We start from the raw sequence: 72,089 nt of genomic DNA on the forward strand, positions 1-72,089 counted from the left end.
GATAGTATGGTCCATACGTTTCAAGCTGAAAGGGATCATCAAAAATCATATAATCCAATTATCTTTTTTTACTGATAAGGACATGAAGCACAGATAAATTAACTCACCCAAGACTATATAAGTACTAAATGGAAAAGCTAAGATTTAGACTCAAGTCTGTTGCATAGAAAGCCAACACATTTTCCATTGCTCTAAGCTACCACACTACTCTAACCTATATTTAAGTTAAAACCATTTCTAGTACCTATTCAGTCACCCAGTCCAAGCTTGAGGATCTTCAAGCCTAGAAGTAACTAGCATTTCTATAGAACTTTAAGATTTATAAATGTGAACTCATTTATCTTCACAACATTTCAAAGATATAAGTATCATTGTTATCTTAATTTTGCATATGAGGAAAGTGGGATGCATAGACGTTAAATGACTTCCTCAAGATAACAAACTTAGAAATTGTCTGAAGATAGATATGAGTTTATGTCGTCCTGACATCAGGACAAGAACTCCATCCATTGGGTCAACAAGATGCTTTCAATGAGCATTACTAATCCCTTTATACCCAAAGTGAGAAGACCCAGGATGGGTAATTTATAGGCAGCTTATCATAGCATTTATTTATATGGAGGGAAAGCATTTTACTAGAATTAGTTCACTGGCAATTATTTATTTTGTGCCATGCACTTAGCACACACACATAATTTCCATGGGTATTTCTAAAGGTTCATCTTAATGGAAGAAAAATCTATATATTACCACATTAAAAAAAAAAACACTCTCATGGAATCTAGGTATTAGATCATCAGGTTCCTAAGCAATGGAAAGTCATTTAGTTGAGAAGACTTCATTAAGTTCCTACTTTAATCTAGATCTTATGCTAAACACTGGGGATGCAGCAAAGACTAAATAAACCATACACACACACACACACACATATGCGTGTATATACACATATACATATATACATACATGTGTATATATACACATATGAGGATGTATACATATCTGTGTATCTGTGAACAGCAACAAAAACAAAACAAAAAATAATAAAAAGTCCCTGTTTTCAAAGAACTCACATTCTAATGTAAAGATATCAAAGATATTGAATAGAAGAAGTCACATTAAAGGGAATCAGGAAAAGATTCTCACTAAAAGGAGATTTTTAACTAGGATTTGAAGGAAGCCAGGATGATGAGTAGAGAGAGATTTCTTTCAGTTTTGAGGTATAGCCTATAAAAATGCTTGAGATCTAGAGATGGGTTTTCCTGTACAAAGAACAACAAAAGGTCTGTCACTGGATTGTAGAATACATAATAGGGGAATCAGGGATATTCAAACTGGAAAGAAGACAAAATTGTAAAGGTTTTTTAATGCCCAGAAGGAAATTTTGTACTTGACCCCTGATGGCTTAAGAGTTTGCTAAAGTTTATTAAATATAGGGGTAAAATGGTCAGATATTCACTTAAGTAAAATCAATGTGACACCTTAAAGGAGGATAGATTGGAGTCAGAAGAGATTTGATTCAAGTAGTCCAACCAGTAGGCTATCACAAGTTTATTTTAATTTAATTCAATTTTTGAAATCAATTGCAGTTACCATAAGGGTAGAAACTTCTGTGACTATCAATCACTCCTTGATAGTGTCTTGAATGTCAATATTGGAATCAAGAAGACCTGAAAGAAGAGTCTACATTTAACAGATGTTAAAAATGGGATGACAGGCAAGTCACTTAACATGTCTTAAGAAATTGTCTAAGATTGAAAAAAAGACATTTTTGCAGGTATATGTCTTGATGGGTGAGATCATCAATGTGGGGGATGTTTTTCTTTGAAGAATTCCTCATTTTATTTTTAACTATCCTGCAAAATGAGGGAGTTAAGCTAGATTATGAGTTTTTATGGGATGAAAAATTCCCAAAGGGTCCATGGATAGATATCAGGAGGTACATGAATTTAGATAACTTCCTTTTTAATTATTGGCTTCATTTTAGACATTTAAAAATATAATTCTTGGGGGCATCTAGTGGCACAGTGGATAAAACAAAGGGCCTGGATTCAGGAGTATCTGTGTTCAAATCTGGCCTCAGATACTTGACACTTACTAGCTATGTGACTCTGGGCTAGTCACTTATCCCTCATTGCCCCACCTAAAATAAATAAACAAATAAATAAGAGTCTCTAGGTTTCACCAGATTATCAGAGATCTCTCTCTCTCTCTCTCTCTCTCTCTCTCTCTCTCTCTCTCTCTCTCTCTCTCTCTCTCTCACACACACCCACACACACACACACACACACACACACACATGTTTGAGCATTATTGGTCATTAGATGATTTCTAACTCTCTTTCAGTCTAAAATTCAAATTCAATATCACATTGGTAAATCAAATGTTAAATGGACACTGATCATTAGTTTGTTTTGGGCCTAAAACTTTTCCTTACAATCCCAGGATATATCATCATTGATTTATAGTGAAAGAATAATTAAACTTATGACTTCTCATTTTTGCTACAGAAGACATGAAAATCTAAAATTATATTGTTTGGAGCTAGATGCATTCTCTTACTAGAACAGTTCAGTGGCTATGGACATTAAAGGTTGCTTAGCGAAATAGGCCTCAGGGATATTTTTATACAGACATTTATGATCCTGCTAGTTATTCTACAGACATTTCTCTGAGGACTGAATTAAAAATTCCCCTTTGTGCTATTTTTTCCATTGGCTTGATTTTGACAATTGCACACTTTAATATGTCCATATAAACAAACAAACAAAAAAAACAATCATGACATATTTCCAATGGCTCATTATGGAGACAGGTAACATACATTAATATTTTGCAAAACACATACCTCATTCATAGGGCAAGAGACAATAAAGGGATAGAACACCTGATTAGAAAGAGAATACAGGCACACCTGCAATAGCACTAGATGCAAATTGATTGCCATTCAGTGATTGCATTGCTCATTATCAAGTATCCAGTTGCAGTTACAAGTCAGTGAAGAGTGCTTACATTCATAAGGCAAAAGGGTCCCTATAGTCATAGTCCTGGACAGAGAGGAGTACTTGCTGTATTAGGCTTAGCCTAAGAGAAAAGTGGCCAGACCTCTCTGTGAATCATTCCATTTTGGAAGCTCCAAAAACTTACAAATCCCCAAACTAGCTGTTAAGACAGCAGGACTATGCCAAATCTAAACACTCTATCCACTGTGCTAGCTGGCCTCTTTGAACGTTGCTAATTAAGTAAAGGTACTACTGATAATGTAAAGTTGGGGATCTTAACTTGAAGTCTGTAAATAAATGGTTTTAAAAATATGTTGATGAAAAATAAAAATACAAAATGGCAAAAAAAAAGACAGTAGCAAATAAAAACCTGAAACTCAGGATAGTCACCCCCCTTACTAGATGCAAATAGAACTTGAATCAAAAATAGAAACCCAAAACAAGAAAGAAACTGAGGAAATGAGCAAACAACAAAAGAACGAAAGCTTTAAAAGCTAGTATGGGTCCAGGGAAGCTCAAGACAAACTCTGAGAAAAATACAATAAATTGAAAACATCTACAAAAATGCTTCAAAGAAAAATGCATTTTAGAACCCCCCCCAATTATTCCTAAAAGTGCTATGGAGAAAGAAATAAAAAAGCAAAAAATGTAAAAGGGTATTAAAAATAAAGTAAGGGGAGTAGTGAAAAGATTAGAAAAAAAAGAAATGAGGTCAATGGAAGTAAATTACAAAAATAAAATAAATTAATACCTTATATAAAGGTGCAAAACCTAAGTTAAGAAAATAACTACTCAAAAATAAGAATTGGCCCAATGATAAAAGAGGTACAAAACTTAATTGAAAAAAATAATTCCTTTAAAATCAGATTTGCTCAAGCAGAAGCTAATGACTTCATGAGACATGAAGAAACAATAAATCAAAGTGAAAGGAATGAAAAAATAGAAGAAAATGTGAAATATCTCATCAGAAAAACAACTGACCTGGAAAATAAATAGAAGAGAAATAATTTAAGAAATATTGAACTACCCAAAATGCATGATCAAAGAAGAGCCTAGATATCATATTTTAAGAAATTATAATGGAAAACTGCCTAGATATTTTAGAGCCAAAAGGCAAAATAGAAGTTGAAAAAAATCCACTGTTCACTTCTGGAAAGAGATCTCAAAATAAAAACTCCAAGGAATATCATAGACAAATTATACAGCTGTCTGTTCAAGGATAAAATACTGCAAATGGTTAAAAAGAAACAAATTAAATAAAGTGGAAAATAATGTATTCAGCAAAACTAAATATATCCCTACAGGTGAAAATTGATATTAAGTGAAAAGAGAATATGAAGCATTCCTGTTGGATAACCAGAGCTGACAAAACAGTAACTTGCAAATGCAAGACTCAAGTGAAGCATAAAAAAGTAAAAATCAAAGAGATTAAACTGTTTCATATATGCAAAGTTGATACATCTAAACCCTAAGAACTCCATCATTAGTATGGCAGTTAGAGTCTACATAGACAGAGGGCATTAGCATGAGTTAAATTTGACTGGATGATATAAAAAAATGGAAAGGGGAGAAAAGGGAAAGGTACTGGGAAATGTGGAGGGGAGAGGAAGAATGGGGAAACAGTTCACATAAAAGAGGTCAATGAGGAAGAGTTTTTATAATGGAGGGGGATATGGGAATTGTGGTAATGTTAGTGATTTAATAATGTAAAAAGATAGATGGATTGATATAGATTGATAGATTGATAGGTAGATAGATACACATACATGCAAGCATGCATGCATACATACATACATACACACATACATTCATATACTCAGTTGGGTAGAGAAAACCATCTTATCCAAAAGTGAAGTAGGAAGTGAAGATGCTAAGAGAAATGTGGATGATAAAGGTAAGGCAGGTTGAGGGAAACAAAATTTAATTCTGAGGAGGGGTTAGTATAAAAAAAGGATAAATAGAAGAGAATAGGATGGAGGGAAATATTCAGCTAGCAATCATAAATGTAAATGTGGAGTCTTGGCTTGGAAAGGCTGCCAATTGGACAATTCCAGGAACAGCAAAATCCACAGAATGCGCTGAGATCATTTTTCAACCAAGGATGGCTTGGAAAGTCTTAAGGAGGGAGCTGCTGTGCTGAGACAGGAGTGGAACCCAACCCCACAGTCTGTGAGAAAATTATTAATAATAGTGGTTGCTGAGAGAGCCAGGCCTGACCTTTCTTTCTTTCTTTCTTTCTTTCTTTTTGTTTGTTTGTTTGTTTGTTTGTTTTTTTGGTGAGGCAATCAGGGTTAAGTGAATTGCCCAGGGTTACAAAGATAGTAAGTGTCAAGTATCTGAGGCTGGATTTGAACTCAGGTCCTCCTGAATCCAGGGCCAGTGCTTTATCCACTGTGCCACCTAGCTGCCCCCTGACCTTTCTTAAGGTCTGGCTTTTCTTAAGGTCAGCCCAGAGTCAGGAATTTACCTCACTCAAAACCACACCTATCTGTCCTCTGACCTCAGAATAACTGCATCCAGTGAACAAATAGATTTGAGTTATGCTAGCCAATTAGCTTTGAACAATGTTTATGGGAGAGCTCTGCTTTTGCCTTCAGCAAGCTTGCAGAGACACCTTTTCTTTTTTGCTGTGGGAAGTGGGTGAGTACAGACACAGCTTTCTGGGTTCCCCATTTTTTCTCTTCTCTAGGCTCTCCTATCTTCCAGAATCATGCACACTATCTTTACTAATATTTAATATACTTTAATAAATGCTTAATGACCCAAACCTGGTGCACTAGCCTCTAATTTCAAAGTAACAAATATATGATAAATCCCAGCTAATTTTCCCTAAAATTGGGACAGTAATAAGGCCAACACACATAACTTTTCTCACCACATCCAGTCCCAGTAAAGCCTTACCAGAGAAAGAGACCCCCCCAGAGTCTCTGAATCAGCTACAGTACCAGTGTCATCTGGATATAAGCTCACAGTCGGATGAGAGGGCTAAGTCCTTGGCAGGGTGGAGATTACAGGGATCTCTGCTGGTATTGAGGGAGAACTTGGGTTTTTCACCCCAGATGGGAACCAGGAGGTAGGCTTGAGTAACAGTGGCCCAGGAGGGAAAGGGCACAGGCTTGTCACAGCTGACAACCACAGCACAAAAAGTATTGCTGTCTGGTTGATTAGCCAGTTGACCTGGTGTTATCTACAGACCAGGGAAAAGGCCAGACAATTGAAGAACCTGCTGCTCTTTAAATCATACCACCTGGGACGCCCTGAAGCTTGGCACAGTGCAGACAGGAAACAGTGCCCCCACTTTAAGTAGCTAAAAGTCAAGTAAAAGAAAGACTAGATTACCAGACAGAGAAAGGTGAAGATCATAGAAAGTTTCTTTAGTGACAAGGAAGATTGAGGTACATCCTCAGAGGAGGATACTAACATCAGGGGTCCTATATCTAAAGCTTCCAAGAAAAATGTGAATTGGTCTTAGGCCATAGAGGTACTCAAATAGGACATTGAAGATAAAGTTAGAGAGGTAGAGGAAAAAATGGAAAGAGAAATTAGAGTGATGCAGGGGAGACATGAGAAAAAAGTCAACAGCTTACAAAGGCAAATGGAAATTGAGATACAAAAGCTCTATGATGAAAATAATTTCCTAAGAATTAGGATTGAACAAATGGAAGCTAGTGTCTTTAAGAGAAACCAAGACACAATAAATCAAATCCAAATGGATAAAAAAATAGAGGGCAATGTGATATATCTTCTTGGAAAAACTACTGACCTGGAAAATAGATCCAGGAGAGATCATTTGAAAATTATTGAACTACCTGAAAACCATAATCTAGGAAAGACCTTAGACATAATCTTCCAAGGAATGTCAGGGAAATTTCCCTGATATTCTGGAAGCAGAAGGTAAAATAGAAATTGAAAGAATCCACCAATCACCTCCTGAAAGAGATCCCAAAGGAAAAACTCCCAGGAATATTATAGCCAAATTCCAGAGCTGCCAGATCAAGGAGAAAATATTTCAAGCTGCCAAAAAGGAAAGAATTCGGAGGAAAAATTGGACTTCAATGATAAAGACAAATTTCAGGTATTTGTGATGAAAAGACCTGAACTGAATGGCAAATTTGACGTTCAAATATAAGACCCTAGAGTACCATAAAAAGTTGGAATTCTGTGGCATGCCTGGGGTTGTGCAGTGGGTTTTTTGTGTCTGAGGCCAGACTGGGGCTAGGGTCCTCCTGGGTGCAGGGTGGATGCTTTGTCCACTGTGTCACCTTGCTGCCTCATAATAACATCTTTAGGGTAAAATTGAGGGGTGAGAGGAATGCACTGGGTGAGGGGGAAGGGCAGAGGTAGCATGGGGTGAAATCCCACAGGAAAGAAACAAGAAAGGGCATATGGAGTGGGGGAAGAGATGGGAGAATAGCATGGCAGCAAATGAACTTTACACTCATCAGAATACCCTCAAAGACATTCATATTATCAGAACTGGTTTAAGGAGGGATTCACACACACACACACACACACACACACATACACACACACACACATAATTTGGTGGAGTAAGCTATTTAAGATGGCCAATAAATGGGCCTAACACACATCAGAATTGGCTCAAAGTCCTTAATCTCATCAGAATTGACTCAAGGAGGGAGTAACATACTCCCTCAATTGGTTTTAGTAATCTCTCTAACCCTGCAGGAAATTAGGAGAGGAAAGAGATAAAAAGGGAGGTGCAAAAGAAGAGAGGGCAGATGGAGGGGGATAGTCAGAAGCAAATCCCTTTTGAAGAGGAATAGGGTGAAAAAAGATAGATAATAGAGTAAATATTGTGGGGAAGGGAATAGGATGGAGGGAAACAATTAACAATAGTAATTGTTAAAAAGAGAAAAGGGAGAAAATTGTACAAAAAATATTTATAGCATCTCTGTGCTGGCTAAGAATTAAAAATCAAAGGAATGTCCATCATTTTGGGAATGAGTAAAGAAGCTGTGTTATATGATTGTAATGTATTATTATTGTGCTATAAGAAATGACAAGCAGGATGATTCTAGAAAAAACCTGGAAAGAACCATATGAATTGACATATACTGAAGTGAGCAGAATTGGGAGGACATGGTGCAAAGTGACAGTAGTATTGTTCTATGACCAATTGATTTGATTTGTGTGAAAAGTGTTTTGTAATTGTGTTCATAGAGTTCCTGGGTTTGACTTGGCAAATAGACTGCCAAGTATTTTATATTGTCTACTGTTCCTTTAAATATAATTTCTCTTTCTATATCTTGCTGCTGGACTTTGTTGGTAATGTTTAGAAATGCTGATGATTTATGTGGCTTTATTTTATATCCTGCTACTTTGCTAAAGTTGTTAATTGTTGCAAGTAGTTTTTGTGTTGATTCTCTAGGATTCTCTAAGTATACCATCATATCATCTGCAAAGAGTGATAGTTTCATTTCCTCCTTGCCTATCCCCACTCAGTTTTCTCCAGACATCCATCATATCTAACTTTTCTAACATTCTATTCACATCTTTAACTTCTTTCTTATTTATTTTGTGGCTAGATTTATCTAATTCAGTGAGGGGAAGATTCACATCCCCCACTAGTATAGTTTTGCTGGGTATTTCCTCTTGTAACTCATTTAACTTTTCCTCTAAGAATTTGGATGGTATACCACTTGGTGCATGTATGTTTAGTCCTGATATTACTTCATTATCTATAATACCTTTTAGATGTAGTTTCCTTCCTTATCTGTTTTAATTACATCTATTTTTGACTTTGCTTTGTCTGATATAAGGATTGCTACCCCTGCATTTTTATTTCATCTGAAGCATAATATATTCTGCTCCAACCTTTTATCTTTACTCTGTGTGTATCTCTCTGCTCCAAATGTGTTTCTTGCAAACAGCATATGGTAGGATTCTGTTTTTTTAATCTACTCTGCTATTTGCTTCCATTTTATGGCAGAGTTCATCCCATTCACATTCACAGTTATTATTACTAGCTGTCTATTTCCCTTCATTCTATTTACCCCCTTTGTACTTTCCCCCCCTTTTTTCACCCTATTCCACCTCACCAATGTTTTGCTTCTTACCCCTACCTTCCCCAATGTGCCCTCCCTTTTATCAGCTCTCCTCCCTTTTCTTTACCCTTTTCTTCCATTCTTCTGCCCATCCTTCTATCAGTCCCTCCTTTCCCCCCTTTCCCTTCCCTAATGAATATGTTAGGTTTCTTTATCCAAATAAAGATATACGTTATTCTCTCTTTGAATCAAATCTAGTGAGAGTAAGGTTGAAGCAATGTTCATCCCTACCTTATTTCTGTCTATTGTAATACATTTTTGCACCTCTTCATGTGATGTAATTCACCCCATTCCACCTCCGCTTTCCTCTTCTCACAATAAACTAGTTTCAATGATTATTTTTTTAAAAGGGGAGCTGTGAATTGGTTCATTCATTCTGGAAAGAAATTTGGAACTATGCCCAAAGCTATAAATAAAACTTCTCATGTCCCTTGACCTAGAATTTCCACTATTAGGTCTGTATTCCAAAGAGATTAAAGAAAAATACAAATGCTTTCTGTTGAGTGGTATTCCTAAAATGAAGAAAAAGTTAAGGAGAGGGTCATCAACAGGGTCAACAGAGATAGAGAAGTTGAGGAGAATAAGGATTGAGAAAAAGAGAAGTAAAAGTTCATTGATGACTTTGGAGGGAACACTTTCAGTGAATGATGAGGTTGTAGCCACACAACAATCACAGAAGCATATTTATGATTACTAAATCAGCAAGGAGATCCTGGGAAAGTTCTCTCAATGCTCTAGGCATCTCTTGAAGGCTCTAAATTACAGAGAAGGGGCTAATCTGTTGAGTTAGGTAGGGAAGATCAATAATTCTGAAATGATTGAAACATTCAAGTACTGAAGTACTTATTCACTAAAGCAAATGGTCCTGACAATTGTATTTGAAAATTCAGAAAAGTTTTCTGGAATGCAAAATATTAATATTACCAAGTATGCTTGTTTTAGAGGATGGGGAATGGGGAAGGGGAGAATGAGAACAGAGGGATAGAAGGGAGGGAAAAATTTGGAATAGATCAGAAGTTTCCTTTAATGAAAAGGTGTTTAGACTTGAAGGTTCAATCAATTTTAGAATACCTTTGTTGAAAAAAGTTTCCGTTCTTTATATGACCTACATTTTCTGTGATCTAGTCAAACTTTTATAATGTATAGAATTCAATTGTTTACAATGCACCTGGCAGCTTCAGTGGTATCTTTATTGAATCCAGAGGATATTGAACTGTTTGAACAAATGTCCAGGGGGCTCTGAAGAGATCTCTCTATTTTTAGAGAGAAGGGCTGGGCAAACATAAGTTATTGGACTTTTGTAGCAATGACAGTATGTTTCATTGTTGTTTATTTTTTCCTTGAGAGTTTAATATTGTTCACACTGATACCCTGAGAATTTAAAATGTAAAATAAATTCTAAAGCATAATGAAAAGTGGCCCATACTAAAATAAGCATCAGTGGAGTACCTAAGGTTCTCATCTAGGAATCTTGCTCTTTTTTAACAGATGCTCTGTGTCTGTTAGTATTTCCAGTTATTATGATTTAAATAGTTCCACCTCCTTAAAGAACATTGGTTTAGTCAAATGAAAATCTTTCAAGCTGATGGCTAAATTTCAAATTATTTTTATGTTTTTCCATTGCTCTTTTTATTTTTTTTTTCAATCAGGAATCCACTGAAACATTGGAGAATAGGGAGGCTGTTTTGTTCATCCTAAGGATACATCTAAATATTATGTTATATCTTAGGAATAGTTGCATTCTTCTGTAAAGCAAAGTCATTAATTCATTCTCTCTCTCTCTCACATAACTTTGAATGCATTTTGTATTTACTTATTGGTATAAATATTGAAAACCCTTCCCTCCAACCACCAAGGAAAAGGTGTAAATTCTCTGGGGGAAGGCACCAGCTCATTTTTGTCTTGTATCTCTGTCTCTTAGCACAATGCCTTTAATCCTATTTCATTGCTGAGAACTTTGAGGCAGTTAGAAATTAACCAACATATCCAGTTTTATACATCTAGTAAGTGTCTTAGGCCAGGTTTTCAATTAGCTTTTCTTGACTATAGGCCTAGGACTCTACCCATTGTTTCACATTGATAATGATAATGGTGGTGGTGATGGTAAAGATGACATTGATGATGACGATGAAGAGGAGAAGGAGGAGATATATCAGGAAAATGAGACTCTGAAATGTGATTAACCCAAAATCACATGGGTAAAAAAATCACAGAACCAGCATATGAATCCAGATCCTCTGACTCCAAATACAGAACTCTTTGCATAGTAACAACTGAATACAATAAATATTAAGTGCCCACAATGTATAATGGACTATTCTAGTTACTTAGTTCATAACACCATATCCTGTCATTGAATTATTGAGTATATGCCACAGAAATTGTAAAGAAAATTAAAATACAAGTAAAAAGATTTAGATTTTATTTCAGGTTTTGTTCACAATCTATATGGCTTGGACTCATCACTGATTGCATAAGCAGAAGCATGGTCCCTAACCATTATAGCATTGTAGATATTTTTTTTGGGGGGGGGCAATGAGTGTTAAGTGACTTGCCCAGGGTCACACAGCTAGTAAGTGTCAAGTGTCAGAATCTGGATTTGAACTCAGGTCCTCCTGAATCCAGGGCCAGTGCTTTATCTACTGTACCACCTACCTACCCTTTATTTTTTTTAAGATGACTTCCATATAGATAAAAACTTAAATGACTTCATATTCAATTTGCAAAGTCTTTGGTGGTAAATTCAATTTAGAAATGTATAACGAAAATGATAAATGATTTACTATTCAGTATATTCCATCAAATTCTCATTGTAGTGGCCATTCAAGGTTATGTACACAGGCAATATTGTTCCCTTAGTAACTATTTAAATGCATATTAGTTCTCTGATTCTTTTGTGTTGATGATAAAGAGCCAAAAATGCAGTTACTAAAAGAAGTAGAGGTGGGATGTTTTTAAATTAATGAGGATCATCCACTGTCTTCTCAATTGAATTTTTTTCCTTTCCCTCATTGCTTCATGTCTTTCAATTGCAGAATGCATATTTCTATATCATTCTCTTTATTTAGAATCATAAAGTTCTTTTTTTAAAATAAAATATGAATTCCTGAATTTAACTGAGAATATTCATATTGATCATATTTTATTAGTATAGCCTAAAAGGAATGCCAGCTGTGTAGACTTGACCAGACAATGGTTTCTCATAAAATCAGTAAGCATTTAAAAGCATTTTCTACCAGGATTACCTCTCCATCCCCTTTCATCAATTTTAGTATCAGTGTGTGTCTATCCAGTTTTTCTTGGGGGGGAGGGTATACAATGTCATCTTTTTCATCCTTCAATGTCAATTTATTTTGACAGAAATACTGGTTACATTTGACCATTGTCTTAACTATGTTCATGTCCCTACCTGTGTTGATTCCTTAGTGAACTATTTGGATCATGAATTCTCCCCTATGGGAAACATCAAAATATGATTACTTATAGTATTCAGAATGATTAAATTTCTACATCTCTCAGCATTGAATCCTTTCTCTTTGATTTTCCTTTTTTTCAATTCTGGGAAGATTTCATTTAGCACCTCTGAAAGTTGCCATGCTGATAGATCCATAGGACAGTGCTCCATCCTATGTTTTTCATATTGACCTGATCATAAACAGGTACAACTTAAGCTTCATCTACTTCATCAGCATTCATATCTTTGACTTGAAGAAACCATATGAATGGTGAGTGTTGGCCAAAGAAGTACATCATAGGAGTTCAAAAGCAAGGTGGAAGAGAGTGCAGCAAGAAAAACAGAGATCTATTGAAATCAAAGTTAACATCATAGTATATGTGATGTGATATCTTCCAACATATAATATAATCATGTTAGATGATACCCAAGGACACACTGAAAAATTGAATGTCCTTTCAGGGTATGTATTATTAATTTATAACAGTGAATTTTTGGAAGTCAGGTAAAATATGAAATTTTACCCAACCAATCTATAATCTAAATAAAATATAGCAATGAACCTATGTAATCTATGCATGAATCAACTGTTGAAAGAATTAAGTTTCTTCTATCATGTGTACCTGGAAATGGTTATCAGCTTCAGTAATTACAATGTTAGCAGTGGGGTACAAATTTCCCTTGCTCACAAAGATCTTAATAGACTATTCTCTTCCCTCAAAGAATACTGCACCCACTGTTATGAAAAAAGTTCGAACTGGAGTCTAACAAAAGTGGTTCTCAAAGAATAAATATTAAATATATGTGTTGGCATTATGCTGAATAAATGAATAGGGATATATATATACATATATATACACACACATATATATATATGTCTGTGTGTATGCATTATATAATGTGTATACCCATATTTATGCACTACTCTTTGATATTTTGCTCACTTGCAAGTTCCGTGACATCATCAATGTGAATGTTACCTTCACCAACAGTATTAGTTGATTCAAATCCATAAATTTAGACCAGCTGCTTCCTTAGAAATAAGAGCTGGGCTATCTACCATTGAGTCTGTACTGTAAGCTTAATTTTATAATTTGGTAGAATATGTTATCATTTGTAATTAGCTGCTATTGACTTGAAGAACACAGAGTCACTTACATATAGGGGTCAGACTACATTATTTCCCTGCTGTAGAAACCAGTTTCTACAAGATAAAAGTGCGAATATTTTGCTTGGCATTAGAATTGTTTACAATGTGGCTTCAGCCTACCTTTTTGTAGGTTTTCCCCATATTATTCGCCTTCAGGTTCTTGGTATTCTAACTAAAATTGTCAATTTTGTCTTCTCAGAATTCAGTATTCCATCTTCGCCCTTTGTAAACAGGTTGTGACCCATGCCCAAAATGTGCTCACTTGATAGCATTCTTCAAGGTTCAGCTTAGATACCTCTTCATGTGATAAATCATATTGATTACCTGCATCTTTAATATTTTCTAACCACAAACATCATCTAGTCTCTTGGTTTTATGCTTTATCCTCAAATAGGATATAAGTTGCTTAAGAGCAAGGATTGCATCCTTTTCATCTTTGTATCTCCAGCACCTTGTAGATAATCGGCACTTAATTAATACTTGTTGAACTTAAATAATCTGGTTGGAAGTAAAGCAGAAATATGGGATTTTAGCGGAGATTCTACCAAAGTCGGAATTTAACAAATGTTAATTGATGTCACATGGAGAAAACAGGATACAACAAAGATATATGAAATGGTAAGGAGAATAATCACAGAGGCTGCAAAAAGATAGATTGCAACCTAAATTGATGGAGTAGACACACATTGCATGAGTGGTTAAGCTCACAGATCCATCAGATAATTGAAGTATTTGGTTTATGTTTTCCCTTCAACTCTAGAGGAATATATTTTCTCACAGTCTACTTGCCATTAGAAACAAGTATTAGTCAGTTGAAACACTGCAAATTTAATAGCGATATATTTATATTTTTATCATCCTGAAATGCTGATTTGGGGGTATCAGTTTGATGCCAAGTGCCAATACATCATGTGCCAAAATGTCAACTCTATAGCTAATGAACAGGAAAGTAAGGTGCCAGTTTGATTATGCAAATGGCATTGCTATTGGATTATTGGTCAAAGCCACTGACAGAATGACTCAGAAAAATATGTCAAGAAAAGGAGATGGAGTGTATCTCAGCTACAATGACATTAAAAATTTATGATTAATCAGTTTATGAAAACTTGTGAATAGTAGAATGGTAGAGTGAGAAGCTTTCTTTCTTTCCCACCCTCCATGTTTATTTTCCTCCCTGTAGTATCTGTTCATTCCTTTCCTAAAAAGCAAGCAAACAACAACAACAACAAAAAAAACCCAGCAACAACAACATGAAAAATGACAAGAACAACAGAATCATAATTGACTAGCCACTCATTTAACCTTTCTAACAGGTCACTGGTGAATAGCTATTCTAGGAAATTGATCAAGGGTGTTTGAGTAAAAGATGCCTCTTTTCTAATTGCCTTGCTAAGGAATTGTCAAAAAACAATGACCGTGTATAAAAGAATATTACTCCATTCTGAGAGCTAATGTGATATAATAATAAAAATAGCTGTGAGGTATGTTTCATTATTTTTATTTTATTTTATAGAGGAGGCCACTAAAGCTGAGAGATGTTCAGTATCTTGACCATAGTCATGCAGTTGGTAGTATCTGAAACAAGAATTGAATTTAGGTCTTATCAACCCTCTACTCACTCACATTTTGCCCTAGTTAAATCTATAGAAAGACCACTCAGTGAACACATAGACTCACCCAGATTCACAGAATTTGTTAGTTGGAAAAGAACTTAGAGACCAACCAGTCCAAGCCAAACATGAGAGGCATTGCCACTTTAACATCCAATATGTGGTCATCAGACTTCTGACAGAGTATATCTAACAGAAGAGAAATCACCACATCTTGAAGGAGGTCATTCTATTTGTAGACGCCTTTAATTTTTAGGCAGATTCTTCTTAGATGACTAAAACTGACTTTCTAATTTAGCTCTGACATTCAGTAGCTATGTGGCCTTGAGCAATGCACTTCTCTTTGAAGCTTAGTTTTCTCTTCCCTAAAATGATATGAAATGAAGCTTAGTTTTCTCTTTTCTAAAATGATATAAAGTATTTTATGCTTCAAGTTTTCTTAGACTACTTTATCCAGATCTCTTTATTGCTCCGATCACCTTCTATCTTCCTTTGAATATATGTATATGTAGTACTTATTCTACTATAATGTAAGCTCATAGAAGGCAGAGATGTTAATTTCATATCCTTGTATCCCAGAACAATAATTTGCTTATAGTATGCTTAATAAACCCAGTGCACATGTCTGTAATTCGCAAGTCTTAAAGTGCTCAGGTCTTATGTATTCCTAGAAGGAAGGAAGGAAGGAAGGAAGGAAGGAAGGAAGGAAGGAAGGAAGGAAGGAAGGAAGGAAGGAAGGAAGGAAGGAAGGAAGGAAGGAAGGAAGGAAGGAGAAAGAAGAGAGGAAAAGAAAAAAAATATGTTCCCTCAAAGAACTTGTATTCTTCAATCTGCATTAAGACTCTATAGTTCTCTTTCTGAATGTGGAGAACATTTTCTGCCATAAGTCTTTTGATATTGTCTTGGATCATTGTGTCCCTGAGAAGAGTTAAGTCTATCACAGTTGATCATCACACAGTGATGTTGCTGATACTGTGTACAATCTTCTCTTAGTTCTGTTCATTTCACTCAGCATCAATTCAGGTAAGTCTTTCAAGGTTTTTCTGAAATCCATCTGCTTATCATTTCTTTATTTTTTTTCTTTCTTTTTTTTTTTTTTTGGTGAGGCAATTGGGGTTAAGTGACTTGCCCAGGGTCACACACACAGCTAGTAAGTGTTAAGTGTTTGAGGCCAGATTTGAACTCAGGTCCTCCTGAGAGAGCTATAATGTGTACAGAGATATACAAATTTAAGCAATTCAAAATTTTCCTTTGGTAGATTTTTGCTCATGTTTCTGCCCTGTAGGGCCAAACAAACAAGATATCATCATATTTACATGTGATAAGTTTTCAAAAAATCAAAAATAGCTATTATGTCCTCCTTAAGATCTCTCTCTCTCTCTCTCTCTCTCTCTCTGTCTCTCTGTCTCTCTCTCTCTCTCTTCAGGGAAAACATTTCTAGTCCTTTTAATCTTTGCTTAAATAAGATGGATTCAATAACCTTCACTATCCTGGTTACTATCCTGGTTATCCTCTGAACACTCTGTGGTTCATCAGCTTGGGAGTGGTACAGAGGGTCTAACTTTACAAAGAAATAGAATAATTCCAAAGTATATTTTCAGGGGAAATATAATGTTTTATTTGGAACATGTGGGAATGTAAGATATACACATTGTGAACATAAATATGCAATTGATATTAAAATGTAGTATTTTAGGATCAAGAATTACAGACAGAGATTATATCTCTGTCTTTTGGGTAGTTAACTACATTAACTACCCAAACCTAAACACACACATACATATATGCACACATATATTTGTGTGTGCATGTGTGTACAGTATACATGTGTACCTATGTATGTATATCTATAGTATGTACATTTATCTACATACCTCCAAACCAAATATGAGAACTTTTTTGACCTATAATTTTATTGGTGTAGAGAACTTCCTCTTAAAACTGCTCTGAAATGTATATGCTTAAAAAGATGTTTGAAGCACTGAGGTATTAAGTATTTTATTGAAGGTCATACAACAAGTATATACTAGAAATAGGATTTGATTTAGGGGAGGGGAGGCAATGAGAGCTAAGTGACTTGCCCAGGGTCACACAGCTTGTAAGTGTCAAGTGTCTGAGGACAGATTTGAACTCAAGTCCTCCTGAATCCAGGGCTGGTGCTTTATCCACCGCACCATCTAGCTGTCCCCTAGAAATGAGATTTGAAATTAATTCTTTCTTACTCCAAGTACAGCTCAGTGTTCACTCAGGCAAATGCAAACACACATATAGGTACAAACCCATATATCTATATGCATATATATCTATATGTATATGTATAGATGGATAAGTGTGCATATGCATTTAGTAGTAGTAGTAGTAGTAATAATAGTACTTTAAACAAAGGTGACAATTTAAGCCATGGTCACTAATGAGATCACAATACCACAGGATATTGAGAGAACTGCCTAGCACAAGACCTCAGGGGACCCCACATTTATTTGCAGGAGAAAGATAATTATCCTGCACAGGAGATTAAGAAAGAATTTGCAGCGTAAAGAGAACCAATTTGGAGCAGTATCAAGAAGACAAGAAAGGAGATGGTTTCTAGAAAAAGTGGTAGATGCCATTTGAAAAAGGCACAGAGAATACAAGAAGGATGCAAATTAAGAAATGACCATTACATTTCATAGTTAAGAGAACACTGACAACCTTGGAAAAAAAAAGTTTTGAGTAATGAGTGATTTCTAACTGCAAGGAGGTTGAGAAACAAGTGAGAAATGAGAAGATTCAGGCAACAAGTGTAGGCAACCATTTCTGGTCTTTAGTTCACCAAAAGGCAAAGCCAAATGTGATGACAGCTTGAGTGTAATGTTTTATCTTTGTTTTTAAGTTGAAGGAGAAAAAGATATCTTTGTAAATTGAAATTAAGAAGCCAATGGATAAGGAGAAAATAACAATTAGAAAATTTGGCAGGGATGAAGAAAACCATGTCCCATAGCTGATAAAAAAGGGATTTCATCAAGAGTTCAGAAAGAGGTGGCACCGTCTTTGGGAAGGAAATAGGTCCCCTCTCAAGAGCAGAGAGGAATACAGGAAAAGAAAATGAAGGATAATGAGGAGGGGTGGAGCACCAAAGAATGTGCTCTTGAAAGAGCCCTTTAAGTTAAAAAAAAATTAAAATAAAAAAAAAGAGGTGACTTCCCCCCCCCCAAACAATCCAGCTTTATTCTTTACTGTGGACCGCGCCCCCTTGGCCTTCCTGTGGGGCTGCTCCTCCGGAGTCGTGCTTAAGGCTCAGCCGCTCGACAGGTATTAGCCCAGCCCAGACTGGAGGGTCGGCCTGTACATGGCGTAGGGTGGTCAGGCGGTCGACTGGGCACTTGAGCAGCTTCACCTCCTCGCCCAGGTAGTGGCTCTCCAGGAACTCGCAGAGGTTTCTATTCCCTTGGCTTGGAGCCCAGAGCGTGCAGCTTCCGGAGGGCCTGGTTCAGGCCCTTCTCCAGGCTCAGGGCAGCATCCACGGCATCCGAGCTGCGGCCCCACTCGTCTGGGGCAGGTTTCTGCACAGCCTGGAGGAGGACAAGATCCCCCATGTTGGTTTTGTCCTTCGCCAGGTCACGGAAAAAACGCAACACCTTCGGCAGAGCGACATCGTCCCGGTCGAAATAGAAACCCAGGGGCAGGTAGGAGTAGGAGGCCTATAGGTAGAGGTTGGCCAGGCGGTTGACCGCGGCCTCAGCCTCGGTGGAAAAGTTTTGGTGGATCTGGGAAGTGGAGCTCATGGCACTGACAGCAACGGAAGGAGACGGCAGGTCCCGGAGCTGTTTGGTCTCGGAGGACAGGGGCAGATGGTCATGGAAGAGGATGGCCTCAAAAGGGGGGTGGGGGGGGGGGGTCGGGTGGTCCCAGGGGATGGCGGGCTGCAGAAGGACGAAGATCTAGGACGAGGGGAGCTGGGGGAAACCACGGGTCTGTTCCATCCAAACAGTGTAGAGGCAAGAACCAGTTCTCAGATGACATCCTTAAAGTCAATGCCTGAATTCCTGAATTGAATTGTGCTACTTACTTCATGGGGCTGTGGCATAGAAATCCTATTATGGAAAAAAAAAAATACTATGGAAATGTGACATAATTATCATGGGTTTTGTTTGTTTGTTTTTTGTTTTTTTTTTTTGGTGAGGCAATTGGAGCTAAGTGACTTGCCCAGGGTCACACAGCTAGTAAGTGTCAAGTGTCTGAGGCTGGATTTGAACTCAGGTCCTCCTGAATCCAGGGCCTCATAAATGTCATTATCATCATTATTTTCAAGAATAAGCTTCAGGCAGAAAGTTAGAAGTTGTTTTTTATTATTTTTTATTCATTTTATTCATAGTTTTTCTGATGAGAACAGGATGGAGATTAGGAAAACATGTAGCAATTTTCACAAATTATAATGACTCTTTTTTAAAAGTTAAATTTAAATTTTTTCAGGTATGATATCTGCCCCCCCTTTTCCCACCTTCTCTACTCCCACTCCAGTCCCCAGCATTAAGAGAAGAAAAATCAAATTATTAACGTGTAAAATCAAACAAAACAAAAACTCATACTGACCATATAAAAATTTAAAAACAAATATAAAATTTAATCTGAACACTGAATTTGTCATTTCTCCATATTAAACATTTTTTAAAATTTCTAGCTCCAATTATGGCTCAGTTCAAATATTATCTTATATATGACAACTTTTAGCTGTTGTTTACAACAGAATAGGGAACTTATTCTTTATTATTACTTAACTACAAACCCACCCACACATTCAAGTGTATCCTCAGTGGATTGTAAATTCTTTTAATACAAGCCTCACCCCATTGTCTGTTTCATCTTATTTTTTTATTCTCAGTACATAATAATATGCATGGCACATAGTAGGCAATGGTAAATGCTTGTTGAATTGAATAAAATTGCATTGAGGTGAGGAATAGCATGATCTAATTAGGCAGGGAAGGAATGTAGTGCTGACTACTATTGTGACTTTGGAAATGTCTATAAACAAGTTTCTACTTGTGTAAAATGAAAGGGTTAGGCTGGAAGACCTGGTTGTCTTTCTTTATTCCTCCAATGTATTATTTCAGCCTTTCTCATGATTTTTAAGGCAATCATTCTACTTGATTTGAAAATTACAATAGGGGGACTGAAACAGTTTCCCTAGCTAGAAATCTAATTGATCTTAAAGGTTTCATTATATTGACAAAAATATAGCTTTACTTTTCCAAATAGACAGAGAAGACAAAAAGGACAAATACTTTCAAGGACTGCTTTCAAGACAAGTACCTGAGCAATTTAATTGTAAATTCATTAGGAAAATGTTATGATAGTTCACCCATGCAATATTCAAGGGAAAGAACCAAATGGTTCACAATATTTGTAAATATTTAATGAATCATTCTTTGAGGTTTTTCTTTTACAGAATTAAGATTTAAAATGATATATGTAACAAGCTATACGGATACCTGTGCGATTTTATGAGAAAAGTTTAAAAAGGTTATTTTTTCATATCACTTAATAAATATTTAAAAATAATTACAACTTCACACCCATGAATTCAAAATATTCCATTGAATATCCAGTGTATAAGAATCAGTATGTAAGAAAATGACATGCAGATAATGTACGTGTTTATGTGTCTGATGGATAGTGAAAAGTGAAGAGATTAAGTAACTTGTCCAAGGTCACAGAGGTTATACATATACAAGCTACACTAACATGTATGTGGTACATTCTCAGCTACTGAAAGAACTGTGCAGCTGTCATTAATTTAAAAAAATATCATGTCATATACATGTCATAGAAATGTATAAGTTCAAATTTCCATACTTGGGAGGTGGAATAGAAACAGAGGGTGCAACCTGCCAATTGAAGATGAATGAGTGAATTCTTTTCCTGAAAAAAATTCCAGCACACATTATCAACAGGGTGATTTGTGAGCATTTAGAAAGAGTAGTGGTGAAAAGAAAACCATTATAGCTTCATCAAAAATAGTTCATAGTAAACTAATCTCGTGGGTCTTTCTGACAGAGTCCTTGAAGTGACAGTGCAATGCTGTATGCACAGTATACTTTGGGAAATGCTTTGTTGAATTCCAAGTCTCTCTTCCTATGATCATGGATAGCATGGAAAGATTTGAGCAAGAAAATAATTCAATTAGATGTATTTGCTGCTGACTAAATTAATATACCCAATGAGAAGTGAGGAATAAGCCACTGTCAACAAGGAAAGAAACTGGCATTGGAGTCCCCTAGGGAAATGGCCTTAGCCCTCTATTGTTCAATATTTTTACAAGTGATTTGGATCAGAGCAATGATAATTTGTTATGTTTGCAGATGACAACGTACTTGGGAGGTTAGCTATCATTTTTCATTACAAACTTTTGATGCAAAAATATTTATACAGAATGATGGCCCAATTGAAAAAAATTATAAAAGTAAATGAGGGGGGCAGCTAGGTGGCACACTGGATAGAGCATTGTCCCTGGATTCAGCAGGACCTGAGTTCAAATCCAGTCTCAAACACTTAACACTAGCTGTGTGACCCTGGGCAAGTCATTTAATGCCAATTGCCTCACCAAAAAAAAATAAAAAGTAAATGAGGATGAATGGGAAGTTCTATTCTTGAATTCAAAAAATTAAGAGCATAAATACAAGATCAGGAAGCATGATTAATCAAAAAATTCTGTAAAACTAAGTCATACATTGCCTTTGTCAAAACGTATAGGGGCAGCTAGGTGGTACAGTGGATTCAGGAGGACCTGAGTTCAAATCTGGCTTCAGACACTTGATACTTAATAGCTGTCTGACCTTTGGCAAGTCACTTAACCCTCATTACCACACAAAAAATAAACAAACAAGCAAACAAAAATATAATGGTGGGGTGGCATATGGAAAAGCAGAGGATGTAATTTTGAATTGCATAGGAAAAAAGAGGTCAACTTGGACACTTTCACTATATTTGATAGTTAATAGTCCATGAAGACCACTGTAGTGACATTTCTGATTGAAAGCCAAACTTTTTAATATTGATGAGATGGTCTAGTATTATTAACAAGTAGGATGCTGAGTTAAGGCCAAATTTCCTAAGCCCTGAGGGAAAAATATATCATCTCTACAACACCAAACTTAGGTTGGAAGGCATGTGGGAAAGCTGGGATGCTAATCCACTGTTGGTGGAGTTGTGAAAAGATCCAAACATTCTGGAGAGCATTTTGGAACTATGCCCAAAGGGCTATAGAACTGTGCATACCCTTTCAATACCACTGCTAGGTTTATATCCCAAAGACATACCCCCTCCAAAAGAGAAAAAGACGTATTTGTACAAAAATATTTATAACACCTTTTTTTGTGGTGGCTAAGAATTAGAAATCAAAGGAATGCCCATCAATGGAGGAATGCCTAAACAAGCTGTGGTATATGAAGGTGATGGGATATTATTGTGCTATAAGAAATGACAAGCAGTATGACATCAGAATGGCCTGAAAAGTCATGTATGAAATTATGTATTGTGAAGTGAGCAGAACCAAGAGAACACTGTGCACAGAGACAACAATACTGTTTGATGAAGAACTGTGAATGATTTAACATTTCTCAGCAATACAATGATCCAAGACAAATCCAAAGGACTTATGATGAAGCATACTATCTACCTCCAAAGAAAGAACTGATATTGATGGAACATAGACTAAAGAATGCTACTTTTTACTTTCTATCATTTTTTAATTTTATTCAAGTTTTTTATATAAAATGACTAATATGGTAATGTTTTACACAATCTTACATGTATAACCCACATCTGATTGTTTACCATCTCAGTGAGGGGTGAGGGGAGGGAGGGAAGGCAAGATAAAAATTGAAATGCCAAAGTATAAATAAAAATATTTATTCCTAAAAAATAAAAAAATAAAACCCCAAACTTAACTCATAATTCTATATTCAAAGTGGAATTTTTTAGTGAAATCAAAAAATTATCCTGAGTTTTGTGTGAGATTGCTATATAGCTTAAGATGAAAAAAAAATTGGATCAGAGAAGCCTGAATTCAATAAACACTTTTATGTTTATTTCCTCGATCAACTCAATTTGAAACAGTTAATCCATCTTAATTAAGAAAATGTATGTAGTGTGTGTGTGTGTGTGTGTGTGTGTGTGTGTGTGTGTGTGTGTGTATGAGAGAGAGAATTTGGCTCCCAAGGAAGATTGTAATAAGAATGCAATTTATGAACTTGTCTTCAAGATATTCTTCTTTTTTCTGCACAGAAATCTTTGTCCTCTAGTTTCTAAATCAAACATGGGTGAGTTCCTTGACTCTAGTCTTTCTTTGCCTTATTGGTAACAAGACTAAAGGTTGCATTGGGCTCTGTCTCTGTGTCTCTATTTCTCTTTCTCATTCACTCTCTTTGTGTCTGTCTGTCTGTCTCTGTCTCTCTCAAAATATTTCCCCCAAACCATAATTTATCCAAAACTAAGGTGGAATGGTTCCAAAGGGTTTGTCATACCCGGGTGGGGGTGGGGACAAGCTCCCACTCTCTATAAAACGCTCCAATGGCGTGCGTCTCAAATAGCCTTTGACAACTGAAGCCCAACTCCTGGCCTTCTCATGGCGGAACTGTTTTCACTAACAGGAGAAGGGGCAAAGGCGACTCACTGGCGCCTTAAAACCAGTCGCTTCAGGCAGGTGGGGCTTGTTAGCCTTGGCAGGCAACCTGCCTAGGGGAAGGAACCCTGATTTTAAACCTCTGCTGCCTTGTAGCTATACCTATATATGGGAAAGGCTTAGGGAGTTAACCCCGAGGAAAAATCAGGAGTCGGAGTCCCTTAGGCAGTTGGATGTTGGATATCACATCCCTCTGGCAACTCCTGTGGCGGCACTGGTGCCAAACTGTACTGGCTCTGCCTCTCCTTTGGATCCACCAATGTCACAGAGAGGGAAAACCTGCTGCATGGGCAACAGCTTGTTTTCCATATTGATCCACCCAGGCCAGCGCCCTGGAGAGGATATTGCAGCTACTCCTTACGGGTAGATACAACACGGGATTCGGCAGTTACCCGTTATAAGTCACTCAGGAGCTGTGGCTCCTGTATCGGATCACACAGCCACACTGTGGCCTGTGGCTCTTCAAGGTGCTGATCCATGGTCGTCCCGACTGGTGGAGGCTTACTACTACTAAGCAGGAATAAATAGGGCTTTACTGTAGGGTGCACACCTCAATTGTTCTGAGAATGCCTGAAGTCATTTATCAGCATTATAACCACAGAATTTAGCAAACATAAATAAAATAAGAGACTAGATAGTTCACTGGGAAAAACTAGTATCCTGGCTTCTTTCTTCACTGCCTCTCATCACAAAGCAGCATCCCCAACAGTAGCTTCATGCTTCTGTCTCATTACTATCACAACAAGGATAACACCTTCCTAACATGGGTTGGTTCCAGATATTACTTTTGAAACTTTGTGCAAGTGCAATATTTTCTAGGTCTGGTTCAGATTTACTCTGCCAATGCATTTTGCTTATCAGCTAGGAGATGCTTGACCAACAGTTGACTATCTGGTGTTGCTCCTTGGTCCAGACTTTTAGAGCAGGAGTAAAATAGGAGACAAAGGTGGAGCAAGAACAGAAGCTGGTTGTTTAATTGAACAAGATATCTCACGATAGTTTAAGTAAAGGTGGTAGTGACCTTTTTATGATCTATCTTTTTTTTGTTTATTTTGTTAAATACTTCCCAATAACAATTTGGGGTTTTTTTTGTTCATTTGTGGGGAAATGGGGGTTAAGTGACTTGCCCAGGGTCACACAGCTAGTAAGTGTCAAGTGTCTGAGCTGGGATTGGAACTCAGGTACTCCTGAATCCAGGGACAGTACTTTATCCACTGTGCCACCTAGCTGCCCCCATGATCTATCATTAATCTATGTCCACAAGTACAGTCCTAGAAAGTCCTTGTGATATCATCCAGTGCTCCTAAATTTGATATAATACTACTTTCAATGGAAAATGCCTTAGCCCATCCCTGCAGGCATGTGCAAAAATTTCCACCAATCCTCAGTTATATTTTATCAAAATGAATTCTAGGTACTATCTGACAAAACTCTCTTGAGTAGAATGTAAACTCTTTAAGAAGTCACTTGAAATATTTTTTTTTCTTTGTATAAGGTGTTATCTCATAAGCAAACATTTTTCTTATTCAAAGAGGAATAGAAATGAAATTTGTGTAAGGAAAAGTGATAACATCGGTTCTAAATAAAACCATCTCAAATAAAATGTTGAGGAGAGATTGTTTTGAGAGTCAGATAGAAAACTTTATGTCAGATAAACACTGTTGTTGTTTGTCCTTCATTCTCAAAGAGGGCCATGGCATTGTGGTGATATCATGATTTGCATTGAATTGGATTTAATTAAGGGAGGGCTGTGCAAGGTCACCAACCTCCCTTTCTCCTCTAGAGCCATCTGAGTACAGTGACTCCAGAATGACTGGAGATGGCCCTGTATATTTTAAGGCAAATGGGGTTATATGACTTGCCCAGTGTCACACAGCTAGTAAGTGTCTAAGGTAAGATTTGAACTCAGGGCAAGTGCTCTATCCACTGTTCCACTTAGATGCTCATCAGATAAATATACTGAAACCCATTTAAAGGTGAAAAATGACTGATTGAAGGCAAAACATGAGAGATTGTAGTCCATCAACTCATTTGCATATTACAATTTATAGGGTTTTGAAGATCATATCTAATGAACAATAAATCAAACGACCAGGGATATTGGGAAGATTGCAACATGACTGTTGTAACTAACAGAAGATTGAATTATGAGGCTTGAACATTATAAATTGGAGATGAATCACTGCTTAGGAGGAACACTGATTTGATTCATTAAAAGTTTTGTGAATCTATGAGAAATTATAGAAAAACCAAAAGGAAGCAGGAGAATGAGATCAATAACAGGAATGAGCAGATGAAGTTAGAGACATAATACATAGAAGATAAATATCCTGTTTCCTGTTGAGACAGTTGACTGTTGATTGGGACAGAGACTGATGTCTCTAATAGGCTGGAGAAAGACAGGACCAATGGAAAGTTTTTTGTTTTTTTTTTTGCTCCTGTGGTGATTGGAAGAGAATAATCAAATCCCCCTGCTATATACAGGGCTTTCTGAGTTTTGCTATATATTGCTATGTATCTGCCTCTCTATTGAGAGGGTAAAATCATTCAGAGTCCATAGCTGTCCATTACTTCATTATTTGGTTTGAAAGGGAGGGAAAAAAAAAGGGAGGGAAAACAGCTTTTGCATTTGTTTTGCTGTGAGTTGCACTTTAAAAAAAAAAAAAGAAGATGCTTGGTATTGCTAAAAGTTGATAATAGAAAGATGAATCCTGATTAATGGATATTTGGCTAACCTTATTTCATTTCCCAGAGAGCTAACTTCAGTTCCCAGACTTGAGGGTAATAGAGTATTTTTGTTTTTGTTTTGTTTTGTTTTTGTTTGTTTTTTTGCAGGGCGATGAGGGTTAAGTGACTTGCCCAGGGTCACACAGCTAGTAAGTGTCAAGTGTCTGAGGCCCTAAAATTGTTGCTTCATAATTTTAAAAATAAAGGAAGAGGGGGAAGCTAGGTGGTGCAGTGGATAAAGCACTGGCCCTGGATTCAGGAGGACCAGAATTCAAATCTGGCCTCAGACACTTGACACTTACTAGCTGTGTGACCACGGGCAACTTACTTAACCCTCATGCCCCCCCCCCCAAAAATAGTCCTTTGGGATAGTCTTGGATCATTGTATTGTTGAGAAAAGTTAAATCATTCACAGTTCTTCATGACTTAAACCAGATTTGAACTCTGGTCCTCCTGAATCCAGGGCTGGCGTTTTATCTACTGGGCCCCCTATCTGTGCCCACCCCACCCCCATCCCCCCACCCCCGCCATGGAATATTGATCAAATATACTATCCACCTCCAAAGAAAAAACTGATATTGATGGAGCACAGACTGAAGCATGCTATTTTCACTTTCATTTTTTCTTTTATTCTAGTTTTCTTGTTCAAAATGACTAATATAGTAATGTTTTACATAATTGCACATATATAACCTATATCTGATTGTATACAACATCAAGGAGGGGGGAGGGGAGGGAGAGAAGGAAGGATAAAAATTGGAACTCAAAATTATAAATAAAAATGTTTATTATTTAAAAAATGAACTTTGTTGACAGAAAAAAACAACGATGAAAGAGGTCTTTAAAAGATGTGGCTGTGGAAACAACAGTAGCAGGATGGCTACCTGTTCAAAGGAGTTGCTTCTGATGACAATGACTATCAACAACAGAATATAGGCAATGATATTCCAAATACCATTAGGGTCAGTGTCCTGGGCTCTTTTCATCAAAATCTGAAAGAACTTAGGTCAAAATGGCTATGACATGCCTAGAACATGTTACCTCCTGTCATTCCTAACCTGACCATTAGGAGTCATAGTGCCAAAGAGTGAGAGTACCCCTCCTAAAACAGTGTTGTCTCCCGAGACAAATTTTGAGTTGTAGCCACATAGACATAGCCACAAAACCTCTCACTTTCAGGGGGAAAAAATAAAAACAAAAAACCTCTTTTGACCTGCCAATGTGAGGGTAGAGAGGGGGTGGTGGGGAGTGAGTGAGTCAGTTTAGAGAAATAGACAGGGGGTATCACTCATGTTGGATATCACTCATATTGGTAATACCATATCCATGGGTTGGGTACTCTGTTGCTATTGTCCTTATATGTCCAGTGGCTAGAGTCATGCTCATTAGTCAGGCTGAAAAAGTGATTATTGAATTGAAATAAACTGAAATTTGCTCAAATGGAATGAAACATCCCAAACTTGAAGAGTCTGAAAAGGCTTTATTTCTCCATAGCAAACCAATAAGTGGAGAATTCGATTGATTACTAATGATGGTTCATATTTTAATAGTGCTTTAAGCTTCTCAAAGTATATTCCTCACAATGGTTCTGTGAAGTAGGTAGAATAGTCCTAATTTTATTTTTTTTTAATATTTTATCTATTTTAAACATTCATTTTTAATTGGATACTGAATTCTCTTCTTCCCTACTGCTTCTCCCCCACCCATTGAGAAAGCAAGAAATGTAATACCAATTATACATGTGAAATAATTTCTTAAAAATTTCCCTTATAAGCAATTTTGCAAAAAAAAATAAAGAAAATAAGATTTGAAATATTCTTCAATTTTACTCAGACTCCATCAGTTCTCTCTATGGAGGAGGATCATATTATTCATTAAATCTTTTAGAATTGCCTGGGTCACTGTATTGATCAGGAAAAAAAGTACAAAAAAAAATAAAGAAACCTAGGTTATTCACAGTTGATCATCATATACTATTGCTGCTACTGTGTACATATGCTCCTGGTTATACTCACTTTACTTTGCATCAGTTCTTTCTGAAGATATCTTAAAACCATTTCTTATATCACAATAGTATCCCATCATTATCATATATCACAACTTATTCAGCCATTTCCCAGTTGTTGGGCACCCCTCAATTTTCAATTCTTTGTCATCTCAAAAAGAGATGCTAAAAATATCTTCATACATATAGTTTTATTTTTCCTTTTTCCTTTAGCCTCTTTAGGATGCAGATCTAGCAGTGGTATTGGTGGGTCAAGTGGTATAGACAGTTTGATAGCATTTTGGGCTTCCTTCCAAATTATTCTCCAAAATCATCGGACCAATTCACAACTCCAGTTGTGTCCCAGTTTTTCCACATACACTCCAACATTTGTCAATTTCCATTTCTGTTTTATTAGCCAATATGGTAGGGATTATGTAGTGCTTCAGACTTGTTTTAAGTTGCTTTTTCTTATCAATAGCAATTTAAAGCATCTTATTTCATATGACTATAGATAGCTTTGAATTCTTCTGAAAAATGTTCTGTCCATAGCTTTTGAGTATTAATCAATCAGACAATGGCTTATATTTTATAGTTAACTCAGTTGCATATTTATTTGAGAAATGAGGCATTTATCAAAGAACTTAGCATAAAAATATACTCCAGTTTCTTGCTTTATATCTTGGTTACATTGTTTTGTTTTCACAGCTTTAAAAAATATTACATAATCAGAATTATCCATTTTACTCTTCATGATCCTTTCTACTTCTTTTTTAGTCATTAATTCTTCCCTTATCCATAGATCTGACAAGGAAAATAAACCATGCTCCCCTAATTTGCTTATGATACAACGCTTTATATCTAAGCCATGTACCAATTTTGACTTTGCATAAAGTGTGAGGTATTGGTCTATATCTAGTTTCTCCCAAACTGTTTTCTAGTTTTCCAGCAATTTTTATCAAATAGTGATTCCAAAGACTGGAATGTTGGAATCAGCAAATACCAAATTACTATGGTCATTTACTACTATGTATTATGTACCTAATCTATTCCACTGATCTACCACTCTTTTCCTTAGTCAGTAACAGATCGTTTTCATGAGTATTCCTTTGGAATACAGTTTGAGACCAGGGGACCTTCCCTCATGCTTTTTTTTGTTGTTGTTTTTTTCATTGATTCCCTGGATATTCTTGACCTCTTTTTCTTCCAAATTTATATTGTTGTTATTTTATCTAGCTCAATAAAATAATTTCATAATTTCATTGGTATGGCATTAAATATTAAATTAAAGTAGAATTGTCATTTTTATCATAATAATTCTACCTATGATGAGTAATTTATATTTCTCCAATTCTTTAGCTCTGTCTTTCTTTGTGTGAAAAGTATTTTGTAATTGTATTTATATAGTTCTTGGGTTTGTCTTGGCACGTAGGCTCCCAAATATTTTGTATTTTTTGCAATTATTTAAAATGGAAATTCTTTTTCTATCTCCTGTTGATGGACTTCATTTGTAATATATGCAAATGCTGATGATTTATGGGGATTTATTTTATACCTTGAAACTTTCCTAAAGTTGTTAATTGTTTCAACTAGGTTTTACTTGATTCTCTTGGATTCACTAAATATGCCATAATATCATTTTCAAATGATATTTTTGTTTCTTCATCGTCTGTTTTAATTCCTTCAATTTCTTTTTATTCTTTTATTGCTATAACTAGCATTGCTAGTACGATATTGAATAATAGTATTTATAATGGGCACCCTTTGCTTCACCCCTAATCTTATTAGGAAGATTTCAACTTATACTCATTTTATAAGAGAAGAAACAAACTCTAAGACTTCTCTAGGATTACATAACAAAGGTGTGGCAAAACATGGTTTTAAAACTAGATCTTTTTTCCCCTCTATTATCTTTGCCCATGTAGCCACTTTAACTATATTACCTTTGCAGATACAAGGAGGGGAATGATCCCCAGAAATCAACAGAACTAGAAAGATATATGTAATATATATATATATATATATTTTAAATTAATAAAGTATTTTATTTTTTTCTGTTACATGTAAAGATAGTTCTCAACCTTTGTTTATACAAGCTTTACAATTTCAGATTTTTCTCCCTCCCTCCCTTCCCTCCCCCCTCCCCTAGACAGCCGGTAATCTGATATAGGTTTTATTTTTATATATATATATATATATATATATATATACACATATATACATATATACATATATATATATATACATATATATATATATACATAATAACATTAATCCTATTTCTGCATTAGTCATGTTATAAGAGAAAAAAATCAGAGCAATGATGGATAACCTCTAAATAGAAAAAAAAAACAACAGCATCAAAAACAAAAGAAATAGTATGGTTCATTTAGCATCTATACTCTGCAGTTCTTTTTTTTTTTTCCTGGATTTGGACATCCTCTTCCATCACGAGTTCCCTGGAACTCTTCTGTGACATTGAATTGGTGAGAAGAATATAGTCTATCACAGTAGATCAACACTTAATGTTGATGTTACTGTGTACAATGTTCTTCTAGTTCTGCTCATCTCACTCATCATCAGCCCATGCAAGACCCTCCAGGTTTCTCTGAACTCCTCCTGCTCATTGTTTCTTATAGCACAATAGTATTCCATTGTATTCATATACCACAACTTGTCCAGCCACTCCCCAATTGATGGGCACCCCCTCAACTTCCAATTATTTGCCACCACGTAAAGAGCAGCTATAAATATTTTTGTGCATGTGGGTCCCTTTCCCCCTTCCATGATCTCTTTGGGAAAAAGACCCAAAAGTGGTATTGCTGGGTCAAAGGGTATGTACAGCTTTATCGCCCTTTGGGCATAATTCCAAATTGCTCTCCAGAATGATTGGATCAGTTCACAGCTCCACCAACAATGGATTAGTGTTCCAATTTTTCCACAGCTTCTCCAACATTTATTATTTTCCTTTTTTGCCATTTTAGCCAATCTGATAGGTGTCAGGTGGTACCTCAGAGTTGTTTTAGAGATTTAGAGCATTTTTTCATATGGGAATAGATAGCTTTGGTTTCTTCATTAGAAAACTGCCTGTTCATATCCTTTGACCATTTCTCAATTGGGGAATGACTTGGGTTCTTATAAATTTGATTTAGTTCCCTATATATTTTAGAGATGAGGCCTTTATCAGAAGTACTGGCCTCAAAAATTGTTTCCCAGCTTTCTGCCTCCCTTCTAATTTTGGATGCATTGCTTCTGTTTGTACAATTTTTTTTTTAATTTAATGTAATCAAAATCATCCACTTTGCATTTTATAATATACTCTATCTCTTGTTTGGTCAAAAACTGTTTTCCTTTCCAAAGATCTGATAGGTAGACTATTCCTTTCTCTCCTAATTTACCTATGGTATCACCTCTTATGTCTAAATCATGTATCCATTTTGACCTTATTTTAGTATAAGGTGTAAGATGTTGGTCTTTGCCTAATTTCTGCCATACTATCTTCCAGTTTTCCCAGCAGTTTTTGTCAAATACTGAGTTCCTACCCCAGAAGCTGGAGTATTTGGGTTTATCAAACACTACATTACTAGTGTCATTTACTACTGCATTTCCTGAGCCTAGCCTATTCCATTGATCTACCACTCTATTTTTAGCCAGTATCAGATAGTTTTGATGACTGCCTCTTTATAGTAGAGCTCCAGGTTTGGTACTGCTAACCCACCTTCCCGTGAATTTTTTTCATTATTTCCCTGGATATTCTTGAGTTTTTGTTTTTCCAGATGAATTTTGTTATTATTCTTTCTAGCTGTATAAAATAATTTTTGGTTAGTCTGATTGGTATGGCACTGAATAAGTAAATTAATTTAGGTAGAATTGTAAATAGCATATTGTAGGATTCTGGTTTTTAATCCACTCTGCGATTCACTTCCATTTTATAGCAGAGTTCATCCCATTCACATTCACAGTTATTATTACTGACTGTCTAGTCCCCTCCATTCTATGTACCCCCTTTGTACTTCCCCCCCTTCTTTCACCCTATTCCTCCTCACCGACGGTTTACTTCTTACCCCTGCCTCCCCCAATCTGCCCTCCCTTTTTATCACCCCCTGCCTTTTCTTTACTCTTTTCTCCCTTGCTTTTGCCCTCCCTTCTATCAGTCCCCCCCTTTCCCTTCCCCTTTTGATTCCCTAAAGAATGAGTTAAGTCTCTTTATCCCAATGAACATATATGCTATTCCCTCTTTGAATCAAATCTAATGAGAATAGGTTTGAAACAATGTTCACCCCTCCTTTCTTTCCCTCTATTGTATTAAGTTTTTTTTCACCTCTTCATATGATATAATTCATCCCCTTCCACCTCCCCTTTCCTCTCCTCCCCATAGACTCCCTTTTTAACCCCTTAATTTTTTTTTGTATCATCACATCAAAGACAATTTATAAATTATTTATACCCTCTGTGTAAAGTCCTTCTCTCTGCCCAAATACATTTACAGTTAAGAGTTATGAGTATTATCTTCCCATGTAGGGATATAAACAGTTTAACCTAATAGGGTAACCTTTTTATTTTTTTTCTCCCCCTCTGTTTACCTTTTTAAACTTCTCTTGAGTCCTGTATGTTGAGAACAAATTTTCTATTCAATTCTGGTCTTTTCACCAGGAAAGATTGAAAGTTCCCAATCTCATTAAATGTCCATCTTTTCCCCTGAAAGAAAATGCACATTTTTGCTGGGTAATAGATTGTTGGCTGCAATCCAAGCTCCTTTGCCTTCTGGAATATCATATTCCAAGCCTTGCGGTCCTTTAATGTTGAAGCTGCCAGGTCCTGAGCAATCCTGTCTGTGGCTCCATGATATTTAAATTGCTTCTTTCTGGCTGTTTGGAGTATTTTCTCCTTCACCTGATAATTCTGGAATTTGGCTACAATATTCCTTGGAGTTTTCCTTTTGGGGTCTCTTTCAGGAGGTGATCGGTGGATTCTTTCAATGATGATTTTATCCTCTGATTCTATGATATCAGGGCAGATCTCCTTAATAATTTCCTGGAATATGGTGTCTAGATTCTTTTTCTCGTCATGGCTTTCAGGCAGTCCAATGATTCTCAAATTGTCTCTCCTCGATCTGTTTTCCAGATCAGTTGTCTTTCCAATGAGGTATTTCACATTTTCTTCTATTTTTTCATTCTTTTGATTTTGCTTGACTGATTCCTGTTGTTTCATGAATTCCTTATCTTCCAACTGTCCAATTTTAATTTGTAAAGCATTGTTTGCTTCAGTAAGATTATGCACCTTTTTTTCCATTTGGCCAAGTGAATTTTTAAGGCACTGTTTTCTTCAATGAAATTATGCACCTGTTTTTCCATTTGGCCAGATGAATTTTTTAAGGCATTGTTTTCTTCAATGAGATTATACACCTTTTTTTCCATTTGGCCACCTGAATTTTTTAAGGCATTGTTTTCTTCAGTGAAATTATGCACTTTTTTTTACCATTTGGCCAGTCAATCTTTGTGCTTCCTTTTCCAAGCTGCTGATTCTTTTTTCATAGTTTTCTTGTTTTGCTTTCGTTTCTCTCACCATTTTTTTCTTGTACCTCTCTCAATTGATTTTTAAAATCCTTTTTGAGCTGCTCCAGGAAGGCTTTTTGTTCCTGAGACCAATTCACCTTCCCTCGTGAGGCTTCACATGTAGGCAATTTGAGGGTATTGTCCTCATCTGAGTTTGCATTGGCTTCTTCCCTATTGATACAGAAACTCTCAATGGAGAGGGCTCTTTTTTGCTTCTTACTCATTATTGCAGCTTATTTATTTATTTTTTAAGTTGAGGTCTGCTCTCGGGGCACCAGAGTCCCTGTTTTGGGCTTCTTGTGCAGGGGTATAGGTGCTGTGTGACCAGCTTTTTACTCTGAGGCCTTTATGGTGTGTGGAGATCCCCCACCCTGTACTTCCTGTCTGGGTGTGCTTGGCCAGCCAGGCGCCTGCTCCTGGCGTCCGTTCCCGCTTTAGCCGTTCGTCGCCCTCCTGACCGGTGCAGGTTGGTTTTTCCACTGTCTTTCTTGGCCACCAGATTTTTGAACCAGGTTCCAGGGGCCTCAGTTGTTCAGCTGTGGCCTGCAGCTCCTGCTGACTTGCCCTGACCCCCTCGGCTCTGGGTTGCTGCCGTGCGCTGGGCCTCCCTTTTGCCCGAGTCAGACCGACCTTTTTCTGAAGTCTTCTAAATTATCTCTGGTTGGAGGACTGTGTCTCTCTGTCCCTTTGTAGGTTCTGTAGTTTCAGAATCCATCCAGAGGCTTGATTTAATGTTCTTTTTGAGGGAACAGAAGGAGAGCTCAGGCAGTTTGCTGCTTCCTCTCCACCATCTTGGATCGGCCCTGTAATATATTTTTAAAAAGAAAGACATATCAGTGGAGCCTTAGGGTGTTGTCCAATGGCAAAATTGAAGTAATTTCTCTCTGTAGATGAGCTTAAAGGCTACCATGAATTCTTTATCTCTTTAGCTATCTCATTATAACATTCTATATCACACTTACACCAAAAAAAAAAAAAAAGGGGGGGGGGATTTTCTCCCTGGTAGACTTTTTAGGTTGAATGCTTTTAAAAGAACTATGGAGAACTATGGAGATATATTCAGACTTGTTGCATTCTCAAGCTGATTGCATTTGTGTATTTCCCAGAAAATCTAGCATTAGAAGTTAATGAATCATAAGAAGATGTCTGTTTTGAGTTATGGCCTGGGTAAAGACATGTTATACTTTGGGTCTATAGCTAAAATATCTATATCTTATATATTAAATAGACCAAATCTGTACCTGCTGGGAATATGGTGAGGGAGCAGAGCTATTGCTCCTTGTGGGTGAATGTGATAGTGGTGATAGTCATCATCATAATCTTCATTGTAGCAGATAATTATAGAGCAGTTTTGAGTTGTTTACATATTTTACAAACATTTCATGTGAACCTGTAAACACTCTGAACTAGATATTGTTATTAACCACATTCTATAGAGGAAGAAACTGAGGATAGCAACAACCCACCCACCTCATCTAAGAGGTGCTGAATTGAATTAAATCTAGAATTTGAGTGAAAGAAACTCAATTGGAATCCTCACTTTATCATGTAATACCTTTGTGACCAGTAACAAGTCATTAAAAACTTCTTGAATATATTCATCTGTAAAAGAAGTTTGGATTCATCAATCTCTGATCCCATAGTTTAATGTGGGCCAAATTTTTCTTTTCACAAGTTTCACAGTTGTGAGGCATTGTTCAATGATGAGTTGTGGGTTGAGCCTTGAGATCGGGATTTGCCCTCCAGACATAACTGACACATAGTGTTGAGTAAACATTTTCAATCCAGAGTGCCAGTGCCACAGGCAGCACTCTAAAAGTATACATTGTGAATTATTTGCTTATATAAACTAGTGGAGAAGATTTCTATGCAGAGAATTTGCTAAATGAAGGAGGTTAAAGATAAGAGAGGGGGGGAATAATTCCAACATGAGACTATCCCTGCACTGAGAGCATCAAAGAGGGAAACGAATTAATAAATGGAACACATTCTATTTTGCATTAGCAAGGTAGTCCTTCTTAAATTTTATCTTGTTTTGATTCTACTTATTTCCAATTTTTCCTACATTCACATTCAAATTTAAGCATCACATCATTTTCACCAAAAGCTTTAATTTTTTTGCCTCTTCAATGCCTTGAAGTCTGTGCTAATTGACTCCACTGTAATTAAATTGTGCCACATTGCAATGCACAATACTTCTGAAACTGTCCCTGGTGAAGCTAATTGATAAATCAACCCATAATTGATTTGAGATAATGAAGCTGCTCTCAGACTTCAGTGAGGTGGTCAGCTAATTAACTTCTTAATATGTGTTTACCAGTTAAATGGACAGTGGACACAGGGCAGATGATAGCACAATAATGTTAATATGAAACGAAATAATGTGGAATGAAATGAATCATAGACCCTGTATGATTGCCCCACAATAAGCTTCTGCTGGACCTGAAGTCCCCAAAAAGTAATAACTTTCTTTGGTACCCCTTTCCCTGTATCTACTCCTTAACTCTTCCCATAATTGAGATGATACTTTTGTTTTGCTTTACTTTGTTTTTTCTTTATATTCCCCAGCCCTTATCATATTGTAGACACTCAACAAATATTTGTTGATGTGCAATGTAAGCAAAGTTGTTGTGTCAGAGAGCACCCCCTGTGGTGAGCTTTGATCCCTGAAAGGTTAATTTATTCACTATGTGTAATTATAAGGCACCTCTCTCTCTCTCTCTCTCTCTCTCTCTCTCTCTCTCTCTCTCTCTCTCTCTCTCTCTCTTAACTCTAATGATCTTTCCGATGATGTTACTAAAAGGATGGAGATGAGTACTAGACTCATAGATCTGAAGCAGAAATGGATTATTATTGGTCATTGGATCCAGCTTTCTCATTTTATAGATAAATAAAATTGAGTCCAAAATAAATAAGTTGGTTTGCTTAAGGTCACAAATTAATTATGTATATGAGGCAAGATTTGATCCCAAGTCTTCTTGGCACCAAGGTAAATGAAGATACCATAGAGTAGATACTGTGGTTCTAGTATCAATTCAGAAACCATTTATTAAATAGGTACTTGCTGCTATCAATCAGAATATAGTAGGAATCATTTTTTTTTAGGATCTTAAATAGCTTGTTTGAAATTCTGTCACCTCCATTAGCCTGGTTGTAAGTAGTGATTTTGAAGGCCTACTTGATTTCATTCTCCAGAATTTCTAGCTCTAGATCAGTGATCAAACCATCATGGTAATCAGTGATGTTAAGATCTTTCTTGCATAATTCTGTATACTATTGTCATCTCTTCGTAATCTCTTCGAATGTACTTACTCGGGGCAGCTAGGTAGCACAGTGGATAGAGCACCTGCCCTGGATTCAGGAGGACCTGAGTTCAAATCCGGCCTCAGACACTTAACACTTACTAGCCGTGTGACCCTAAGCAAGTCACTTAACCCCAATTGCCTCACCGGAAAAAAAAAAAAAAAGAATGTACTTACTCCTCACTTCATCTCCTTGGAATCCCTCTTTCTTTCAAAACTCACTTAAGCATCACCTCCTTCAGAAAGCCATTCCTGGTACATCAAGCTACTTGTGCCTTTATTCCCCAAATAGTATTATAGTCATTTTGTATATAGTCTGCATTTTGTTATATTTGCCCATGATTCTACCCTTGGAATGTACAGTTCTTTAAGGCACTCATTCACTTTTGTCTTTGGATTCTCTGAGGTTAATACAATGACTAATACACAATGGGAGTTTAATAAATGCTAGTTGATTAACTGAGTGATTAATAATTGAATTGAATTATTGGGATCGTTTGGCTTAAACTTGAGATATCAGCAATGGCTGTCTGTCTTTTGTTGGCTCCAAGATCCAAGCATTTCCTCTGTGCTTACGTGTGCATGTATGGTCAAAAGAGAGATAGCTTCTCACTGTTGATTTACTTGGAAGATAGTCTCAGTGCCAGTTTTGAAGTTAAGGAACAGATCTCAACTAATGGTAAGGCAGAATAGTAATCCTGCTCAAAAGATGTGAATTGTTCATTGTTGGCTAAGAAAATTCTCTTGTAAAAAAGTGTATCAAGAGGGATGCGTTTCTGTATAATATTATACAGTATAATGCTATACAGAATATTATACAGTATAATATTATACATAACATTATGCAGTATAATATTATGCAGAATATTATACAGTATAATATTATATAGAAATGCATCCCTCTTGATACACTTTCCCTTCCACTGACAATTTGGCTAAGCTGTCTTCTTTACTTCAAACTGAGTCTTTCTGTGCCAGTTAATGAAATAAAGGCAGCATGAGGTCAGAGAATTTTTCTTGTCTTTGCTCCTTTGATATATATTAAGGCTGCAGTCTTTAGATCAAATATTAGAGCTTGCACTCTTGACTAATGATTACATTTAGAGGAAAGAAATAAATTCAAATGTAAAAAACCATTCCTTCTCTCTTCAAACAGATTTCCAGCCAGCCATTTATTCCATGGTTCAGTTCAAAGCTGACCTGCTTGTTGCTAAATCTCTTTGTGCCCTAACCTACCTCTTGGAGCTTGCATCTCATTACTCCCCTCCATGCTTAAACCTGTCTCTTCTTCCAATTTTCTCATAATTCACCACACTCTGTGGGAGTCTTTTTCTTCTACAGGTACAGCTATTTCAGCAAGACTCTTAGATGAGCTTTTAAAATCACCTTGCTCTACTTCTCATGGAATCTTACTTATCTCAAAGCATGTCTCCTTTCCAAACAAAGTCTCTTCCATTTGGTTAATGTCTTTGGCTTCCTATGTCCCATTATTTTTTTTTCACATGCATATTGTAGATGTATTTTGCTTTTACATTATACATATTTCTCGAGTTTATCTCCCCTGTGTCCTTGAATTCAATCTGAACTCTCCTTTGTAACAAAGGGAAAGAGTTAAATAAAACTGTCTCATACGATGACTGTGTGACAGCAAATTCAGGGCACTTTCATGATGGTGCCATACCTAACTGCCAAAAGGAGGCAGATATGATTCTTTTACTTCTCTCCAGGACAGAGATGGATCATCACAATAAATCAGACTTCATCTTCTTTTGAGTATTCTTTCTGTTTACACAATGTTTGCTGTCTAAATTGTTTTCCTGGTTCTGCTTACTTTATATCAGCTCATATGTGATTTCCATGTTCTCTTGGGCAATGGCTTATACCAGGACCTGTGATTTCACTAGTATGGGGGAATCTTCAGATGAGAAAACTAGTTCTGCTATTGTAGAATGTCACCTTATTTGCCAATTATATTCTTAAAGAGTTGCCCAGAGCAATGGAATATTAAATGACTTACTCAGGGTTGTGCAATCAGTGCAGGTCAGAAACAAAAATTGGACTTAGATCCTTCCAGGTATTATCTATTGTGCCATACTACCTTATGTTTCTCTTAACTATTTAATACATCATTTCTTACTGAGCAATAATAGCTCATTATTTTAATACAACATAATGTTTTCAGTTTTTCTCAAGTAAAAAAGATGCAATTTTGGATATTTGGCAAATACAGGACCTCTTTTTTGTATTTAACTTCCTTGGGTTATATGTCCTTTAATAAAATTTCCGAGTCAAAGAATTTGAAATTTTTTGCTAAATGAAAGTATAGAGTTAGTTAATAATCAAGCATATATTAAGCATCTACTACGTAAGGCCCTGTGATTAGCAGGAGAATACACATACAAGCCAAAAGAAAGATTGTCCCTGCCTCCAAAAGATTATATTGTAATAAAGAAAACAACACATTCAGTTAAAAAAAATTTATTAAGTGCCTACAATGTGTCAAGCACTGTTGTAAGTACAAGAATACAAATACAAGCAAAAAGAAATATTATCCCTGCCCTCAAAAAAGATTATAATAAGAAAGACAACATAATCAGAGGCAAATATTCATTAAATGCCTACTATGTGCCAAACACTATGAAAACTGTTAATGATACAAAGAAAGGCAAAAGATAGATGCTAGCCTTAAGGAGGTCATAGTCCAATGGATACAACATGTAAACAACTGTTTCCAAATATATACAGGATAAATAGGAAATAATCAGAGAGAAGGCACCTGAATGAAGGGAGATTGGGGGAAAAAACTGTAGAACTGATGTTTAATGATTTAAGCTCAAGCTTAAAGAAAACAAGGTAGAGATCCGGAGGGAGAAAATATCAAGTATGGGTGACATCCGGGAAAAAATGCTCAGAATTAAGTGATAGAGCATCATGTTTGAGGAATAACCAAGAAGCAAGAATTCCAGTGTCACTGGATTGAAGAGTACATGATGGAGGGTGGGGTAAGGAATAAGAATGAAAATATGAGGGGAGGTTGTTATAAAGGGATTTGAATGTCAAATGGTTTAAACATGATATTGGAGATGATAGGGAGTCACTGAAGTTTAGTGAGTAGGGGAGGAGATAACATGATTTTATTGCTCATCTAAAAAGAAGAAAAGCTTTGGTTGTGGGAGAGAGTACTCAACACTATGGCAGGATAGAGAAGTCCAGAGGAGTGCTTCCCATTGGGCAATGAAGCTCATCTAGCCACCCTCCTCAAATGGAATTTCTGGAAGAAGCCCTCCATTTTCTAATTAAAGGGCAAAGTTAGCCAAATGGGACTTGTTCTTCATCCCCATATCTAACCCAATTATTTTCAGAGAATGCTGATCTCCACAATCAAGGCTTTTATGGAGGCAATGATTTCTCTACTGGTTCTTGCCTCTACTCATCCATCTCCTCCATTTGTAAGAGATAGAGATTGCCTACAAGGACCAATTCAAAACTTTTAGAAATCAAAGATAATTTCCTGATTTTCTCCAGGGGAGATACACCAAATCCACAAAGATTTTTTTTTTCTTCTGGAGAAATTTTCTCTAATCATTATCGAATAACTAGAATTTCTACCTTATCTTCGACTCTGTATAAATGCTACTTAGCCTCTGTGTATCTCCTTACTCATATAACCTTCCAGAAAGATCCAAACATACAGTATAGAGTATTTGAGGTCAATCGTATATGGTTTTAAGAAATAGTACAAAAATCAAAATGAAGCAGAAAATCACAATTTACAGAAAAGACAGCAATTCAGAAGTAGGAGCCAGGTGTACTCAACTGATGATGAGTTGAAGAGACTGAAAAAAGTTGAAAACATACTTTTACCAGCGTTGATGTAATTCTTATGAGAGTAGTCACATACCAAATTGTTCTTTTTTAATTTAAAATAATATTTTATTTTTTACAGTTACACATAAAGATAGTTTTCAACATTTGTTTTGATAAAATTTGAATTCCAAAGTTTTCTCTTTTCCTCCCATCGCTCCCCCTTCCCCAAGAAAGAAAGCAATCTAATATAGCTTATATATGTATAATCACATTAAACATGTTTCTGCATTAGTCATGTTGTAAAAGAAGAATCAGAACTAAAGGGAAAAAAAAACAAAAACAAAAACAAAAAAAGTAGAATTCAATCTACATTCACATTCCACAGTTCTTTTTGTTGGATGTGGAGAACATTTTCTATTATGAGTCCTTTGTAATTGTCTTGCTGAGAAGAGCTAAGTCTATCACAGTTGATTATCACACAATGTTGCTGTTACTGTGTACAATTCTCTCCTGGTTCTGCTCATTTCACTCAACATCAGTCCACTTAAGTCTTTCCAGATTTTTCTGACATGCCCATCATTTTATGTCTGAGGAGACCAAGACCCAGAGGGATTCCTTAGATTTCCCTGTGGATACCCAGGTAGTAACTGCTAGGATGAATTTAAACTAGGTCATCTGATTCTAAAAAGTTTAGGCTTCCCAAAACATTATACTACATTGCCTATTTTTCCTCAGCTCCTATAAATCTATTTCTATCTTTTTATCATCCTTGCTAAATTTTAAAATGTGATGTGAAACAGAAGAGCTGTTTTAATTTGCATTTCTCCTTTTAGTAATGTAGAACCCCCCCCCCCACCAAACCAGTGTCATTAATAAAATGTTCTTCTCCTTTCATTAGTATTGCATCTCTTGTAGAAGAGGAATATGAAACAAGTTTTACAGCATTAGATAAAATGACTTGGAGTGGATGTAAAAATAACCAATACAGCCTTACACACAAGAATAGCAAAATATCTGTCTCTTTTTGTATGTGAATTGTTTGAGGATTCAGGTGATGGAGGTTGCCTACTTGGAGATGGTGTCTACCTACTTCACACCTGTCCCTACTCCCAGCAGTAGAAGATATAGGAAATAGCAGGAGAAAAATAAAGATAGAGAAGTTGTTTCAGCATTTACCAATTTTCTGGAACTGAGAAGAATAGGTGATCTCAATCTATTCCTGTGAGATTTCAGTTTCTATTCCTGAGCCAGCAGTATGGAGGAATATTATAAATTCAGCATGTTTTCCCCTTTTTCCATCCTTCTTTTCAAAACAAATTTTTTATTTTTCCATCAATCATGTAGAGTGATGCACACTGAAATGTTAGCACTAATCTTATCACAATATTTACCTTATCGAGGAGCAAGTAAGTCATAATATTTTTCCTATTCCTTAAAAGAAATATATCAGAAAACTGATTTATATGCAGCAAAGTAATTACTAACCTTTATCCATTTTCCAGTAGTAGGGATCTGGGACAGATGTCCATTAAAAATAAAAGCTTCCGTTAGACCAGGAAATACTGCATTTATTCTATATATTGCTTCTCTAATAAAACATTGAAGAAAATATCAGATGAACACAATATCTGCTCCTTAACAGTGGGGAAGGTCGATGATTATTAATAAGACATAGGGATTAACAAAGATAATTAAAAAATAACAGTGTAATTTTCTTTTTAATACTTTTGATCTTTAAAGATGGCTAATTGGTTCAATAGTTAGAGACTAGACCTGAAGTCAGGAAGGACTGAGTTCAAATTGAGCCTGAAATATTTATTAGTTATGTGATCCTGGGGAAGGTACTTAACTTCATTTTCCCTGAATTTCCCCATCTGTAAATGAATATAATCAGTATCTATATATAGGGGTGTGTGTGTGTGTGTAAATACATACATGCATACATGCTTATGGTGAGGATCAACTGAGATAATACTTGTAAAGCAATTTGCAAAGCTTAAAGGGCTATATGAGTGCTATCACCACCACCACCACCACCATCATCACCATCATCCTCGTCATCTGTATTTAATCAGATCATTATTCCAGTAAAGATTAGCAACTCAGGTAGTTTATATGCCCAGAGAGTCACTTGTGATCATTGACACATTGAGTAACTTTCCTCTGGTGAAAATATTATGGGATCAAGGCAGGAGTTAAATACATACAAGACTGGCCCAATAGTATATGCCACAGTAGGCCAATTTATACAATATGTAACATTTATATAGTGCTTAAAAGCTTACTCTGTGCCAGGTGCTGTGCTAAGCACTTTACAATTATATCATTTGATACCCACAACAACCAACAACAACAAGGGAACGGCAGGGCAGGGCAGGGCAATTAGTATTCCTATTTTAGAGATGGGGAAACTGAGAGAGACGGAAGTGAATTGGCTTGCCTGGGGTAACACAGATGAAAAGTGTCTAAGGTTGATTTGAGTTTAGGTCTTCCTACTCTATTCATTAATGCTGCTTCCACTGACCAGATCAAAACTCATCTGTAACTTAATAGGTCTCCTTAAAAAAAGATTTTGTGACTGAATGGATCATCATCCTACAGTTATAAACTTGTCCTCAGACAAAAAAAGTAGGTTTATACTTGAAGACTTCCTAAGATTATATTCCAGTGGCATGGCCTTTGAGAACCCAACATCAACTTCAAGCCATTGTGAGACACTGAGGATTAGTTTTGCCAAACAGATATGTTTTATGATAACGGATACCCTGATGGTTCAATTAATTTATCAAAAGACTTAAAAGAAGTACAATTCAAAGCAGGTCTTCTAATTTTATATTTAACATACCACACCACATTTGGGGATGGAGAAAAGAAGAAGAAATTGGGGGAGGGGGAATAGTTGAATTTAGTATGTTTCCATTTATCAGTCTGGTTGAAACTAATGGGCCCATTCTCAAAATCATGTTTGTTTGTTTTTAAATTAATTAAAATATTATTACAAAATAATCGCATTGATATGCAACTATATAGATACATACAACCTATAGCCATATATAGGTTGTATATATATGTATGTATAAACACATACATGCATACATACACACATATTCCTATTCCCCCATCTGGCTGAAGCTATTGTTGTTGTTGTTCAGAAATTTCAGTCTTGTCTGATTCTTTGTGACCCCCATTTGGTATTTTCTTGGCAAAGATACTAGAATGGTTTGCCATTCCTTCTCCAGCTCATTTTATAGATGAGAACCTGAGGCAAACAGGGTTAAGTTACTTGCCCAGGATGACACAGATAGTTTCTGAGGCCAGATTCGAAATCATGAAGATTTCCTGACTCCAAGCCCAACATTCCATCCACTGGGTCTCCTAGTTGCCTCCCCACCACTGAAATTAGAAATCTTAATTGAACATCCAAATCCATGTCAATATCCCATGTGACAAGCAATCAAGCAAAGAGCAGAGTAGGCAATTGGTGTGTATAGAAGAAATGAGAATAGAGAAAATTCAGGGGAGCCACTGTCTAGCAGGGAAGTTCAGTTACCCAATAGGAGGCAAAATAAGTCAGAATTCTAAATTGTTTTTTTAAAGATATACAACCTATCTGATTCTATGTATCATGTTAGACTTTACTTTCCAATGGTCACCTTTTATTTTGGGGTAAACAGAAAACACAAAATATTCATACATACACACACACACACATATATTGTTTTGATAAATATTTTCCAATTACATGTAAAATTTTTAAAATTTTGAGTTCCAAATTATCTCCCTCCCATCTACCCCTCCTATCTCTTTCATAATGCAATTTTATATCAATTATATATGTGAAGTCATTAAAAATAGTCAACAGCATACATTCTTTTTTATTTTTTTATTTTATTTTATTTTTGCGGGACAGTGGGGGTTAAGTGACTTGCCCAGGGTCACACAACTAGTAAGTGCCAAGTGTCTGAGGCCGGATTTGAACTCAGGTACTCCTGAATCCAAGGCCGGTGTTTTATCCACTGTGCCACCTAGCTGCCCCAACAGCATACATTCTTTTAAATCATGAAACTATTTTATTATTTTCCAATTACATGTAGATATAGTTTTCAACATTTGTTTTCATAAGATTTTAGATCCAAATTTTTCTCCCTCCCTCCAAGGCAGAAAGCAATATGATATAGGTTATATATGTGTAATGACATTAAGCATATTTCTGCATTAGTCATATTGTGAAAATAGAATCAGAACAAAAGGGAAACATCTCAAAAAGAGAAAAAACAAAAACGAAAGTAGAAACAGTACTGTTTAATCTGCATTTAGAATCTGCAGGGTTTTGGTTTTTTTTTCTGTACATGGAAAACATTTTCCAATTCTTCGGAATTGTCTTGGATCATTGTGTTGTTGAGAAAAACTAAGTCTATCACAGTTGATCATTAAACAGTGTTGCTGTTACTGTATACAATGTTCTCCTGCTTTTACTCACTTCACTCAGCATCAGTCCATTTAAGTCTTTCCAGGTTTTTCTGAAATATGCCTGCTCATCATTTCTTACAGCAGAATTGTATTAAATTAAATGCATATACCACAACTTGTTCAGCCATTCCCCAACTGATAGGCATTCCCTCAATTTCCAATTCTTTGCCACAACAAAGAAAACTGCTATAAATACTTTTGTACTTGTGAGCCTTTTTTCCTTTTTTAGTGATCTCTTTGGGATATAGAGCTAGTAGTGCTATTACTGGGTCAAAGTGTATGCATAGTCCCATATTCTTTTGGGCATAGTTCCAAATTGCTCTCCAGATTGGTTGGATCAGTTCACAACTCCACCAATAACAGTATAAGTTCTTGAGATTCTTTGAGGGGCATATTATACAGACACATGACCATCATCAATATATCTCTTCATTGTGAGAGACAGTGTCTCCTCTCAACCTATCATCAGATTGGTTGAACATACAAAACACCTGCCAAAAATAAGGCAGAGAATCACCCCATAGCTGCATTTGAAGCCTTCTCCATTTCCTTAGACTTACATTCAATTAACTTCTCTACATAACTAAACTAACTATATCCAAATGCAATGTGGTTATGGCCACTCATATCCACCAGGAATTCTTTTCCTTAAGTGATATCAAATGAGCTTTGAGAAATATAAGTTTTTTGAAAACCTTAAAATGCTATATAAATATTAACTTGAATTATAATTGATATGATAGCAGATGGACTGAGTCTATCATTTCAATGATATAGGGAACTCTTCAGAGAGGGAACTCCTTCTGCCAATGCAAATCACCATCTTCTTTTGCAACATATACTAAAGAACAACCACAAATGGAGTCAAACTCAAACAGAAACAGAGGACACTAAATCGTACCTACATGTCCCTTCAGGTCATAGATTAAAGTTGAAAGCCATATATTAACATTAACTATGTTCTATTGTATTTTTAGTTTTATTCATACATATTTCCCAATTACATTTTGTTTTGCTGTACAGTGAGGGTTAAGTGACTTGCCCAGGGTCACACAGCTAATAAGTGTCAAGTGTCTGAGGAGGGATGTGAACTCAGTTCCTCCTGAGTCCAGGGCCAGGCTTTATCCACTGTGCCTCCTAGTTGTCCCTCCAAATTACATTTTAATTTGATTTCAGTGTTTCTGGTTCAAGCCTAACTGGTCATTTATTTGACACTTTGGGCCTACAGCAATAAGTAGTCAAGTGACTTGCCCAAGATTCAATTGTCAGCACATTTCAGAAAAGAGAAAATGATTCTGCCTTTCCTAGCCCAGCTCTCTTGCCTTTAAATTTATTATTACTTAATAATAAATTTGATGTACTGTTTTTAAACACCAAAATACCATCTACAATATCTAAAATCACAGGGTTAGGATTACAACTAATTATAATACCTTGCCTGCTCTGGCTAGTTTCTCCTAGATGCTCAAAAGCCCTGATTCTCATTTAAAATGGCATTGTCTCTTCCCTAGCAGATGAAGAAGATTCTTGTACCTTTTCTCATAGTCAAGAACCAATGGAGGAAATTTTTTTTGAATCTCTAATGTTAATGGAGTTTTCGCTTATCTCTGCATCTTACATAAAATGGCACTTTAGCTGCGCCATTCACTTATAAAACAATTAGTTTCCAAACTATTCAACATGATGTCTTTTTTTCTGAGAAAAGATATCCTAATTGGAGTTCTGAGATATGAAAGTATGCTCATTGGTAAAATATAGATGTATCGTTATTCCTTTTAATAGGCAGAACACTTGAGGGAGGACGGTTTTAGGCACATAAAGAACTTTTAATTCAATGATATAGTTATCCATTCAGAAGACTCTAGAGGCAGAATGTTTTCAAAAACATTCTAAAAGTACTGCATCAGAAGTTTAATTTATATAACACTGGGAGGAAAACATGTTAAAGATCTATTTGGAATACTTAAGTTTTCTGTTTTAAACTGTGGTTTTAAAATGTTCTAAGCAAGAAATATGGGCTTTGAAAATGTCATTTTATTTTATTTTTTGTGGGGCAGTGAGGGTTAAGTGACTTGCCCAAGGTCACACAGCTAGTAAGTGTCAAGTGTCTGAGGCTGGATTTGAATTCAGGTCCTCTTGAATCCTTGGTGGTGCTCTATCTATTGCACTACCTAGCCGCCCTCCAAAAATGTCAGTTTTTTAAAAGATGGATGTGCAAATAATTGAAGATATTTTTTTAAATCAGAGAATCATGAATTTAGTGATAGGAGGGAACTCAGAGGTCAGTAAGTTCAGTCCCCTCATTATATAAATAAAGGAACTGAGGTCCAAAAGTAGAAGTGATTTGTGCAGAGGCAGACATTTAGTAAGTGTCATAAGTAGGATTTGAACCTAGGTCTTTCTGACTCCAAGTCTAGGACTCTATCTACTCTTCTTCAAGGTAAGCTAAATCTGGGCTAATGGAACTTAGCTAAACCATGTCCAGTCAGGTACCTGGACAGAGAAGAGAGACACAACAACCGGAGGAAAGAGAAATATGTTATTAAATCTCATAGCAATGAGGAATTTCATTCTTGCAAAAGCATAATGCATATGACGGTAGCTGAGAAATCGTGGTTGAAAGGAAGGTTGGAGAGGCAAAAAATGTCAATCCTTTTAGTAAATCAACAATCACTCTGCAAATATTTATGAATCCCTGATCAAGAGCTAAACACTGTACTATGTTTCTTTCCTCCTCACCACAGAAGTAGGGTAGTGACTCTTTAAGGCTATAATGTATAGAAGCCCTTGGCAGAAGAGAAGTTCCATGTAAGGGCTTTTAATGTCAAACTGACTTGAAATATTTGTAGTTTAGGAGAACTTTGAAGAACCAAGTGAAGTTGGGAGTCTGGAGTGGAGGGGTCAGGGCATACAGGACAATGTGACAATTAGGAGATTGAGGGAACATGGGATAAGTAGCCAGAAACCTAGAATCAAAAAAGAATATGAATTCCAAAACAATAAAATTAGTCCAAAATCAGTAACTCCACAAGTACCATAGGTCAGAGTGAGTCACTTAATACTATTCAGTGAGAGGTGAAGAATATAAAAAGACAAAAGAAGGTAGTCCATTAAGTTCATTGAAGGCAACCTGGAAGTAGGGAATCTAAATACACCAATGGGTCATGATAGATAAGAGATTTAAATACCAAGGAGACCTTGATACCACTTGGCTAGCTAAGAAGAGGAAACAGTGAAATACAAGTCAAATACCCAGACCTACAGGAAAGTAGGGGCATAGAAACTCCAAATAAAGCTGCAGATTGCTGACATGATCAAGTCTTGAGTTGGGATATAGGAAGACAATTTATGGTGAGATTAAAGAAAAGAAGCAAAGTTACTATTTTTGAAAGTCAAAAATATAAAAGAGAATAGACCACAAACATCTGGCTTTTTTGTCACATAGTCCAAAGGTTGACATACCAATTAGTCCCAATCCGAAAAAAAAAGCATTTTAAATCTCATAAAAATTTATATCAAAGAGGATGTGACCATGCTTTGGATCAGCTAGCAAATGAGACAGTGGTACTGGATTGTATTGACTGGTTGACAGGGCATATAGGAGGGGGGAAACAACAACACAAAATTACAATGGCACTTTAAGGCTTACAAAAAGCTAAGGCAGCTACACATTTCTCTCCTTATATTTCTAACAATAGTGCAGTGGCCCTGAATTCAGGAGGACCTGAGTTCAAATAGCTGTGTGACCCTGGGCAAGTCACTTAATCCCAATTGCCTCAACAAAACAAAAAACAACAACAACAAGCTGTTAAGAATAACAATAGCTAACATTTACACACTTCAAATTTTGCAAGGTACTTTACATATGTTTGGGACTATTTTGGCCAAAGTAGAACATTGAACACCTTTTGTAAGGGACATTAAGACAGGTGCAGAACCATCAAAATTTTCTGGACTATGAACAATGAGAGAAAGCAGACTGGAGATGTTGTTAAGTTATTCACTCACAATACTGAAGTGAAGCATTCTGCCCACTAAATAGCTATTTTAACACCTATCCTGAATATCTAGGCAGCAGAAACCTTTTGAAATGTCAGCCAGAGAAAATTGGACACAGCCTATTGGCCTCAGAAAACTTTAAGAGGCCACCAAACTGTCTCTGTGTTTGAGGACACTTATTTCAAAATCTCAATAAAATATGTCAGTCTGTATGCAGTGGAAGGTACAGTTTCTCAGGCACTGCAAGGAACTGCTAATTAATAATGTAATCAAAGAGAACTATACAGATAGAGACTTTTACTTATGAGTTATGAAAGGTGAAAATGATATTCATTCATCATTCCAGAATTCTATTCCAAATTATCCAGTCATCCTGAGTTTATTTGCAACTGAATATCAATGGGACACGGTATTCTATGGCCTGAGACAGCCAAAGAAGGTTGCTTACAGTGTTGAGATCTTAGAATTTACAGGAAGAAGTGGGAAAGTAGAGATTAGCTATCTCAATGCTCCCATTTTACAGGTGGTACTCAGGGAAGGAGAGGGAATTTCATAAGGTCTCACAGACAGTAATTGAAAGGACTGGGATGAGAGCCCAGAGATTCAGACAGCACACCCAGCATTTTCTCTGTTTTGTTCTTTTTGTATCTTTTATTATTTCAGCTCTTGTTACTGAACTTGGCATCCTCAGATGGATGGGTTTAAATACCATTTCTGCATTTGGGCAAGTCATTAAGGCGTTCTAGGCTTCATTTTTTTTCCATTTTCAGACTGCACCTGGGATCTAGAACCCATAGGTCTCCATCCTGCTCTAGATTTGTAGTCTAAAGACAAAGTTAAATAGAAACAGTTGAAATAAAAACTAAGCAAACCAAATTGATTCCATTTTTCTCAAAGACTATTAGATTTCTGGATACAATATCTTGAGTGAATGCTTACAACTTATTTGTCACCCTGGATCTTCCCTGAATTCCTGAGGCACCTCACCCTGGAACTCTGTATTTGCTACACCTGCCCCCTTTTCCTACTGACTTCTATTTAGGGGAAGAAAGGACCAGAGCTGTGTATCTTCATTCCCCTCCTGACTCTTATAATTTTTATCTTTCCACACCATGTCCTGATCAGTATCTCCCTGCCTTATCACTCTGCTTTTTAACTTCCTTTTGTATTTTGTTGTATCCCATCACAATGGAAGTTCCTTGAGGACAGGGATAGTCTTTTTCCTTGTGGTTTTATCCCCAGCATGTTGCCTTATACATAGTAAGTAACATATATGTATGTTGGTGGCCCTTTCCCCCTTATTTTAATCCCCCACAATGATTCTAGCTAGGTAAGCATGGAATTCTGATGAGTCATTGGCAGATGTCCTTTTTTCAAGAGGTGAGAAATATCTGTTAAATGCTCTAACTAGAATTTTGGTTACAGTGGTTTATTTCTTTCTTGAGTTCCATCAATCAAGAAGGATCCATTGTGTCCAAAGCCCTATACCATGCTGAGATGGGATAGAGAAGGGTAAGCTGATGACAGAGACCCATTCACTCGCTCCTGTCATCCTACATTTGTACAGCTCTCACATCATGTTTTCATTTTCTATTGGAAGGGGGGGCACCTCCGTGTGTGTGTGTGTGTGTGTGCGCGCGCGCGCGTTTCTCCATCCTGGCAAACTGCATGTTTATTCATGTTTTCCAACAAAATTTGAGCTCATCCTTGATTCTGCCCTTCATCTGGGTAGAGCTGATCATAATGAATTTTCAAATGTCACCCTAAGCTTTCTCTATTGTGCTTCACATTTGCATCATTATTCTAATAATGGCTAGCATTTCTATAACTCTTTAAATTTTAGAAGACACTTTACAAATATTGTCTAGTGTTTTCCTAGCAATAATCATGGGAGGCTAGGGTTATTGTAATCCTAATTTTCCAGATATGGAAAATGAAGCAGCGAGAGGTTAATGCAGGGTCATGCAATCCTAATTCTAAATCCACTATTCTATCCATTGTGCCACCTAGCATCCTTCAAAATGATAGGCTGTGAGAGCATAAAGAATAGTATTTGATTAAAAGGCCCAACTTCTTGCTCCCATACTCATAGACTTGTTGAGAAGGAAACAACTCTATTTTTCTTTTTCTCTCCTTATATTTCTAACAATAATAATCATGTCTGCTGTACCATCCAGAATCTAATACACCCTCTGGTTAAAAGTTAGTCAACATGAAAAGCTCCATTACTCTTCTCTATTATTCAATGAATTACTGCTTCAGTGTGCCAATAACACACTCAAAACCTGAAAGTTACTGCAACTTCCCAACACATCTAACTCAATCAACCAGTAGTCTAGTCACTGGGCAAATTCCACTCATTATTTGCCAGATATTTTTTTGGAATTACCTTTGGGAAATCATGCAGTTCTTTTAATTATCTATAGCTTCTTCTAGAAACAAAGGTCCATCTTTTTGACACTAATATCCTTCCTCTCCTACCAATATGATAGCCAGTGCTTGGCTATCATAATCTGCAAAGAGTTCAAGTTGAAGTTTAGCCAATGGATAGACTCATTTTGGGAGCAGGGATATATTTGAAGGATGAGACACATGGCAAATATGGAAATATTCAGGAGAATAAAGATAGTGAAAAGAAATATATACACACATGTACATATACATATATACATGCACATATACACATATATACACAAAAAATAGACACACTGACACATATCTTATGTACACACATTTATATATCATATATAATATAATATATATGATATATTTATATATGCTTACATATATGGAGTTATTATAGGATTTTTGCTTGCTTGTTTGATGAATTCAATACAACGAAACACTTTTGAAGTATCTACTATGCTTTCTGAGATCCTTTATGTTGAATATGATGATAAAAACTAAACTTTCCCTGTTCTCAAGGACTTTTGATAACACTGAAGGAAGACAACATTTAAACAAAAAACTAAATGGAAAATATATATGAAATACATCCAGAATAATTGGGAATGCACACAGATGCCAACAACTGTGGGAAATCAATAAATTCTTCTAGTATGAAGTGGCACTTAAACTAAAACTTGACAAGAAATAGAGGTTCCTAAGGGAAGATATGAGGAGGGAGAGAAATCCAGGACTGAGGGGTGGAATAAGCAACCTGGTTAAAGACCCAAAGGTAGGATGGGGCAGGGAAAGCATCCTTAGGGAGCAAAAAGTAGACCTGGCTGCCTATGTATGTGTGAATCCATACATGGAAAGGACTGATGTGAAATCAACCTGGAAAATGGAACAAATTAGGATTTTTGAAGGCTTTGAAGTGTTAGACAAAAGATTTTATAGTTTATCTTAAAAGCAACTTGAGTAAAGGATTGATGTGGTCAGAACAGTGCTTTAGGAAGCTCATTTGGACAGCTGCTGGAGGGAGTGAGTGAGTTAGAGGAAGCAGTGGATGGATGCAAGGAGAACAATGAGACAGTTATTGAAATTGCACAAATGAAAGGTGAGGCACTTAATTTGTGGTAGCTGTGGTGTGAGTGGAGAGAACAGGACAGGAATGGCTATAAGAAGTTTTAAGAAGATAGAACAAACAAAACATTGCAATCTGGGGTAACTGATTTTATATGTGGGAAGATACATAACCAAAGTAATTCTATAGCATAAAAGACTAAAAGTCTTATGTTCTTTGATTGAATTTTAGCACTAAAGGGGACATATAGAATTATTTTTGGCCAGAGATGGAGGAAAGGAGGTGCATCAGTGCATACAATGTCATTTAGCTGGCATTTGGCAGACCCTGAAGTTGCCTCGGTTGAGGCTTTCAAGATCATGGAGGTACACTGTTTAATTGCCTGGTGGTTCCAAACAATTTATCCTTGTCAATAGACCCAAAGAAAGTTTAAAGGGTATGTAATAGCCAAAGTACAGTGCTGGCACTAGGGCAAAATTCAAAGAATTACAGAATCTCTGAATGTCCAAGTCGGAAGAGACAATAATCCAGAGTCATTTGTTATGAGAATATCCACGATATTTTCTGCAATTTCTCATCCAGCCATCTCATGAGAGATTTTATTAGTAGTACATCTTTCAGGGTTGTCCATCCAACCTTTGGCTAATTCTAAATAAATATGTCATTGTGCTGGACTTGTACTCAGGAAGTTATGAGTTCATATCATATCTCAAATGCTATACCACACTGTGTGCCTCAGTTTCCTCATCTGTAAAATGTGGACAATTATAGCACCTCCAACACAAGTTTGTTACTAGGATAAAATAAGATAATGCTTATAAAGCATTTCAAAATCCTGAAAAGTCTAAGTCAACATTAGCTATTTTATCAAGCATATCATATCTTTTTCTCTTCATATATTTATGATGGCAAGTCTGCTCTACTTAAAACTAATTATTGGGGTATAAATCAATCATTCTCCCAGCCTTATACCATAACTAAGGATCATGAAAGGTTAAAGCTGGAAGGGATATTAATAACCTGCTCCTGTACATACTCCCATTTTTCAACTGATAAAGTAGAAACTACTAACCAAGGGACTTACCCAAGGCATCACATTGAATAAATAGAAGGGATAACACTCATATCTTCTGACCCCATCTGTTCAGTGCTTTGAATAATTAACTTATTTCTTTTACTTTCTAAACCATTACTCTTTTGAAAAAGCATGGAATAGAGCTATACATTTGAAGTCAAAATAAGACCCGTGTTCAAATCCTGTCTTTAACTATTAATGATTATGCAGACAGTAACAATATCTTAACTAGTCTGAAACTCAAACAACTCCCTCGAGACCTATGTAATTTATAGATTTTGACTTGCATATGCCATTGATATAGGGAGTTCCTGCACTGATGAAATTGTGGATTCTTAATATCAGAGGATTTTTAAGTAGTAACACCAATAGCAGATAGAAGAATTGGTTTATTACATAGATCTGAAGACACTCATATGAAATCCATCTAGTAGATTTAGGAATGGGCAGACTCACATTCTCTCATATTTCTTTTATTTCCAACAGGCTGAGTAGTCATGTACAGGTTGCAATCTTGATCACTGGAGTTATCCTCATTCATGAGATCACAGATCATTAAAGTATCAGAGTTCTGTGCTAGCCTGAGGACTGTCATTTTTTTTTGACAATTTCTGCCAATGATATTGGGGGAAAGAGAAAAATATTAATGCTATTAATAATTGCTCATTTTTTTGTGGGGCAATGAGGTTAAGTGACTTGCCCAAGGTCACACAGCTAGTAAACATCAAGTATCTGAGGTCAAATTTGAACTCAAGTCCTCTGGAATCCAGGGCCAGTGCTTTATCCACTGAGCCACCTAACTGCCCCCTATAATTGCTCATTTTTATGGAACCTTACAAAGTGTTTTCAACATAATAGCACTGAAAGTCACAATGAAAATGCTGTGATTTTAATTTCTGCCTTCTCCAAAAGCTATTCACTAATCACCTCTGTAATTTTGTCTTTTTTCCCTCCCTTTTCAAGGCCTGAAAACTTTAACCACAATCAAATTAACTCTGTCACTTTTCCTAACCAGACTTTTGGTCCTAGTTACCATCTCTGTAACTTTCCAAAATAAAGTCCTTCTCTTTTGCCAGGATGATATTATGAGAGTGGTTTCCCTTATTAAAAAGTAATTACCTCAAAGGTAGGAATTGCAATTGGTTTTGTAATTGCTTGCCCAAGGCACAGTGCTTGGCAAATAATAAATATGAATAAATGCCATTTCATTCATTCATTCATTCATTCATTCATTCATTCATTCATTCATCCATTTGTAGGAAGCATATTCTGTCTCCTCCCCAAGCCACACTATTTTTCTTCTCAGAGGCCCAGGGGCCACTGTGGACAGTTTTGGTGTGTCTTTCCATGAATGCTCACTGGTTATGTTCTTCCCAATGTTAGTGCCAGAGGACAGCTTCCCAGTATATTTAATCATTTAGCTTGAATTAGTTTTTAAAAGAAAAATATTTATTTTGAAAATAAAATAACATCAGTACTCAGCTCCCCCCAAACCTGAGGGGCACACTCTCCCCTATGCTACTTCTATCTGAGAGAGAGATTACTTTACTTTTAATATAGTTTTTACTTAATATTGGTCCCACCAATTCTGTGTCCATATGTGGCAGAAATTCCATATCCATCCTTGTCTCAGCTACTTCTGGGTTGGGTCTGAAGGTGACTGCTTGAGCCTCAGGGCATTGATGGTAAGATGGTTGGAAAACTTGTTTAGCAGGATACCTGGTGGCCTGACATTTCAACTCAAAATTTCAGACCTAGAGGATTAATTTCCTTCACCTACAATAGAAAAGAACAAACAGCGAGGAAAGGTAAAGAGAACAAGATTTCTTTTCACAGGACCACATGTCATCCTCAGCAGGGAGGAGGTCCATATCCTGTCCCCTTACAATAGTTTCTCTTGCTGGATGACATCAATTTAAACAAATTAATAAAGGGTAAGAAGCCAAAGGAAAAAAAAGAATAGCTGAAGCTCTGCTCCCTAGTCTAGTACCTTTTTGAAGACAACCCCATGCCAGCAAGCATTTAATTGAAGAGGCTCCTCTTAACCACAAGGTTAGCAGATGAGACAGAATGTCTACATATGATTAAAGGCCTCTCCATTACATGTTATCACAACTTTCCTGGAGGCAGCCTCTCCAGCCACTCAATATGGGGAGAGGTCTCCACAGCTTTTACACATGCCAGTTCCTGTGACACATACATTCATGACTCATTGGCACAAAACTTGCATGTCATGGTTTCATGGAAACAATGTTAGACTTGGCATCAGGCAACCTAGATCTCAAACTAAGTTCTGTTATTGACTATTTGAATGAACAAGTCACCTCATCTTTCTTGAGGTCCAGTTTTCTCATTTATAAACTAAGGGGCCTAAACTCAATGTCTCTAAGTCCCCTTGAAGCTGTAAATCTAGGAAGCATAAGATCTGGGACAGAAGTTGGTTTACCTCTTGATCTATATCCAGGGTTCATTTTTTTTTTTTTTACTGAACTACCTTACACTTATTTTTTATTTTTTATTCCAATTATTAGATTCTGAAAGTCATAGCACCTGACACACCTGGGCATTGCATTTCTCATCAGTGTGAGTCCTCATGAAGAGAGCATCATGTGCTAGCTAATGAGTACAAGAAGAGTCTTTGTTTCTTCCACTTAAACAGGAGGGTGATCAATGACATTCAACTCCAGTTGTAAAAACCAATCCTCCGTGGGTGGATATAGAACCTTTATATATTCCACCATGACCCACTGTATTGGTGATTTTCCCACTTGAAGAGAAAAAAGCAGTTACTGGCCTTAGGGTTCTTCCTAGAGAAGTCCAACGTGTGTCAAAGCAACAGAAGAGCAATCATATCTTCCAATGGACATACATTAACTCTCTAATCCTTCATGATTTCGTTCACTTTGGGAAAGTCCTCTAATTTTTCTGGTCCTAAGTTTCTCACTTATAAAAAGAGAATATTGATCTAGATGGCATTTAAAGTCCCATCCAGCATTCCTCTTTCAAAAGAATATGAATCCCTATCGATGCCATTTCAGTTCATCCCAGCATTCAGCTCTTCTTGGTTCTTTACATAGCTATATTAGATTATTTGTTCTCCTTTTTATATATCCTAAAAGTACTCTTAATCCTTTGCTTATTGAGAACTATGTTCAGTAGGGACTCCAAGCATATAATTCTGTTTAACAGACCATTATATAGGAAATTAACAGTAACTGTCTTCCAACTTTTGAAGAGGGGGTGGTTTGTGAGATGAAAAATTATATTGAACTTCCTTCTACTGATCAACGAATCAAGATGAATTGATAACAGGCTGAGATATAGCAATAAAACTGTGAAGCATAAGACTATGTGCTGAACTGCAACTCTCCATACCCTACCTCATTTTTTAACAAAAAGAAAATAGCAAAAAGAAGTTATCATATTAAAATCCTACCCTTTGGATTAAAGGAACATCTTTAATGATCTAATGAAATCATAGATATACAGCTGAAGACTAAATGACCTTGGTGATTATTTAGTCCAACCAGCCATTTTACAGATAAAGAAACTGAGGTCCACAGATGATGTTATTTGCCCATGGTCCAACATGTAATTTAATATTCATGATTTTAATCCATGTTCTTGGACTTCTGAACCAGTATTCTTCATGTGGAACCATACTGCCTCATCTTTTGTTTTTTGGAGGTTTTTTTGGTGAGGCAATTGGGGTTAAGTGACTTGCCTAAGGTCACACAGCTAGTAAGTTTCAAGTGTCTGAGGCTGGATTTGAACTCGGATCATCCTGACTCCAGGGCCAGTGCTCTATCCACTGTACCACCTAGCTGCCCCCCGCCTCATCTTTTGATAGGCTAAGTGATGCACTTCGTAGATGGTGGGGCTTGGTGCCAGGAAGACCTGAGTGAAAGTGTCTGCTTTAGAAACTCATTGGCTGTGTGTCCCTGAGCAAGTGTTTTAACCTTGGCTGTTTCAATTTCTTCATCTATAAAATGAGGATAATAGTAGAACTTACCTTATAAGACTATTGAGAGGATGAATATTATGACATACACAAAGTGTTTCCAAAACTTGAAACACTATAGAAGTGCGAGTTAATGTTACCATTATTATTATTTTTTGTATATGTGTGTGTGTGTGTGTGTGTGTGTGTGTGTGTGTGTGTGTGGCAATGAGGGTTAAGTGACTTGCCCAGGGTCACACAGCTAGTAAGTGTCAAGTGTCTGAGGTCTGATTTGAACTCAGGTCCCCCTGAATCCAGGGCTGCTGCTTTATCCACTGTGCCACCTCGATGCCCCCAGTTAATGTTATTATTGACAATTTAAAAATAATAATATTTCAGGTATGTTTTGTAGAACATAATCTCCTTGCTTTTTATTCTTTCATCACTGTGCTTTCACAAGCCACAAACTATGTTTGCTTTCTTTAAATGGCCAATCAAGTATCTCAGGGTCATGTTTTATAGTTATATTTTAGAAGCCATGTTTAATAATAAGCTCTAGTTTCTATTTTTTTAAAGCTTACTTTCTAAGCCATTTAATGTGTTCTGTGGAAAATTAAATAAATTTCTTTATTTTTACTCCATTTTAGATTTCAAATAATTCTTTTGATTCTCTGTAAACACAACACATATGATCTTGGTTGGTGGTAATAGGCCAATTCATCCATGTCTACACAATTCAATTTAAAGGAATGTTTGCACTTACTAACTGTGTGACCCTGGGCAAGTCACTTAACCCTCATTGCCCCCCCCAAAAAAAGAATGGTGATTAAGATTGTTAAAGGAATAGCTTTTTTTTTTCAAAATTTCTACATAACCCAAAACAAATCAATGAATTAAGCTCTTTAGGTAACTATGTAGTTCAAATTCTGAGACAATTGTCACCTGAACATTTCATAAGTATCATTTTCCTTGCCCTGTGGTTTTGCCTCCATGTATTAGAAAAGGACCCTTCACAATTCTATAAATCACTTTTTTTTTTTTTTGGCAGGGCAATGTGGGTTAAGTGATTTACCCAGGGTCCAACAGCTAGAATGTGTCAAATGCCTCAGGTCCAGGTTTGAATGCAGGTCTTCCTGAATCCAGGGCTGGTGCTTTATCCACTGGGCCACCCAGCTGCTCCCCTATAAATCACTAATAATAGGACTTTATATGGCTTGGAATCACAAATGACTCCTGAGCTATGAATACAACTTGTATTGAACTACAGAGATCAAATCCTTTATTCCCCCAATTTGTCCTTCTAAATCCTCCTTAGAAATCCATATAAAGTCACATTACGAAAAACTGAATTCTATTGCATTGGATTTGTTAACAACTGACTCCATTTGTTAAATGAAAATAATACCTAGATTGTTCACTTCATAGATTGCTTTGAGAATCACAAGGGATTAGATATATGAAAAGTGCCACATCATATATTTAACCATAGAAGAGAGAGCAGGGTTTTTGAGTTCAACCTTATTTTATAGATGTAGAAACTCTAGCCCATAAAGAGTGTGGCTTGCCCATGGCCATATAACTAATAAGAGTTTGCAATAAATTTGAACTCAGGTTTCCCTGATGCCAAGCTCAGCACTTTCTCCACAACACTAAGAATGGCAATCATTTTATCCTCATCCTCCTCCTCCTCCTCCTCCTCCTCCTCCAGGAAGTACAATGTAATGTCATAGAGTAGATAGAGTGCTAGGCTTGGATTTGCAAGGTCCTAGGTTAATACCTTGCCTCTGAGACTTACTAGCTGTGTAATGCCTGTCAAGATGCTTAACTTCTTTGTGACTCATGGAATTACCCAAGACCTGTCTACTAAATAACAGGAGTTTTGCAATCTGAATTAATGGAAGGAATCCCCAAATCAAGATTCCCCCACACTGACAAAAACTATAGTTCCTTTGCATATTGTTATTGACTCTTTATTTTGAAAAATCTAGGGTATTATTCATTCAGAATTTATGCTGTAATAGGAGAAATTTATTTGCATTCTATAAAACACCATTATGACAAATCCTAGTGAACTAAATCAATTTTTTGGTAAGTGGATTTCACTAGATGTAATCCTGTGAGTTTTCCTCTTAAATTTGAAAACCCTTTTAATATAGCTTTTTATGTTTCTTTCCACTCTGGTATAGTTCAGATACTGGCTAGAAAAGCATTTTACTGATTAATCTGGATGGATTTCTTCTTAATTTCCAGTTATAGTAGTCCTAGGGTGATGAACTTTTACGTATCTTTTTACCTATTTTCTAAAGCTGTGTATAATTTTAGTTTTATTTACATAATGCCCAAACAACTATATATTTCACTCAGACAGCTAGGCCATGCAATGAAAAGTTCATTGATTTAATTGCTGGGTGTCAGTTTGACTAAACAATTGATGGACCAAATTCTTCATGTTTTGACCAGTTATTCTGGTGTTATGTGAAGAAAAGTGAAAAGATCCAATCCATCAAATTATTGCTTAGGCTACATGAAACTGAACAATTATACTGACTGGTCCACCCTTCTTTTATGATAATGAATGTATGAAGAAACTTGAATTTGGAGTCAGAGAATATGGGGTTAAACCTAGGTCTTGCTACTTACTACGTGAATGATTTTGGACAAGCTGCTTCTCCCTAGGGGATCATTGGCCTTATTTGTAAAACAAGAGAACCCTCTTGTTTTTATTTATTTATTTATTTATTTATTTATTTATTTATTTATTTATTTATTTATTTATTTATTATTACTGTGATCTATTCCACTTCCAAATCTTTGATCTTATGATCCTAAATGAAGGGTGACAAAAGATGTGAAGGTCACTGATATAACAACAAATGATGATCTGTTGAAGGCATTGGGGTATGTACTCAAAAGAAGAGAAAACTTTGAGAGTAGAAATGATATTCTATCTTTCTCCAAGTATTTGATGTCTATCACCGGGAAGAGTAATTAGGAAAGTTCTTCTTGGCACTGGATGGCAAGACTTGGAGGAATGGATTGATTTTGTATACACAAATTTTGAATTTCTATGAGAAAACTTTGCAGACATTAGAACTGAGAAAGGTCACTCTTAAGACAATGAGTTTCCCATCAATGGAGATCTTAAATGCAGACAAGACTCTGCATAGGAGAGAGGGAAACAGTCACCCATTTAGTGATGAGTCAGTCAAATTTCTTATGAAACCCCTTCTAATTTTAGGACCCTGGGTGTGTCTTGGTCTGAAGAAACATCAACTATGCAGAAATTCATAGGCAGTATAAGCAGCTTTCTTAAAATGATACAATCATATAACTTTCCACAACCAAGAATGAAATTTCAGCCATGTATGCAACAGCATCCAATTGCCACTCTTAGCCTCACCTCTTAGCACTGTTTTATTTCCCTATGACATATCTTGCAGTATTCCAGGAGAGTTAATTAAAAAGATCAATGTGGCTTGTGGCATTGCAGCATGTAGAGTAATGACATTCACTGATATTGTCTTTACCATCTATCTCTATCTCTGGACTCATGCTTTGTATTATAAGTAATATCCTTCTCTAGATGAATCTCTTACTGAGCATCAACTCAAACTGCCAGACCAAAGATGAAAATGACAACATTAACTCATGTTCTTAATTTCAGGAGGTTATGTGGTTAACAAGAATTTATTCATAGCCAACAGGTGATGTAGAAAGTGTTTGGAGTAGGTGAAAATGAAGGAGGGGGAAGGGGAGTGCTTAAAAAATCTGAATTGATTCTTTATCACTGATCACATTAGTCACATTAATGCCATCTTCTCTCAGTGGCTTGCAACTATGATTAATGAGAGAAATGAAGAAAGGTTGAACAGACAAAAAAAATAGCAATGGAGTGATCTCTGGCAGATGAGTGAACATCATTGCACCAGAAGCAAAAATCAAAGACGACAAAAGAGACTGACTATGAAGAAAAATCAGGCTGAATTGAATTCATCAGCATCATTGTATTTACTCACTGATAAGAGCAAACTTCAGATCATCTTTATCTGATCCAGGTACTATAGTGCTCATTTGGACTTGGTTGAAAATTGATAGCATCCTTATGGGCAGGAAAGTAGGTGGTTCCTAGAAGATAGAATTTTTTTTAAATGTCCTCTCAGAGGAGCTGAGAGGAAAAATGAATCACAGAAAAGTAAACTGATTGGCCCAAGGTCATTTAGGTAGCAAATGGCAGAGCCAGAATTTTAACTCCTATCTTCTGATTCCAAAACACTTTCCTTTCCAGTACACTAAATTTTGAAGCTCTTCCCAGTTTTGCTGTTTTATAGCTCCAATATGTGCTTGCATTGAATGTCTTCAAATTTAGAGGATAGATAGATAGATAGACAGATAGATAGATAGATAGAGGGATAGATAGATAGATGATGGATAGATGGATGGATTAATGGATAGATTCATAGATACTTAGATAGTAAGAGAAAACAGCTACACATACATGCACTTTTATGTATATATTATATATGCAAAATAATGCATATGTTATATATTACATTAATGTATGGCCACATATATAAAAGGAAGGTGACTCATAGACTTTAAATATGAATGAAATTTGATTTCTAAGTAGTTGACCTGTAGAATAAAAGTTACTGGAGGGCAGATAATGTTTTATGTGGCCTTTGTATTTCCAGTGGGTAGTACAGTGCCCCAATACAAATATGTGGTTAATAATTGCTAGTTGAATTTCATTGATTTGGTGTTGAGGAATAATTTATAATTTCTTACTTTTACATAATCATTACCATTTTATGAAGTAATGACCTGTCCACTGTATTATTTAATAATGAGAGGGAGTGGACCTGTGTTGTCACTGGAATGAGAAACTACTTTGTGAGAGAATTCCTTTTCCAGATGCATAGGATTACCATCTCTGCAATAAAGAATCTTAGAGAGTTTCCTGTAGTACTGAGATGTAAAGTGACTTTAATAAGGTCAAAGAATCTGTATGGTTCTTCAATAAAGATTTTCCCAGCTTTGAGGCCAGTCATCTAACCACTATAGGGCACGGATTCTTATTTTATTTGTTATCTATTACAATTCTATCTGTTAGGCATGGGACACTTTACTTGGTTCAATAGCCTCTCTTCTATTTGTCCTAGAGCTCAGAGATAGGGTAATCTAGGTTCAAACACAGAGCTATCATTTGGATTCCCTGGGTCCTTTCATTAATCATGAGAGATTTGAGGAGACATTTAAATGTAGCAGAAATAAGGCATTGTGGAACATATGTGAATAAATGCACTTAAGAATATAGAGATTGACTTGAGGTATCAAGTTAATTAGATGGTATAAAATGATACAGAAGATAAGGAATGTTTCAGTAAAGGAAAGGTGAGAATATTGAAAAACTGGTCTGAATACATATTATGCTAAATAGAATGGTGAGGAAACCATGTCATAAGGAAATCAGTAGAAGAAAATCAGAATGTATAGACTGAAGAGAAACCTTAGGGATCAGACATAGGGAAGATGGTAGGTGTCTTCAAGTCTTTGAAGGACTGTTTATGTGGAAAATACATTAATCTCATCTTACTTGGTCCCAAAGGGAAGAGATAGTAACAATGGGTAGAACATATAGGTAGGTTGATGAAATAAAAGCAAAAATACCCTGCATTACAATTTGAGCCACAATGTGAATATGTTGCTTCATAAAGCAGTGAATTTCTCATCTCTTGAAGCCATCAATCTGATACTAGATGACCATTTTCTAGGAAGTTGTAAAGGTATTCCTGTTTAGGTATGGGTTTTACAAGCTGATCTCAAATAATTCTTACAACTTCTGATTATTGCCTCTATTGCCATCATGCCAGATAGAAATCCCAGTGGAATATACCCCTTTTCTTTGTTGCTTCTATCATTATTAACCACCAAAGAATCAATTCTCTTTGGCTAATCAGTTAGCCAAGCCAAAAGCGTGGAGAAAGATGAAGGAGGCTATGTGAGTTCAGTTGATGAAACCACCATCACTATAACCACCACCCTACCTCTTGCCTAACATGGCAGCCACTAACTTTATGGTTATCAGTCTGTCTTCTAACACTAGCCCCCCGGCCATGCCTCTAGACAAAGCCAGGGGACATCATGTCCTGAAAGGAACAAACATCATCACAGGACACAGTCGGGCAAAGACTGCTGATTGAAAGTTTGGAAAAGAAAGTTCTTACCACCAAAGTCCTTGGACACTAACAAATGAATGAACGTATAAGGAGCCATGTTGTGAAGGGAAGGTCCCTAACAATAAATTAGCTGTACCCCAATATCAGCTTCTTCTTTACACTCAATCCAAATTGTATTAATTGCCCTCTGAACCACTAGGTATTGCTATCTGCTCTTGCAGGTGACCTCATAAATGTTTTCTCCTCCCACTAAGTTATAAATTCCTTGAGAGCAGAGTGTGTCTCACTTTTCTATTTGTATTACCATAAAGTATTTGCTTACTTATTTATTTTCTGGAATTGTTGCCCCACCCACTCCACTTTTAAATTTATTGAAACGATCGGGTTGCTAAAACATATTTGTATAGATCAGTATTCTTTTAATTATGGATGCCTTCTCCTCTGCAAAACATACAGAGGGAGCTTTTTGACAACTTTTGGATTCCCCTTATGACAATTTCAAATAAAGTAATCATTTTAACACTTAAATGTGACCCCCCCTCTTTTCCAGGCAATGTGAAAAGAAGAAAAGAAATGACAAAAAATAGCATTACTTTTAATTTAACTTTCCAAAATAACATCCCTTTTGCAATCCAAAAGAAATTAATGTTGAAAAAATTGAAAGGTAGTTATCTTGCAAGGGAAACAATTTAAAAAGCTGAGTAGAAACACAATATTTTATGCCAAACTGAAATGCTTATCTCTCTGTCCTATTGCTCCTCTGTTCTCTGGAAGCAGTTCTTTTAAAATATAATAATGATTATGTAAATGTTCAGGTTAACCATAACTATAAATTATACTGGCTGAATGTTATGGATGGGAAACATTTCAAATCAGTCACCAGGCTGCTTGTTCAATATAAAATAAAATGCCAATGGGTGAGTTCCTACCACTAAATCCAGCTTCCATGATGAATGAATTGAGAATCAGTCTTGATCTATCCCATTCCTTTGGGGATAAGAGTGGATTTGGATCATAGCCAAAAATCATGTTGCATTTGGCTTCTTTGAATTTGTCTTGATGAGTAATCTATGGCTAAATAGGTTTATCTTTAGCAGAAAGTCATAATTAAATCTTAGTTTATGCTAAGAATCGATGAATGATAAATAAAGGTAGCTTTTGTTAAGGACTTACTGTATGAATAGTATTGACTTTAATGCTGGAGATCCAAATAAAAAGGCAAGGAGGTCTCAAGGATCTAATTTTCAAATTGGAGAAACAATACAAACAGAGGGGTTGCTGCTATGTCAGATGAAAAGGTCCCATGATCTTATGGGAGAGCAGCAAAACAGATGCAAATTTGTATACTTTAATTTAATTTCTACTGTTAATCACATCTATTCTGTATACTGATTTCATCTTCCAACGCAAGGCTAAGGTGGAGCTGGCCACTGAGGAGGCAGGTACTCTAGATGACAAGATAGATAATCAAGAATAAAGGATTTCTTGGTACTGCTCTACCCTAACCTGGTGAGATTACACATGTAGTACTGTGGCATAAATGGGGTAATGCATTGATAAACTGGAAAGTGTTTATTGCCTAAGATAGAGTAAGGTCTCAAAGTAATTTCACATGAGGATAGATTGATGTAAATAAAGATGTTTAACATGGAGAAGAGAAGGGAAGGGGGGCATTTGAAAGAGGGTTTAGAATTGTTCAGTTTCTCTCCAGAAAGTAGAATGAGAAATAATCAGTGAAATTTACTGAGCCAAATTTGTACTTCTTGTAATATAGTGGGTGAAATCTGAAATAACTGAAGAAACAACATTGAGCTTTTGAACAAATTGATTCATCTAGGCAATTCATACTAATTGCATAACAAATAAGATCAGGCCTCCTCACCTTGACACTGTACCCTGAATAAAGGGGGAAACTGATTCTTTTACATATAAAGCAAACAATCAACATGGCCTAAATTAGGATATAAGATGAGGTCAGCTGATTTCTAATTGGAGGAAAGACTGGAGACTTTCTGAGCTGGGAATTGGGAGGGGGGATATTGAGCAGGTAGACATTCCCAGATGTGAAACAGTATGTCACCCGATTCACATGATTAGAAAGCACATGGAATTTCCAGGAGAAAAATAAACTTTTCTCAAAATGGAGTCAGTTTTACAAAGTGGAATCAGTTTGGTTCACACAATGCTCACAATCTCTCAGTAAGAAGGAACAATTTATACTACTTGAGATATCCAAATGTAATAAATTGTCTGGGAAAGGAATAAGCCCAACCTCAGCCCCTCTTGGAGGGGTAATCATTTTTTTTCGTCTCTGATTTGAATTTGATGGCTTAACATGGTTCTTTCCACCTCTGAAAATTCTCTGATTCTGTTTAACATAACACTTCTATATGCAAAATATAAACCAAAGATTAGCCAGTTGTATAACTCCTAGGTGGCAAAAAGATGAAATTCCAGCACACTGAAAAGTTGGGGATCATAAAAAAGATGTGACACTTTCCATGATTTAGAGAATGGCTTTAAAACCTGGGGTCTGTGAACTTGGGTTATGTGTGTATGTAGATATGAACATCCATATGTACGTGTATATGTACATAAACATTTACATATGTGTGTATACATACATTTACAACCTCTACATATATAATCTCTTTCACTAACAATGGCTCTGCTTTGCCCTCTGGATGATTTTCTATTTTGATTCTTCAGCAAATGGAATATGAAGACACATACATATACATGTACACATATATGTGTACATGCAAGTATATGCATAGGTGTACTTGTGATCAGATTTTAATAAAACTTGTTTCATTTGCAATCCTATGTTTTTATTTTAGGTTTTAAAAAGAATTCTGAGAAGCATCCATAAGTTATACCAAATTAAGAAAAGGGGTATAGTCATGTAATAAAAAGCAATCTTATGGGGTGGTTAGGTGGCACAGTGGATAAAGCACTGGCCCTGGATTCAGGAGTACCTGAGTTCAAATCCAGCCTCAGACACTTAACACTTACTAGCTGTGTGACCCTGGGCAAGTCACTTAACCCCAATTGCCTCACTAAAACAAACAAAAAAACCCCCAATCTTTAAGAATCCATTATTTAGAGTTAGCGTAAAGAAACTTAATCTTTTGCATAGCTAAGAACAGAGGGGACTTCATAGATGCCTAAGAAGCCATAATTACATAATATTTTAATGTTTTCCTACATATATAAAACATTGACTTAGTATTTATTGTTGTGATTAGTCTGTATATTTATAAATATTATACATGAATATATTTGTGTCTATGAATACATGAACATGTTTGCCTATACATGCACACACACACATATATATGTGTGTGTGTGAGTGTTTGTGCATGTGTCCATGTCCATATACATACATATACAACCTCTGCATATAAAATCTCTCCAAGTGACAATGACTATACATTGCCATTTAGATGATTCTCAATTCATTTCTTTGGAGAATGGATATTAGTGTTCCATGAGTCATAGCCAAACAACAACAACAGTGACATAATGTTGATATTAAAAATGATGGCACTTTGTTTCAAGGAGATGCTTGGGAGAATTAACAATATTATGCAGTTACCCCAAGGCAATCCAGCCTAATCTCCTCCTCCTGTTCAATTCTGGTCTGAACTCATTATTCATAGTGGTAAGACAAGTGATAGATTAAAAAGAAAACAGACTAAGAGATAGATATATAGATAGACAGGAAAGCAGACAGACATTAGAAAGATACATACATAGATACAGAGACAGACATGAGTTTTACAGATCACCCATCCAACTTCATTTAGTCTGAACTATAGGTGTTCATCTACTTTTTTCAGAAATGAGAAGTTAGGCAAAACTCATAATAAATATGCATATATACATGCAAAAGAATATGGAATGGCAATGTGGCAAGAGTGAGGGATATATCTTCAGCAGCCAATGAATTCCTGGGTATTCTGATGATTTAAAGAAAAAAAAAAGTAATGATAGCTAGCAATAAATTGGTTGGAATCTCTGTGGTAAAAGGTGGGTAGGATACAAAAGATATCCTTATCATCTTTGTAGTCAGAAAGATTATATGTTTTCACTTTGACCAATGACTGTTTCTCTTGCAAAACAAAATAAAAACAGCTGTGTTTATGTGTACACGTGCGCCTACAGATGCACCTTGTAGAGAGGGGGGTATAGTATAATGTCTGGAACATTTTTTTTTTGGTAACTACAGAGTCTTGTTTGAAGTCAGGGAGACCTAGCTGTATGGTTATGTGAAAATCACAACTTTCCAGTGATCTATGTAGCTCTCTAAGATTGTAATTTTCAGAGAAGAAACTGACTCACATTTGTGGATGGAGTTTCCTTGTCCAGTAATTCCTTATATCTAAAGAAAGGCAGTTCTATTTCCTATCCCTGGCCCTTGAAATAAAATTTAGGAAAGGGATATTGATTCAAGCTATGTCATAGTGTGTCTAATTTAATTCCGTACATTTATGTCCTTAGGATTTTATCATCTAGATATTGACCAGAAAAGAAATACTTTACCATCTAACATCTCTCCTTAACTGATCAGTTTTATTATTATTAATGTCACATTGGACTCAAAGTATTTTCTTTGAAATGATGTCAAAATGTGTTAATACTTTGGGAGAGTAAGTGTCATGTGTGGGGTGGACTGCTTCCTCAAGTACTTGTTTATGTCACACCTAAATTAAGGTATAATCTGAAGTTCTTTATAAACAGGTTTCACTATGGGTAGCAAAGATTTCCAATCACAAAAATATTGAAATGAATGCCAATTCTTTTAAAAATTCTTTCTCAGTAGATTAGCTGCCAGAGATGCCTGAACCATTTAGAAGTGTTGGGATACAGATCATTTTTATTTTGGTCAATATTTAGATGTGGGCTGATTGTATATATGGAGTGAAAGTGAATGAAAGGTCAAAGATGACATTGTGTGAACCTTAAAGATCAAGAATATGTTAATTCCTTCCAAGAATATGTTGATTCCTTTTTCAAAAGGAGTAGGAATTCATCAGGTTTGCTCATAGGAAAAACATGTTCTTGATATTTTTCTTGAAGAGGAATTGAAGATGTGTGTTACCAGTACATATTGTAAGGTCATCCTTTCTGGTTGTGGAAATTCTGTGGTTTAGAGAATATTTTATATAAGAAAACCATTTCTATTATTTAGAGACAGGCTAACTCACCCCCAATTCACCTTTTTCTCTTCTGCAACAATGGAATTTGCTGAAATTGGAGCTGCATCCTCCTTAGCTCATTATTTCCTAGACTTTTCTCAGCTAGTCCCATTAGTTCCACTTTATATATTTTTATTCTCTGAGGCCCTATGCCATGGGGGAAAGGGAATAGAATTAAGTCCCCCCACAGGTAGGGAAAAGATCCATGTCAACCATAGCAATGCTTGTGGGTCCAATGGATGTTGCCTTTTTGAAAAACAATGAAAAATTCATTGCCATTCACATATATTTTTCTATAAATAAACTGACTTTGCAATAACAAAAACAAAATAATGCCCCTAGGCTTTTGGGCAAAAATGCAAAGTCCAGTTTTTGTTTGAGTGATGTCTTTATCTCTCCAAGATCCAAGACCTGGAAATTTACTATTCCTGTGTCAGATATCCCACATGCAAAAATGAATGTCGGCTTTCAAGAAGACTTTTTGCTACTTATGACCAAAAATTTGGAACAAAGAAGGAAAAACAACAGCATACATCATTTTTGCTATTTGTCACATATCAGATGAAGAGACATTCATAAGTATATCCAAAATATATAAATTGTAACCATACAATTACATTGAATTGCTGTATGGATTTGTATACACTAATAATGTAGGAATGAGGAATGACCTTTGCTGGGTTTGGGTTTTTTGTTTTATTGGGTTTTTTGGTTTTTTTTTGGTTTGCTATGTTTAGGACTTCGTTCCCCCTCCTCTTTTAAAGGTAATAACTGCTGTAGAAAGTGACATATATACTAGAAAGATTGACAGTCTGTCAAATCACCTTCAGAGAACAAGGGATAAGTTACAGGCAGGGGGATGCTGGGAGACAGATGAAGTGACTTTCGGTAATCAAGGTAAAAATTGCTGCCTGATGGAATCCAAGCAGCAAGGATCTCATTTTGTGAAATACTTAATGACTTTTTATACTGCTGGCACATTTGGGCTGTAAGTTGTAAGATATTCTCCAGGTGACAGGCTGACCCTCTTCTCCCCCAAGATGTTATCAGCTCCCTAAAGAAAAGTAATTCGGCCGCTGTCTTCCCAAAGATGAACTCATGAATCAGTGATGTGGGCAGGGGTGGCATTCCAGATAGTGTTTGGAGAAATCCATAAATCCTTTAAGAACCACTGTTTCTCAGCTGCTACAGAGGGTTATTATGCAGGAATAATGCCATTCTGTTTTGAAAGTTGAGGCAGTTTAGAAAAGTGCTAAAGGATCCCAGAGATGATAAAGGATGAAGAAATGGTGAGTAAAAGCGAACATTTTAATAATATCTCTCAGAGTCCAACAGGAAATACCATTGTACACATTGGCTCTGATGAAACAATCACTTTAAATACTAAAGTCTAATGTGCATCAAGGCCTTGCCACATTGGCAAGGATAATCATAGATAAATGGCATGTAACAGATGAAAGGAGGAGGACAGAAGTGGATTTTCATGAAATAACCTAACCAGAAGGATTCCAGGAGTGATGGGTCGGATAAAATGCTCACATCTTCTTGAGTTGTATAGAATAAGCTCAGCTAATATAGAGGTGACTTCCAGTACTCTGTTGATCAGGATCCTGCAGATCTGATAAAATGTTCCCTGGAGCCCACTGACCCTTCAGACCCTTCAATTACATTAATGCTTCTGAACACAAAATGGATAGGATTTTAACCATCTGGCTTTGCAGGATGGGAGGTGGGGTGGGGTACTTAGTTAATCAGAGTTTTTCCTTCATAATGTTTCAAAATAAAACACTATTTTAAAGCTATATTCATATTTTCAAGAATGAAAACCTTTGAAAAATATTTTAATCATTCTCTGACCACCAACATTTTATAAAGTCCCCAAAAATATGTGAATGTGATATTTTTCATTCTGTTCTTTCTGAACTTCAAGACTAGGTCAGAGGGAGGAAGAATATTATGTTCAAAATGGAAAGTGGTAGGTATTGAGGTACTGAATTTTGTAGTAGAGAAACAAGAACTTGACTGTAATGTCTATTAATATAGGAGGTCAGAAAGGAAAGAGGTAGTGTGCAGTAGAGAAAGGAACATTGGATTTAGAGTCAGAATCCCTGAGTTCAGATTTTAGTTTGTCATTTTCTACTTGGGAGATCTTGAGTAAATCATTTATCCTCTCTGACCCTCTGTCTCTTTCTTTGTAAAATGAGGATACATGACTAATATGGAAATGTTTTTCATGACTACATATGTATAACACATTGAATTGCTTGCCTTCTCAAAGGGAGGATGGGGAAGGAGAAAGGGAGAAAATTTGGAATGCAAAGTTTCAAAAATGGATGTTAAAAATTGTTTCTACATGTAACTGAGGAAAAATAAAATGCTAAATTAAAAAAAATGAGGATGACTGCTAATGTCCCTACACTGTGTGCTAAAATAATGGGATT

Source organism: Dromiciops gliroides, chromosome 6 (genome assembly GCF_019393635.1).
Source record: "Dromiciops gliroides isolate mDroGli1 chromosome 6, mDroGli1.pri, whole genome shotgun sequence".
Taxonomy (NCBI): Eukaryota; Metazoa; Chordata; class Mammalia; order Microbiotheria; family Microbiotheriidae; genus Dromiciops; species Dromiciops gliroides.